At 45.2% G+C, this 72,089-nt stretch overlaps 1 long non-coding RNA gene across 1 annotated transcript; it reads right to left on the minus strand.

Annotated features, from left to right (window-relative positions):
- Window positions 1-11,466: 11,466 nt before the first annotated feature.
- On the minus strand, window positions 11,467-26,603 carry LOC144826238 (uncharacterized). Its single transcript, XR_013609726.1, has 3 exons — window positions 26,496-26,603; window positions 18,342-18,452; window positions 11,467-11,674 (listed from the first exon to the last, which is right to left on the minus strand). It is a non-coding gene; the product is annotated as an uncharacterized LOC144826238 (long non-coding RNA).
- Window positions 26,604-72,089: the final 45,486 nt, after the last annotated feature.

Here is a 72,089-nt window from a genome sequence, read left to right on the forward strand (position 1 = left end):
TCACTTGTTATTTGTTGTTTTTAAAAAAAAATTACTTTCATTGCCCACGAGTTGTCTCACGCAGCGGACTTAGTGCTGACGCGGCACATTAACCCCAACACTCCTTGCCGCCTTTCCGGCAAGCCCGGAGGCCATGCCCCTTCTCGGAGGCCACGGCCCCAGCCGAGCACTACTTATAGACGCCGATTGAAGGCGCCTTACTATTATTGCACAGAGCTCTTGAGGCGGAAGCCGGGAGCGAGAAACTTTTAAAATTTGATTGTCACTTGTTATTTGTTGTTTTTAAAAAAAAACTTACTTTCATTGCCCACGAGTTGTCTCAGGCAGTGGACTTTGCGCTGACGCGGCACCTTAACCCCAACACTCCTTGCCGCCTTTCCGGCAAGCCCGGAGGCCACGCCCCTTCTCGGAGGCCACGCCCCCAGCCGAGCACTACTTATAGACACCAATTGAAGGCGCCTTACTATTATTGCACTGAGCTCTTGAGGCGGAAGCCGGGAGCGAGAAACTTTTAAAATGTGATTGTCACTTGTTATTTGTTGTTTTAAAAAAAAACGTACTTTCATTGCCCCCGAGTTGTCTCACGCAGCGGACTTAGCGCTGACGCGGCACCTTATCCCCAACACTCCTTGCCGCCTTTCCGGCAAGCCCGGAGGCCACGCCCCTTCTCGGAGGCCACGCCCCCAGCCGAGCAATACTTATAGACGCCGATTGAAGGCGCCTTACTATTATTGCACTGAGCTCTTGAGGCGGAAGCCGGGAGCGAGAAACTTTTAAAATTTGATTGTCACTCGTTATTTGTTGTTTTTAAAAAAAAAACTTACTTTCATTGCCCACGAGTTGTCTCACGCAGTGGACTTAGTGCTGACGCGGCACCTTAACCCCAAAACTTCTTGCCGCCTTTCCGACAAGCCTGGAGGCACGCCCCTTCTCGGAGGCCACGCCCCCAGCCAAGCACTACTTATAGACGCCGATTGAAGGCGCCTTACTAATATTGCACTGAGCTCTTTAGGCGGAAGCCGGGAGCGAGAAACTTTTAAAATTTGATTGTCACTTGTTATTTGTTGTTTTTAAAAAACAAAACTTACTTTCATTGCCCACAAGTTGTCTCACGCAGCGGACTTAGCGCTGACGCGGCACCTTAACCCCAACACTCCTTGCTGCCTTTCCGGCAAGCCCGGAGGCCACGCCCCTTCTCGGAGGCCACGCCCCCAGCCGAGCACTAGTTATAGATGCCGATTGAAGGCACCTTACTATTATTGCACTGAGCTCTTGAGGCGGAAGCCGGGAGCGAGAAACTTTTAAAATTTGATTGTCACTTGTTATTTGTTCTTTTTTAAAAAAAACTTACTTTCATTGCCCACGAGTTGTCTCACGCAGCGGACTTAGCGCAGACGCGGCACCTTATCCCCAACACTCCTTGCCGCCTTTCCGGCAAGCCCGGTGGCCACGCCCCATCTCGGAGGCCACGCCCCCAGCCGATCACTACTTATAGACGCCGATTGAAGGCGCCTTACTATTATTGCACTGAGCTCTTGAGGTGGAAGCCGGGAGCGAGAAACTTTTAAAAGTTGATTGTCACTTGTTATTTGTTGTTTTAAAAAAAAACTTACTTTCATTGCCCACGAGTTGTCTCACGCAGCGGACTTAGCGCTGACGCGGCACCTTATCCCCAACACTCCTTGCCGCCTTTCCGGCAAGCCGGGAGACCACGCCCCTTCTCGGAGGCCACGCCCCCAGCCGAGCACTACTTATAGACGCCGATTGAAGGCGCCTTACTATTATTGCACTGAGCTCTTGAGGCGAAAGCCGGGAGCGAGAAACTTTTAAAATTTGATTGTCACTTGTTATTTGTAAAAAAAAATTACTTTCATTGCCCACGAGTTGTCTCACGCAGCGGACTTAGTGCTGACGCGGCACATTAACCCCAACACTCCTTGCCGCCTTTCCGGCAAGCCCGGAGGCCATGCCCCTTCTCGGAGGCCACGGCCCCAGCCGAGCACTACTTATAGACGCCGATTGAAGGCGCCTTACTATTATTGCACAGAGCTCTTGAGGCGGAAGCCGGGAGCGAGAAACTTTTAAAATTTGATTGTCACTTGTTATTTGTTGTTTTTAAAAAAAAACTTACTTTCATTGCCCACGAGTTGTCTCAGGCAGTGGACTTTGCGCTGACGCGGCACCTTAACCCCAACACTCCTTGCCGCCTTTCCGGCAAGCCCGGAGGCCACGCCCCTTCTCGGAGGCCACGCCCCCAGCCGAGCACTACTTATAGACGCCGATTGAAGGCGCCTTACTATTATTGCACTGAGCTCTTGAGGCGGAAGCCGGGAGCGAGAAACTTTTAAAATGTGATTGTCACTTGTTATTTGTTGTTTTAAAAAAAAACGTACTTTCATTGCCCCCGAGTTGTCTCACGCAGCGGACTTAGCGCTGACGCGGCACCTTATCCCCAACACTCCTTGCCGCCTTTCAGGCAAGCCCGGAGGCCACGCCCCTTCTCGGAGGCCACGCCCCCAGCCGAGCACTACTTATAGACGCCGATTGAAGGCGCCTTACTATTATTGCACTGAGCTCTTGAGGCGGAAGCCGGGAGCGAGAAACTTTTAAAATTTGATTGTCACTCGTTATTTGTTGTTTTTAAAAAAAAAACGTACTTTCATTGCCCACGAGTTGTCTCACGCAGTGGACTTAGTGCTGACGCGGCACCTTAACCCCAACACTGCTTGCCGCCTTTCCGACAAGCCCGGAGGCCACGCCCCTTCTCGGAGGCCACGCCCCCAGCCGAGCACTACTTATAGACGCCGATTGAAGGCGCCTTACTAATATTGCACTGAGCTCTTGAGGCGGAAGCCGGGAGCGAGAAACTTTTAAAATTTGATTGTCACTTGTTATTTGTTGTTTTTAAAAAAAAAACGTACTTTCATTGCCCACGAGTTGTCTCACGCAGCGGACTTAGCGCTGACGCGGCACCTTAACCCCAACACTCCTTGCTGCCTTTCCGGCAAGCCCGGAGGCCACGCCCCTTCTCGGAGGCCACGCCCCCAGCCGAGCACTAGTTATAGATGCCGATTGAAGGCACCTTACTATTATTGCACTGAGCTCTTGAGGCGGAAGCCGGGAGCGAGAAACTTTTAAAATTTGATTGTCACTTGTTATTTGTTGTTTTAAAAAAAAAAGCTTACTTTCATTGCCCACGAGTTGTCTCACGCAGTGGACTTAGCGCTGACGCGGCACCTTAACCCCAACACTCCTTGCCGCCTTTCCGGCAAACCCAGAGGCCACGCCCCTTCTCGGAGGCCACGCCCCCAGCCGAGCACTAGTTATAGATGCTGATTGAAGGCACCTTACTATTATTGCACTGAGCTCTTGAGGCGGAAGCCGGGAGCGAGAAACTTTTAAAATTTGATTGTCACTTGTTATTTGTTGTTTTTAAAAAAAAACTTACTTTCATTGCCCACGAGTTGTATCACGCAGCGGACTTAGCACTGACGCGGCACCTTAACCCCAACACTCCTTGCCGCCTTTCCGGCAAGCCCAGAGGTCACGCCCCTTCTCGGAGGCCACGCCCCCAGCCGAGCAATACTTATAGACGCCGATTGAAGGCGCCTTACTATTATTGCACTGAGCTCTTGAGGCGGAAGCCGGTAACGAGAAACTTTTAAAATTTGATTGTCACTTGTTATTTGTTGTTTTGAAAAAAAAACGTACTTTCATTGCCCACGAGTTGTCTCACGCAGCGGACTTAGCGCTGACGCGGCACCTTAACCCCAACACTCCTTGCCGCCTTTCCGGCAAGCCCGGAGGCCACGCCCCTTCTCGGACGCCACGCCCCCAGCCGAGCACTACTTATAGACGCCGATTGAAGGCGCCTTACTATTATTGCACTGAGCTCTTGAGGCGGAAGCCGGGAGCGAGAAACTTTTAAAATTTGATTGTCACTTGTTATTTGTTGTTTTTAAAAAAAAACGTACTTTCATTGCCTACGAGTTGTCTCCCGCAGCGGACTTAGCGCTGACGCGGCACCTTAACCCCAACACTCCTTACCGCCTTTCCGGCAAGCCCGGAGGCCACGCCCCTTCTCGGAGGCCACTCCCCCAGCCGAGCACTACTTATAGACGCCGATTGAAGGCGCCTTACTATTATTGCACTGAGCTCTTGAGGCGGAAGCCGGGAGCGAGAAACTTTTACAATTTGATTGTCACTTGTTATTTGTTGTTTTTAAAAAAAACGTACTTTCATTGCCCACGAGTTGTCTCACGCAGCGGACTTAGCGCTGACGCGGCACCTTAACCCCAACACTCCTTGCCGCCTTTCCGGCAAGCCCGGAGGCCACGCCCCTTCTCGGAGGCCACGCCCCCAGCCGAGCACTACTTATAGACGCCGATTGAAGGCGCCTTACTATTATTGCACTGAGCTCTTGAGGCGGAAGCCGGGAGCGAGAAACTTTTAAAATTTGATTGTCACTTGTTATTTGTTGTTTTTAAAAAAAAACGTACTTTCATTGCCCACGAGTTGTCTCACGCAGCGGACTTAGCGCTGACGCGGCACCTTAACCCCAACACTCCTTGCCGCCTTTCCGGCAAGCCCAGAGGCCACGCCCCTTCTCGGAGGCCACGCCCCCAGCCGAGCACTACTTATAGACGCCGATTGAAGGCGCCTTACTATTATTGCACTGAGCTCTTGAGGCGGAAGCCGGGAGCGAGAAACTTTTAAAATTTGATTGTCACTTGGTATTTGTTGTTTTGAAAAAAAAACTTACTTTCATTGCCCACGAGTTGTCTCACGCAGCGGACTTAGCGCTGACGCGGCACCTTAACCCCAACACTCCTTGCCGCCTTTCCGGCAAGCCCGGAGGCCACGCCCCTTCTCGGACGCCACGCCCCCAGCCGAGCACTACTTATAGACGCCGATTGAAGGCGCCTTACTATTATTGCACTGAGCTCTTGAGGCGGAAGCCGGGAGCGAGAAACTTTTAAAATTTGATTGTCACTTGTTATTTGTTGTTTTTAAAAAAAAACTTACTTTCATTGCCCACGAGTTGTCTCCCGCAGCGGACTTAGCGCTGACGCGGCACCTTAACCCCAACACTCCTTACCGCCTTTCCGGCAAGCCCGGAGGCCACGCCCCTTCTCGGAGGCCACTCCCCCAGCCGAGCACTACTTATAGACGCCGATTGAAGGCGCCTTACTATTATTGCACTGAGCTCTTGAGGCGGAAGCCGGGAGCGAGAAACTTTTACAATTTGATTGTCACTTGTTATTTGTTGTTTTTAAAAAAAACTTACTTTCATTGCCCACGAGTTGTCTCACGCAGCGGACTTAGCGCTGACGCGGCACCTTAACCCCAACACTCCTTGCCGCCTTTCCGGCAAGCCCGGAGGCCACGCCCCTTCTCGGAGGCCACGCCCCCAGCCGAGCACTACTTATAGACGCCGATTGAAGGCGCCTTACTATTATTGCACTGAGCTCTTGAGGCGGAAGCCGGGAGCGAGAAACTTTAAAAATTTGATTGTCACTTGTTATTTGTTGTTTTTAAAAAAAAACGTACTTTCATTGCCCACGAGTTGTCTCACGCAGCGGACTTAGCGCTGACGCGGCACCTTAACCCCAACACTCCTTGCCGCCTTTCCGGCAAGCCCGGAGCCCACGCCCCTTCTCGGAGGCCACGCCCCCAGCCGAGCACTACTTATAGACGCCGATTGAAGGCGCCTTACTATTATTGCACTGAGCTCTTGAGGCGGAAGCCGGGAGCGAGAAACTTTTAAAATTTGATTGTCACTTGTTATTTGTTGTTTTTTAAAAAAAAACGTACTTTCATTGCCCACGAGTTGTCTCACGCAGCGGACTTAGCACTGACGCGGCACCTTAACGCCAACACTCCTTGCTGCCTTTCCGGCAAGCCCAGAGGCCACGCCCCTTCTCGGAGGCCACGCCCCCAGCCGAGCACTACTTATAGGCGCCGATTGAAGGCGCCTTACTATTATTGCACTGAGCTCTTGAGGCGGAAGCTGGGAGCGAGAAACTTTAAAAATTTGATTGTCACTTGTTATTTGTTGTTTTTAAAAAAAAACGTACTTTCATTGCCCATGAGTTGTCTCCCGCAGCGGACTTAGCGCTGACGCGGCACCTTAACCCCAACACTCCTTACCGCCTTTCCGGCAAGCCCGGAGGCCACGCCCCTTCTCAGAGGCCACGCCCCCAGCCGAGCACTACTTATAGATGCCGATTGAAGGCGCCTTACTATTATTGCACTGAGCTCTTGAGGCGGAAGCCGGGAGCGAGAAACTTTTAAAATTTGATTGTCACTTGTTATTTGCTGTTTTTAAAAAAAACTTACTTTCATTGCCCACGAGTTGTCTCATGCAGCGGACTAAGCGCTGACGCGGCACCTTAACCCCAACACTCCTTGCCGCCTTTCCGGCAAGCCTGGAGGCCACGCCCCTTCTCGGAGGCCACGCCCCCAGCCGAGCACTATTTATAGACGCCGATTGAAGGTGCCTTACTATTATTGCACTGAGTTCTTGAGGCGGAAGCCGGGAGCGAGAAACTTTTAAGATTTGATTGTCAGTTGTTATTTGTTGTTTTTAAAAAAAAACGTACTTTCATTGCCCACGAGTTGTCTCACGCAGCGGACTTAGCGCTGACGCGGCACCTTAACCCCAACACTCCTTGCCGCCTTTCCGGCAAGCCCGGAGACCACGCCCCTTCTCGGAGGCCACGCCCCCAGCCGAGCACTACTTATAGACGCCGATTGAAGGCGCCTTACTATTATTGCACTGAGCTCTTGAGGCGGAAGCCGGGAGCGAGAAACTTGTAAAATTTTATTGTCACTTGTTATTTGTTGTTTTAAAAAAAAAAAACTTACTTTCATTGCCCACGAGTTGTCTCACGCAGCCGACTTAGCTCTGACGCGGCACCTTAACCACAACACTCCTTGCCGCCTTTCCGGCAAGCCCGGAGGCCATGCCCCTTCTCGGAGGCCACGCCCCCCGGCCGTCGCCCTACCTTCCTATAAATCATGTGTATCTTCCGGAAGCGCAGCGGACGAGCGCCGCGGGCGCGACGTTTGCGCGCCTAAGGTGCGCCAAAGGTAAGCCCGTCTGCGCCCGTCTGCGCCCGTCCGCAGCCGTCCGGGCCTAGGGGCACTCCACCATGCCCAGTTGATACAATATTCTCCTAAGCAGTTATACAACCTCCAAGGCCCGTGGCCTTTGGAGGATACTGCGTCGGTGCGCATTAGTAGCCTGGAACTAACAGCTCTGCGCCCTCCCCCCCTTTACCTCCCCTACCCCTTTCCCCCCTCCTTGGGCCTTCTCCCGACCCCCCTGCCATTCCCGTGCCCACTACTCTATCTGTCCACTACCTCAATACCAGGTCAGCAGTCAAGCACTGCCAAGAACTATTTATTTTACTAGACCTGCACAAACCGGATCTCCTACTTCTCACAGAGACTTGGTTTTACGACAATTCTCTTCCTTCCCTGCTAGCGGAACTCCCTGCTTCATATTACGCCTTACGCGCCGATCGACCTCCCGGCAAATCAGGCGGCGGCGTCGCCCTAATTGCCCGCAGAGAAGTCTCCTTTCAAACTTTAGCCTTCCCCTCCATTGGTTCATCGGACTTCTTAGTCGCCCGCTCATCCTCCTTTAGCACCCCACCCACCTGCCTACTTATGTACCCCCCTCCCCAATCTACTCAATCTTTTCTATCCGGCTTCCAAGATTTGGTGGCCACATTAGCGGTTAATATTGTCTCCATTTTGGTTTTAGGAGATTTTAACTTCTGGCCCTCAGACCCCGCGGAATGCCCGACCTCCAAAGAATTCTCGGATGCCCTTCGTTCCCTCAACTTTCATTCCCACCTTCGCTACCCCACTCACATCCATGGTCACATCCTTGACCAGATCTGGTCCCTCAACTGCCCAGTAGATTCCCTGTCCATTTCCCCCTGTACCTGGTCCGACCACTTTTTGATGTCCTTCTCCCTTAACTTTACCTCAGTCCCCAAACCCTCTCTTCCAAAAAACACCTGGGCGCGCTCCTGGAATAAGGTGGATCTGGCCTATCTATCTGCCACACTCTCCGCATCCAGTCCGAACCTCTATGGCCTGTCGTCCTCTGCTCAAGCCGATTCCATCAACTCTTGGCTCCTATCAGGCTGCGACTCCGTCGCTCCCCACAGGCGGGTGTCTTCCAGGAGGGCGAACGACGCAAACCGCTGGTTCAACGAGGAGTTGAAGGCTTTAAAACTTACTGTACGCCGCGCTGAGCGGACCTGGAGGCGAGAATATTGTCCTAAGCTCAAAAATCAGTACATCACCCTCCTGTCTCTGTACAAAAAAACTATTCTTGCAACCAAAAATGCCTATTTCTCTTCAAAAATCTTGGCCGCCGAAAATCAGCCTCGATAAATTTTCTCCATTATCCACGACCTCGCCTACTCTGACAGAGCCACCCTCAAGCCCTCCCCTTCCCAGGATCTATGTAACACCCTCAATACCTTTTTTCTGGACAAAATTTCCAACATCAAGGCAAACATTCCTTCCCCCCCTCCCTTCTTTGTCGACCCCCAAGGTCCGTCACCTGGGGACCGTTTCGACTCCTTCCCCCTTCTGACAGAGGAGTCCCTTCTTACCTTTCTGCCTATGGTCAAATCAGGCTCCCCACTGGATCCCTGTCCCGCTTACATTCTTAAACACATCTACTCGGTGTGTGTGCAGCCCCCTCTTGATTTTCTCAATAGTTCACTATCCCAGGGCATCGTCATTCCTCCTCTCAAATCGGCCATCATCGTCCCCATCCTGAAAAAGCCGGGCGCTGACCCCTCCGCTCCTGCTCACTACCGCCCCATCTCTTTACTACCTTTTCTGGGCAAGGTATTGGAGCGCCACGTGACCAGAGCACTCAGTACCTTTGTAGAGGAGAACAGGGTGGTAGCCCCCCGCCAAGCCGGTTTCCGCCCCGCACACTCCACGGAGTCCTTGGTGCTATTGGTTCTTGACAACCTCAGAGAGGGTATGGACACCAACCACCCCCAGGCCCTGATCCTACTCGACCTCTCCGCCGCCTTTGACACGGTTGATCATTCCATCTTACTCTCCTGTGTCAGGGCGGTGGGGATCGGAGGCTCGGCCCTGGTTTGGCTGTACTCCTTCCTGAGGGACCGCACCCAGGCAGTGCGCCTGGGCAACTTCTCAGCGGACTTCCGCAAAGTACAATGCGGGGTCCCCCAGGGCTCCTCCCTTGCCCCTCTTATTTTTTCCCTCCAACAAATGAAGGTCTCTGTCTATAATTATGCGGACAACCTTCAGCTTATTTTTTCCCTATCCCCATCCCCTGAGTCCATGACAAACTTTCAGTCTGTCATGACCTTCATCCGGGACTGGATAAACTACAACCACCTGAAGTTAAACCCAGACAAAACTGAGTTGGTTTTGACAGGTGGTTGCTCCAGTCCCTGGTCCTCTCTCTTCTGGCCCCCTCCCTTGGCTCCCCGCCCTCTCCATCTTCCTCTGTAAAAACTCTTGGCATTAAATTGAATGACCAACTCACCTTGCACTCCCAAATCAGCCAAGTGGTGTCCTCCTCTTTCCTTTCACTACGCACCATCCGCAAAGTCTCTTGGTTCTTCTCACTCTCTGCCCTTAAGATCATAGTCTTGGCGATGGTTATCTCCCGCCTAGACTATGGCAATGCCCTATACTGTGGCTTGCCTGCTTACAGTGTGCGACGATTGCAGCTGGTCCAGAACCAGGCTGCCCGCCTTATCTTCAACCTGGCCAAATCCCATCACGTCACTCCTCTCCTCAAATCCTTGCACTGGCTCCCTATCCGAGAACAAACCCAGTTCAAAATGGGTTGCATCATCTTTCAGGCCCGGGCCGGCTCAGGCCCGGCCTTTATCTCCTCTGAAATCAAAACCTATGCCCCGGCTCGGGAACTACGCTCAGCTTCCCAACAACTATTGACAGTTCCCCGCTTCTAGCGCAAAAAGTGGGGAGGCACCAAATTCTCTACACTGGCCCACTCCTTCTGGAATTCTCCCCCCGTCCACCTTAGATCCTCCACCCAATACCCACACTTCCGTAAAGCGCTAAAAAAGCTCCTCTTCTCCCACGCCTTCCCTTCATAACGCGCTTCTTCTTTGCTCCTCCCCCGATTTTCCTTGTCCTAATCGCTCAGTACTTTTCAGCGCCATGGAACCGCTAGGTGATCGTGCGCTCTATAAATATTTTAAACTCAAACTCAAGTTATGTAAGGACCAAAATGTAAATTATGCCGAGAAGTATCACGTGTCTCATTGAAAGTAAGCGAAGATGGGCCATTACAGAAATGTATATGCAGTAGCGTAAGATGTCTGTAGTAAATACTCTGCAATGCCGCATTCCTGTATGTATCGTGACAAATAATAAAATCAATAAAACTCTGTTTTAAAAAAAGTATGCTTTGACCTGTGCTGACGCAAATTCTGGGAAGAAGTTTAAGAAGTAATTGGAAAAGCTTTTACTAACAATAACAACAGGAGATCTGCTGTCAGATACAAATCAAAGAAAATTTAAAAAGGCTTTCAAAAATGTATTGAAGCTGAAAAACTTTTTATTATTTGGTGCCTCACATATAATATCTGTGAAATGATTACGTTTTCAACTCAAAAACCCTACTCAATTTCCTCTTATTTGGTCATGCTTCAACATCAATCTCCTTTGAATCCAAGATACAACAAGATGGTTCTCTAAGATGGTACCTCAACACTTCGCATCTCAGCATACCTCTTTTCATGCAACTAAACATCACATGCATAATTTTGAAGCACATGTGCAGCCTTAGGCCATCCTGGTTGTGAATACACATATTTATTTTTATTCAAATCAAAATTCCTCATTTTATTGGCCTGCGCATGAGGAAAGGCTGACCAGACCATCTAGGATTTCAAACGTTGAATATGAGGAGAAATATAGAAAAGGAAGAATGTCTGAGAGGATTTGCTGAGATTTTGACCTGTGACCATCGGTTGTATGATATGACAACACATACCGTTGCAATGCATGCTTCTACAACGCTGTCATTACAACGCAAAAACCACTACAACGCTAGATTTTACAACAAATAACATTACAACGCAGTCCCATAGATTAGCCTTATAACTACCATTACAACGCACTCCATAACAAAGTATATAATTACAAGGCATACCATTACAACGCACATATGATGAACTGTCATAAAAAATGGTTATCACTGTCACAAAAATTTTGGGGGAAAACTCTAACACTATATTTTGTGAAATTAATTTAGAAATGAAATCTAGAATGAACATTTACAGTATCGTTCATGGTTTAAAAAAAAACTATTTAATATAATACTGATACAAAATGAAGCAGATGCACTGCAGAAGCAATTTTTCAAGTGTCCTTTCTCAATTATAACTAATAACTCTGGATTCATTCACGTAAGAAAATGGCTGCCCTTCTAAGCAAACAAGAAAAAACGTAATTCTAAACTTTACATACTAAATATAGTGTCTGTCAGATTTAATTTCTACACTTAAAATGCAATCAAAACATATTTTGTTTTCAATTACCATTCAGCACACAAAAATGTATAAATTGAGCCATCAACCATTAAGTGCTCAGTGGATCACTGGCTTCCAAGGTGTCCACACACATCGGAGCACTGAGAAAAAAAAGAGAAACATTGCTTTGGAAAACTGCTGCCTTCAGATCAAGTAAGTAGAAGAGTCACAAGAAATGCACATGCACATAATACAATAAAATCCTTGAATATTTTCTTTTTTTTAAAAAATATTTTTATGAAATTTTTTCCCCATTTTACAGCAAGCAGGACAGATTACAGAAATGGCTGAGACATTCCGAAAGCAAAAGTATAGTAAGAGAGACAAATCATAACAAGTCGAAGCAAGTAGTCTGGTTCTGAAACATTCTCGAACAATAATACAGTAAAAGTAAAGAAAAAAAAAGCTTTGAATGTTTTTACATTGAGTTGGATTTCATCCTCAGTAACAACATACAAGTAGCAACACAAGCGACAGGGGAGAAGAATATATCTTAAATAATCAGAAATCAACACAGTAACCAGGAATAGGATCAGTCCAGTTCCCCCTGAATCCAGTGCTGGACCGGAGCCCAGAGCTTCCTACCTAGGGCTCTTTTCCTCCGACCCTTTGTTCTATAAATAGCCATTTCCATATGATACATGGCTAGAAACGAGCCCTCCAAGTAAAGAAAGAAGGAGGTTCCGGACTGATCCATTCCTGCGTTATGCAAGCACGCATGATCGCCATAGATATGAAGAGTAAAATTTCTTTTCGCCTCTGATAACTGTCCTGAGGATAATTCAATAATGGCTAATTCATCTGTCAAAGTGACTGGAGAACCAAACAAAGTGTTATAAAAGTTTGGATTGCAGAGACAAATAAACTTAATTGAGGACAAGAAAAAAACATATGTACTGCATCTGCAGCAAATAAACCACATCTACTACATGAGGTACCCCTTGTCGAGCCCCATTTAGCAATTTTCTATGGCGTATAATATAGATCAAATACGGCCATGTAATGTTGCGAGCGTGATCTGCCAGTTATCAAAATTGCATTAGACAATGCAATGGATTCCTCCATCAAGATGTTATCAGTGCCAAACTTCGTCGCCCATCTCCCTTGAAGGACCGCTATGTCATCTGGACATGATGAGATTAGTAAGTTATAAAAAAACCCTATTCTCTTCTTGCTGTACAAATTATCAATAAGAGGAATCCTCTGAATCCCAGACTTTTCCTGAGAACGTAGAGTATTAAAAAAACTATGTATTTGCAGATACTTATAATAATCAGTGCTTATAAGATTGTATTTAACCATCAGCTCTGGGAAGGGTATAAGATGATCGTTTTGCCATAAAACGCCCACGCAATAAATGCCAGAGTTCCGCCATCTAATCATTATATGGACTCTAAAGATTAAGGGGAAAATAGTAGATGATGTAAGAGGTGTATATAATGAATATCTAAATGGCGCCTAATTTGCTTCCATACCATAAACGCTGCTTTCAAAATCTTAAACTTAGTTTTTTTGTAATAACTAGGCTCGACATTTTTTAAAAGGCAGCCACTAATTAAGTTTTGCAATTGCAGACACTGGGGTTGTAATTTTGATGCCCAAGTATGTCGCTACGGACACAGTATTCGGGTGTACGAGGGGGTACTTACCAGTATATAGAATTTGAGTTTTAGCCAAATTTCATTTATAGCCGGAAAAGGCACCGAATTGGGTCGCAAGCTGTTCTATCCTTGGTAGTGCCCTTGCAATATCGGTAGTAGTCACCACAATGTCATGTGCGTAGGCGAGAGCTCTATAGTTGGTATTTGCGAGATGCACAGGGACTATATCTTCCGCTTGGTTCAATTTATTTAAGAAAATATCAATGTACAGGGCGAACAAGAGTGGTGATGACGGACAACCCTGGGGTGTGCCGCGATAGATAGAAAACGGAGCAGATTTTTTTGCTCCAATTTTGATACAGGAAGTTGGTAAATCGTACAATGCTTTTAATGCGGTGATCATCTGGGGACCAAAGCCTTTCAATGAAAGGAGATCCCAGAGGTACGGCCAAGCCACCCTGTCAAATGCCTTCTCGGCATCCAACAGGGTGATCCCAAGTGCCGTATTAGTCCCCTTGTCCCAGTCCATTAAAGCGATCACCGGCCGAACATGATCCGTGGTATCACGGTTCGGTATGAAACCGTGCTGCCAGTGTGAGACCAGAGCAGATATTATACCGGAAAGACGAGAAGATAGAATTTGTGAAAAGATCTTGCTGTCAGCATTGATTAGAGAGATCGGCCTGTACGAAGCAGGATTGAGACGAGGTTTATCCTTTTTAAGAAAGGCCATTATTGTCGATTGTCTCCACGAGGTTGGAGCCTTGCCTTTCTGAGCTTCCAAAAACATGGACAGCAGATCTTGTTTTAGAGCCTGGTGGAAAACTCTGGAAAACTCCAGCGGTATACCGTCCGGACCCATAGCTTTGCCAACGGCAAGAGAAAGTATAGCCAACTCTATTTCCTTCCATGTAATATCAGCCTCCAATAGTGCCGCTTGAGCGGAGGTTAATTTACTAATGATGTCAGGAGAAACAAAGTCTAAAATAGATTCATCAGAATACAGCAGTATATCATCCTCATACAGTTTAGTATAAAACTGACAAAAACGTCCAGGATTTCGTCAGGCTGATAATAAATTTGACCCACCTCATCCTGGATACTATTGATAGAATTAAGTACCTCTTTTTGCCTGATTTTTTTAGATAGGATCCGGCCAGAATTTTGCCCCACTTCGTATATTTGTGAGCGGAAAATTGCCACCTGTTCTGCAAGCTTAGCCGCAAAGATCTCACACAGCTTAGATTTATGTATATCGAGGGTAGCTTTAATGTGTACAGTATCTTGAGAGGAGTTAATGGCAGTAACTAATTTAGCTTCCCAATCAAGCACTGCCTTATAATAGGTGGATAATGTATTTTGGGCCTTTCTTTGCTTATTTATAGAAAAATACAACGTCTCTTCACGCACCCTGGCTTTAAAAGAATCCCAAACATTTTGAATGGAGGCAGACCCTCGATTAAAATCAAAAAATTCCCCAATCCATTTATTCATATGTTCTATATATAATGGGTCTTCCTTGAATATTTTCTAATAATAATGTTTTTATTAAACCACTGACATCTGCCTGACTCAATCTAAAGACACTCACAAAAGTTAGTGTATCATAAATAAATTTACTGGTATTTAAAGAACCATTTTTCATATTTATTTATTAAAGAAAAAAAACCTAAATTACTGAGATGGTATTGTAAAAAAATATTAATAGTATACATATACTGTCAATTAGAAAATTAGTTCTCAGAATTTACCTCAGGGCACGTGCATGTAAGTGATGAAGGACAAAATTAATTATCCAACTCTGAAAAGTATTTGCCTAGAGAACGCGCTGTATGTTAGTGAGGGCAAATTTACTATTCCTACTCCAACTGGTGTTTGCCTCATGGAAGGTGCTGAATGATGGTGGAGACAAATTAACTATTCCTACTCCAACATGTGTTTGCCTCAGGGAAGGTGCTGGATGGTGATGGGGGCAAAATTACTATCCCTACTCTGACAGGTGTTTGCCTCAGAGAACGTGCTGGGGCAAATTTACTATTCTACTCCGGCAGGTATGTGCATAAGGGATGGTGCTGGATGGTGGTGGGGGCAAATGTATTATTTTGACTCCAACAGGTGTTTTCCTCAGGGAAGGTGCTGGGAGGTGGGGTGGGCAAATTTACTATTCCTACTCTGACAGGTTGTGCCTCAGGCTAGGTGCTGGATGGTGATGGGAAAAATGTACTATTCCTACTCTGACAGGTTTTGCCTCAGGGAAGGGGCTGGATGTTGGTGGGGGCAAAATTACTGTTCCTACTCCGACAGGTGTTTGCCTCAGGGAAGGTACTAGATGGTGGTGTGGGCAAATGTACTATTCCTACTCTGACTGGTGTTTGCCTCAGGCTAGGTGCTGGATGTTGGTGGGGGAAAACGTACTATTTCTACTCCGACAGGTCTTTGCCTCACTGAAGGTGCTGGATAGTGGTGGGGGCAAATTTACTATTCTCACTCCAACAAATGTTTGCCTCGGAGAAGGTGCAGGATGGGGGTGGGGATCTAAAATGAATAATCATATTCCGGCAAGTATTTAACACAATAAAGTACAATTAACCCTATTTTTGCTGCCCTCAAAGAAAGAATACAACTGTACTTAATTAAAAAAATAAGGAAAACATAAACAGTAAATTTCACAGTCACATTTTCTGGTTATTTTCAGATCTGCATTTTTTGCAAGGAAATTAAGGCTTCAAAATCCACACCACAACATGCTACAAACAATCCCAAGAGTTCCTGACCATTGTAATAGCTCGACAGGTAAAAATTTGACACAAGAACCTATTAAGTCCATACAGTGTGTAAAAATGCACCAAAAAAAGGAAAATGTAAACTCACTCCTGAGCCAATCTCACTAGATAAAATAAAAACCTATATCTGAATTAATGGAGTATGTTAGAACCAAGCAGAGAAAAAAAGAATTTTGCTTTTTACGGGTGCAAAGCAAACCATCCATCCACAGGAAAGCAAAAACAATGAAAATACACAGTCATTTCTTCTGTACATTTCTCTACAGTTCAAACCACGTCACACCACCAGTGTGGAGGAACACATCCTCAATAACAACCAAATCAACACCATCCGAAGTTGCAGATCACAAAATGAGCCAAACCATTTAAGGTAAAATTTAACAAAAAATCTATGAACACAAATAATTTTGCAGGTTTTGAGTGAGAATACATTTGTTTGCAAACATAGCTTTGCCTAAAAAATAAGAACTCACTAAACAATAAAATATTACAATTTTAAAATAAATAAAGTCAAAACATTTTTCTTTGCAGTCCTAATTTAAAAGTACATTTGTTAATCAAAACATGTACACATTTTTTATTCTATTTCTTTCAGTACCGAATAAGCCATGGTACAACACCAATCAGAAGGAACAAATTATCCAAAAATCCGAAACACACACCATCACCTTCAGTAATTACAAATCGCACAACAGAGAACCCTATTTAAGGCAACATATATCATAAACTCAACTCTCTTTACAAATAACTTTTTTCTCACAGCTATCAATGAAACAAACATTTCAAAGCCAATATTGCAGAGCCTAAAAAATTCAACCCATGCAATAATATAAAAAAATACGCTGTAAAATAATTAATTTAAAACTTTTTTCACTTGCAGGTGGATTTAAAAAAAACATTCATTTATCAAATCACTAAAACAATGTTTTCTCCTTTTTTTCTTTCTAAATACAGATAAAGAATTGCAGCAAGAAATCTAGCAAACTGTATAAAATCAAGCAGGGGAAACAGACTACTGAGTTATGGTGGCTACATTTATTGTAAGGAGAGATTAACTGAGCCAGGTGTCATTGGAAGTGTGTGCAGTATTATGCATCCCATTGCACAGGCAGAGCAGTTACTCTAGGTGACAATGTTGAAAAACCAATTGAGCATAACCACTCTCCCTCTGCAATGGAGATTGAAGTTCATCAAAATATTGAACAAATAAAAACCCTTGCATCCACCTCTATTGAACCGTGTGGCTTTGTTTTGAGGGAGATTTCCCAAAACATACCTATGCATGTAGCTAGTTCTGTGCGTACTATTTCTAATCTACGTTGTATTAAACACAGACAAAAACAGGTAAGTAACCTTTACCAACAAAACATTCATTATGTAAGACAATAAAAACCCTCAAGCGAATACTAATTTTTCGCACCCCCCGTAACCCAGCTAAACTAGAGAATAGTGATATTTGGATAATGGATGGTATGTTTGAATCCACCTACCACCCTTTCTGCCAAATATACACTATTCATGCCAACATTAACAACACCACTGTTCCTTTATTGTACAGTTTACTGCCTGATAAACAAGCCTCAACCTACACTGAATTTCTGTTAATACTAAAACTCTAAACAAAAATCCCATAAAAGTGGTTATTGATTTTGAATTATCTATTATTAATACCATTACTAAATTATACCCAGAAACCCAAATTCAAGGATGTTTTTCCACTTATCACAGGCATATTGGCGGAAATTACAAAAAACACCCTTAGGTGAAGATCATATATCAGACAGTGAGCTATAATATCAACAGAAGAAACTAACAGCCCTATGCTTTGTGCCACCCAACTGTGTAGATGAATACTACAGATCAGTTACTGAATCTGACTACTTTATACGAAACAACAAGAAATTGGGCCCCTTACTAAATTATTTTAAAGATATATGGATTGGCCATCTAAGCAGGTCAGGTCACAGGAGGAAACCAAGGTTCATATTTGACTGGTGGAGCTGTTACACAACCTGTTTAGAGGGTAGCGCAAAGCCTAAAAATGTCATTGTCCGATGGCACAACTCCTTCAACAAATCTATCATTTTTTGGAAACCTTGAAGAAGGAGAAAAGTTACCAAGAAATGATAATAGCTTAATCTTTAACAGGTAGTCTGAACCCTTGTATATCCCAAAAAAGTAAAGAAATGTCAGCAAGACTATTGGTACAAAGGCAACAGTTTAACTTGTCATTGGCTACTGACTACCTGGAAAATATTGCAGGCATACTACATACCTAATACAAACTAACCAACCCCTTCTACTAACTTACTTGTCTGTTTTTATTGAAACAAAAAAATTGGCAATTTTTTTTTTACATTTATTAGGAGTGTCGGAAATCCTACCTGTAGATGTCTTCTTTCTTTAACATTTGGTGATGTTTCAATTCATTCTGTCCCCAAAAGCGTTCTGTAATCCACAATCTTTGACCATGAATCCATAAATCTCTAAATGGCCTGAATCAAAAAAGAAAACACAGACTAGCATAAATACCAGTACCAAGAACATATTTGCTGGTTTAAAAAGCTGTGTTTTAAGTTAAAAAATGCAATCTCAAAGCAAAAATAAACAATAAACATCCTGAAAAAATCAGTTGAACAAACAAAATGCAAAACAAATCTATAATTCGATCCACGTTTTAATTCGAATTTTTTTTCTCCAAGTCCAACTTCTTGTCCAAAGTTTCAAAAAGCATGAAGCCATTAAAAAAACAATCAGGTCCCAAAAATAAAACAATCCTTCTTCACCCTTTTGTAAGGCCTACATCACATCCCATTAATCATTTTCCATATGTATGTATGTATTGCGACTTATATAGCGCACGTATCACCCGTAGGCATCAAGGCGCTTGCCTTGGGAACCCGTCCTGGCTTTTCCCTGTGAGATAACCCCTACTGGGTATCCCCAGGGTGAAAGCCAGGCATCCCGCAGCGGGTGGGCTGCCGTAGTGGAGATTAAGCAACTATTGCCCAGAGTTGCAGCGTGAGACCCCATGATTAGAATAGGCACCGAGGCGAGAATTATCGAGTCCGTGGACATTTTGGGCTCAGGACCCTGCCGCGTCGGGAATTGAACCCTGGTCCCGGGCCAGACCTCTGCATCAGGGTCTGCCGCTCTAATCAGTGAGCCACACTCCTCCACATGTTGAACATGTTGCTGCTATTACGAAAAAAACACAGAGCAGTACTACAAAAAAGCGTCGCAAAAAAAGGCCAAATTTTTTTAATTGCTTTTAATATAAATAAGTTTAGAAAGGTATTCCATTTTTTTTAACAAATACTTTTGTAAACTTATCTTGCAATAACTGCAATCCTGCCGACATAGAGCTAAGACAGTTACCTGCATAATATGAAAAATGGGCTAAAACATTCATTACATCGTGTTTTACACTAATCACCATATAACTACCTCCCTCCTCTCTCCTTACAATTATTTAGCCACCTACAACTCTACATATAAAGTATTAAAAGTTCTTACCTGACCGCAGCTTTCCCTTGCATCCAATATTGGCCATGATGCTCCACCAACTGTAGAAACAGACATTCAACTGAGTACTTTAAGACAATTATTATCATTGAATACAATGTAAAAGCGCGGGAAAAATACGTTTTTAATGTTTCGTTTTTTTTAACCCAGTACAAAATTATACAAACTTTTATATCTTGTAAACAAAAAATATTTATTAATGTTTTTTAAATGTATATCTTAGTTTTAACTAATTTTCAATAATTTGTTTTAAATTCTTAATAAAATATTCTTCAATCTTGAAAAAAGTGTATAGTGCTTCAATTATAATTTTATATTTTATAAAATGTATTCTAAATTATAATCTTTTGTTTAAGTATTTTTTTTACTTTACATGATTAAGATTATTTATAAAAAATGAATACCCAGGTATTACAATGAATGCCTGAATATTAATACACTTCCCTACCCATAACTCCTAAATCCCTCACATCCCATGTGAAAAACATAACCTAAATTAATTCAAAAAAATTAATGCAAAAAAATAAGGTTACAAATAACTAACAACAAACTTTAAAATAAAACCTAACTACAAATACCACTTAACTCAACCATAATTGAGTTGTAATGGTACCTGAGCTGTAATGGTATCCGTTGTAATGGTATCTGTGTTGTATAGAATTTGTAGTAATGGTAGGTTCCCGTGCCCATCATGTGAAACACAGATTCCAGGAGTGGATACATTATTTCATTGAGCTGCCAATGAACTTTCACCACTGATGTTACTGCAACTAATGAGACATTACGTATCTCACTAAAGAAAACCGTTGAAAATGTTCTACAAACCTATTGGCAAAGCCAATTAAGGTCAATAAATGCCATACCTTTCGAGCTGGCAAGATCCAAGGCAAGAACAAGAAAGGCAAAAACAGGGGAGGTAAACTACTAAAAAATTATCTGAGTGCTAAATAGGAGAAATCCCCCAAAACGTCCACTAGAAATAACATCAAAGAGGCCAAACTAAAAAGATGCTAAGATTTTAAAAGTCTTCTAACATTTTTTGTGTAACTCTATACATAAATGAACATTGCCAACCAAAGTAAATCCTGACACATTTCCGAGCCATCACCAACACAGCACCTAAGGCTGTGGAATTCGCACTACTTGATGACAACACAGGAGCAGAAACTATCAACAACATAAAGATTCTGAAGAGGAAGATTGTTCTGATGGGCTTTCTCTTGGATTCTATAATTATTTCAACAAACCTCAATAGTGACACTCTTTTCCTTGTTCACACATTTTATTGATTAGCAAAACCACCACATTCACTTACAGAAGCTAATATCTTTCCTTTTAGACACAGTCTAAAGACCACCAGTAAACCAAAAGTAGCTACACCGATATGCCTACACTTTAAAATCTTCTCTCAAAAAGACATCAACATGCTCAAAGATGGCCTAGACTCAGTCTTCAACTGGGCATCTGCTACTTCTTGGAAACTCAACCCTCAAAAATCCTCTTGCGTCTCCCCTACAACTCAACCAATTAAATTGAACCCTTGCTTACCCCCTATGTACAAACTGTGGATGCCCGCCTTCACCACCTTCTGAGATAAAGTCCCTAGGATTCCTCATAGACAAAGCTCTCTCTTGGACCTCACGTTCCCAAATTCACCCAAACACCAAGCTTCCACCTAAGACAACTGAAAAGAACAAAATATTTTCCCTCCAATTATCCACTTAGAACTGCGGTCCAAGCTTTAGGGGTCTTCAGAATTCATGGGCGGAACGCCTTAATCTCTGGGCTTTCAGCTAGTCCTCTAACAGTGATTCTCCACTCCACAGCTTGCTCAGTCCTATACAAAATAAAATTTTATCACATCCATCTCGCTTTTGAAAACATAACACTGGCTTCTTTCAGAAGCACTTCATAAAGGTAGAAAAAAAATACCTCACAAACCTGCTGACATTTTCGGGTGGGTCCAGAAAGTCCTGCAGCAAAGCTTCTTTCCCACTTCGACCTCTAAAATTCAAGACATCCATAGCACAAAGGCAATTTTCCCCTGGTTCTACTCCCACAGTCTGGACCACTTTAGTCAACCATTTAGGACTGACACCAGACATCCTCTCCTTTAAAAAGCAACTATCGACTTTTCTATTTACGAACCATGTGTTGACAAATACTTCCCCCATCCCTCGTTATCTCTAAACAGTACATTTTTCTAGCATATTCTTTGTTGTTTCAACACAGTTCAGTTGCCATAATCTTTCACACTGCAGCATAATCATTGTTTGTTGTATGGCTGTTAACTATGTTCATATTGCTGTTATCTGTACCTTCATTTTCTAATGTAATACAAAACTACTATTGTACTGTAAAGCTCTCTAATTCCACTTGGTGAAGAAGCACTTTAGATAATCACTGTAGATTAAAATGAAAAAATGGTCTAATTTCCCTGAAAAATCCTTACAAAATTTCTTGTTGCCCACCTAGTCCTAATCTTGTTGTGGCTAGTACACCCATATTAATGTGGCTTCATCAATGGAATATATCTACAATACAGAGAGTGCATGGCTCCCAGTCAATAGTATTTCAATTTCTAAAAATATTGTATCATCATCCTCAACGCTGATAAAGTGATTAATGAAGTGAAATGGATCTATTTCTTTAGCCGCTTAACCGTGGAGCGAATTCCGTTATGGTGCAGCGGTTTTAATCAGTGGGCGGTGCAATGTCAGGCAACGGACGTGCGTAGCACAACGCAGGTAGTGCTTGCGACGGCAGCTGGGCGACGGGAGCACCTAAGGGGTTAAGATATTAGAATGGCATGCACTGAGAAGTTTATTTATCTTGTTAATGTACTCTATGCAAATCCCAAAGCTGCAGTACTCATTAACAGATTTATATCAGCCACATTTCATTTCGAATGAGGTACACAGTAAAGGTGTCCCCTCTCATCCATTTTCTACACATTGATCCTCAAGCTACTCCTACTAAGACCCTCATTAAAAGTTTGTCAGAGTTTGCCATGGAAAACTTAGCATCTGGAATCACAAAATCCGTTAATATGCCCATAGCAAAATCAAGCAAAAGCAAGTTGTGTGCCCAGAATGGAGAATAACCAGAGTGGGTTTTGGGATGGAAAACTTCTCCACATGGTAATAGATGTGCACTCAGAGAGTTCAACTGTATTGATGTCTCGACCCCTAAAACAGGATTTTTGTTGTCATAGGCAAACACGAATTATGTGTGTGTGCTATGACATAGGCCTTTCTCAAAGACTGTGATCCTATTGGACCGAGAGGGGCACCCAAAGCGCTTTCCTCATGCCCTCTTCACCAGGAGTTGAGCAGCATGCGTGCAGTGGAGGGAGCATGCCGTGTAGTAATCAGAGAGAACAGGTCCTTTTTAACCCATGTCACTGGAGTGAGGTCTACAGGCTCACTCATTTCTAAAGCTTTGCTGCAGTGTGCTGAATTCACCATAACCCACATTGGTTTGGTGTGAAGAGTCTCAGAGCAGGACTTGGATTTTTCCAAGTGGATGAGGCTCCTGAAGTGGACCATTTACTGGAAATTGGGTAATTTCCGGGTGCTGCAGGGCTTCCTAGCTGCTGGGGTCTTACCCGAGAAGATCTTTGCAAAGTACAAGTGGAGTACAAAACGCTTGTGAGACTTTGGAAAGATGTGGGAGCAAGCTGGTGTGACATACCACTTCTCCACAGTATACCACCCACAAACCAAACATTTGGTGGTGCAAGACCAAGAAGAGCTTGATGGGAACTCTACCAAAAAACCTCAGGAGGAAGTGGAATCTTCTCTTCTAATGTCTCTTGTGTGCCTACCGAAAGATTCCACAGAAGGGTGTATAGTTCAATGGCTTTGAGCTTGAGTATGGACACCCAGTGCAGGGTCCAGTTACCTGAACTCAAGAAGGGTGGAAAGTAACCTCAGAGTCTCCACAGAAGGATGTGATGGACTATGTGATTGGCCTCAGGATGTTGATGGGGCAATATATGAGTCAGGCAAAGGCAATAAGTAGAAGTCAACAGGGCCTTTTTAACCTGTCTCTCTGGAGTGAGGTCTAGACGTGCACTCATTTTTAAAGTTCAGCTGCTGTGTGCTAAACTCATCCTTGTATTACATTGGGTTGAGGCGAAGTGCTTGGCAGTGCAGAAGTGGCGTATCTGTGATGGGTGTATGTGTGACTGGTAGGGTACAATACAGGGATAATGCAGTACTGAGCAGTGCGTGCATAGTGAATGCATGTATTAGGTCTATATGTGTTAATGAGCGGTACAGTAACCGAAGGGTGTAGTGCTGTGCAGTGCTTGCAGGATAAATGCATGTGCTGGGTGTATGTGTACCTATATGTGGTATGGTATACACCCGTTACAACGGATCTTTTACTCCGCACTACCATTACAACGCGACTTTTACTCCGCATACCATTACAACGCATTGCGCTGGGGGGCACTCTAGGATAGGGAATAAGTATAATTTACTATCCAACACCTTCCCTAGGGTCCACGGGGACTGGAGTTAGAATAGTAAATTATACTTACCACTATCCAGCGCCCCAAGGCGCTATGCGTTGTAACGGTATGCGGAGTAAAAGTCGCGTTGTAATGGTCTGCGGAGTAATAGTATGCGTTATAACGTCATACATCCATGTGGTATCATACATAAACGGTGCAATGTGTGAATGTTATATTCATGTGTTGAATGTATTTGTGCTATGAGTTTTACAGTACATGAAAGATACAACACTGGGAAGTGTGTGCATATTAAATGCATATGCTAGACGTATGTTTGCCTCCATGTACAATACATGGAGGATGCAGTACTGTGCAGTGCATGTATGCTGTATACATGCACTGGTTGTATGTGTGCTTATGAATGGAGCAATATATGGAGGGCCCTAGGTTCCATTTTGGTAGACCCATGCCTTCATAATAAAACACATAGAGGAGGTAGAGAGATCCCCCCCAGACTGAATTGTGTATTGCTGCTTTCCTGTAGGTTTGGTGGGACACACTGGGAAAATAGCCAGATTCCCCAGTACACTACAATGGGTGTTCTGTGATTCAGTGAGAGTTGACACAGGAAGGAAATGGGTCTAATAAGAGAATAAAATAGAGAAGGGTTGGGGGGCTCTGGGCTAACCTTTTGATGCGCATATCATTGTGGCTAACATCCAGGTGTGAACTCTAGTTACTTCCATGACCTGTATTGTGGGACTATCAACTTTGGAGAAATTTCTGCTGTGACTGACTGCTTTTCAAGAGGAAGAGGGAGTGGGCACTTCAAAAGAATCAGAACCTCCAACATAAAACTGCAAAGACTCAGATCCTAAATCACATTTGGTATCTGGAAATGGACTATAATGAGGAATGTTTGAGACTCCAAAAATTGTCATCTACCAAGCAGACAGATGGTCTGTGGGAGGAAGGGAAGCTCTGCAAGATGTCTGCCTGTGACAAGGTCTGGGGGCCAGGGCCTGCAAGTCTCCTTGATGGGGCGTCACCCAGGGAATCCAACACCGCCTGCCCTGGAGCCTGGAATACCAGCGCCAGCCTGTTTGCCAAGACGATGACGCTCAACGCAGAGAAGACTGAAGTCCTCATTCTCTGAAACATCCCTTTGGCATGGGACAACACCTGGTGGCCGACCGCCCTCGGAAGCCCACCTACCCCCTCAGACCATATTTGCGACTGCCGTAAATGCCCAAATGATGACATGGATGTGATGCATTTGCAATGCAGCGCTCCGTGGTGCAAGCATTCATGGATCTGTCAGATATTCTGATGCATCTTTTGCCTCTAAGGTAACGCATTGCTGGAGTTGGTCATACGACTGACGCAACTCCAGCAATGCGTTAGAACACAGAGGCGAGTCCTATCTTAAAAGCCCTGCATCAAACCTTATCCTGGTTCGAGAAGGTATAGGGATTTTGACGCAGTCAAGTAGTAGAGTAACACAGAGAAAATTTGTAAATACCACTACATCAGTTATATACTTCTTTTAATGTTGGAACAGTATGGAGCATGGATTGTGCTGCTGCTGCGTTAAATAAATTACGCTACACTAGCTTCAGGTAAATATGTCCGAATCTTTATCTTGGCCTTCAGTCTCAACACCATCCGGTGTACAATAAACCACACAAGTCATGTTGCACAACAAATCTCTTCCCAACAGATTCACAGGACTTGAATCACACAAAATTAACTGGTGTTTATTTTCCATTTGACCAATTTTAACTGGGACATCTGCTGTAACCTGATTAACATTTTTTTTTAACCTCTTCTGCGCCGATGACGAGCTCAGCTCGTCATGAGGTTTACCTGTCATGCGCTCATGACGAGCTGAGCTCGTCATGAACAGCGGGGTTTTAAAAACTTCAGCGCCCCGCCACGCGCATGTGGTTAACTAAACATTACAACTTGCACTTCATTTCCAGAGAGGGGTAGGTAAGGAAGAATAGGTAGCCATAAAAAAATGAAATGGGGTGGAAATTGGCTTCTCTGTCACCATATAGGCCACTTTAGTCTGCCTCTAGGATTGTTCCAAATAAGCAGTCCTACTTCCCCCCCATACACCATCACTGTGTATCGTTCCATGCTGAATCATCATTCAGAATCAATGGATTATGTTGGTACTCTGCACTTTTGCATTTAGTCTCTGACATTTGCCGCATCACTGGAGCTGAAGGCATTGGCATTCAAAATTATCTCTAATTCCACATACCCTGCTCGGAATTTGTTACAGTTGGGACCATAATTTTGCTTTATATTTGAGGAACACCATCACCCTGAATTCCTTTTGAATTATGGCGTCACTCACTTTTCCAGTGTTTGATTTCCCCACAGACCTGACAAGCAGTGTTTCTTTTCATCATTTCAATACTCACATTCATATCATCATTGCTGATTATTTCTGTTCGACCACTTTGCATTTGCATCACACTATTTCCCATTTCTTCATACTGCAACGGATTAATCCAATTCATCCCAGACTGTCAGGTCCACTCACCTAAAGTCCAGGTTTCTCTGCTGGGGCGATGTTGGTCCTTCCGCTCCCGTACCACAGTACAAGTCACAAAAGAACTTGCTCTGCTGACTCCTCCCGAAGCGAAAGGGGTAATGGGAAAACACAAAAGATAAAACCTGTGGTTTCTTCAGGTTATTCCAGGTGTTCAGAATGAGCCTTTAATTCAGACCATCCCTCCAGCCTAGTGGACTTTCTTGGTCATATGTTGACAAGAAAGTTACAGCCATGAATCACATTCGATTTAAATGTCAATAACACTTTCAGTAACAAAGATAATGTACATAATTTGGCTTATTAATACAATTGAGTCAGAGGCATACATTGGAATAATTCCTGATGAGTCTCAAGTTTGCATGATTGAACGTCCTTCGTATTTAGAGGCCTGTAAAACTTCTGAAGTGTCCATGTTTATGATTAGTCCTACTGGTCCCAATAAACTACTGCCCGTAGTGCAACTGATCATGGTTGGTCACAATAAATCTCAAATGTTGCCAAGACTGAGTTCAGAAGCTTTCTGTTGCAGTACACTATTGTCTGAGGCTGGTGAGTGTTCAGATCAGTTGGAACAACGAAGTAAAGCAAAACCATTTGGTTGGTCACAGTATTTATAGCTGTGCTCCAAACTTGGCCACCAGAAGACATGTAGGCTGAACTCTTGCGTAGCAAAGTGGGATCCGAGGTGATTGGTTCCCTCTTGATTTGAGGCACATGTGTGACTGGCGTATGTCTCTAACCTCGAGAAAAGGGCAATGAGTGAGTAGTGCTCATGTTCACGGAGCCTAAGTATGGGAGGAGACCATAGTGTGGGGAAGGAATGGAAAGCAACCTGCTAGTAAATAGCGGGTTTAACAATATGTGCACAGGTGTCACAGTGATTGCAACGGTGGGTTGAGGAGCCACAAGTGCTATGATAGGTGCAAAAAAGGGAAGTAGGGTGTCATATTCATGACAGTCTTCCCCCAATGGTTCGCCAAATGGGTCTGGGTTTGTCAGGATGCATAGTATGAAAGTGCCACCAATTGCTCCAATCTCTACCAGAGGTAGCTGCCTCACTTATAGGTACTACTCCAAACACTACGCTCTCGGGAGACTCCAATCTCCATTTTGACAACCCTGACGTGGTCGATGCAGCAGAACTGACTAAAGACCTATTAGCATTCACAGTCTTGCAAAGGGTTTCATGCTCCACCCATAAATTGGGCCACACATTGGACCCAATTTTTTACCAATATTTAATGATCTATCGGTAGGCACCTATTGCTCTGCCTTGGACTGATCACCACCTGCTACCCTTCTATGTCAACCTCTCGCATCCCCCACTAGATAACAAACACTCCATCAAGAGGGCTAGACCTTGGTCTAAACTAGCAAAAGAAACCTGGTCCACAGCCCTAGAAAATCTAGAGCCAGAATTCAAATCCGATCTCACTGTAGCAGCTGATCATTTTTCATTGTGAATCAAGTCATCATTAGACATGGTCATTCCATTTAAACCATGTAATAAAGTAAGGGAGAAATCCTCGTGCTGGTACTCCTCAACACTTAGAACATATAAACAGGAGTGTAACAGACTGGAGAGATTTTGGAGGAAGGACTACAATGTCTCCAGCAAACAGAAATACAGAGAAGCCGTAAAACGCTACAAAAAGGAAATACATAATGCCCAAGCAGCACACTTTGAGGAACGTATTACATTAGCAGGTATTACTGCCAGAGAATTCTCTTGCATCGCGAAAGTTCTGCTGGAACTCCCTAGATCATAAACCTATCCTGTGGCCTCATCTGAGAGATGTGAAGATTTAGCCCATTTTTTACTATAACAAAATTAAAAAATCTACTCAGCCTTTCCTAGTTCACCCTGCCCTAGTGATATAATTACAAAGGTCACATTCCAGCCCGGCGCCAACACGGCGCCAATCTGGCTCTCCCCTAGATCCAGCACCACCCCATGTTATTCACAAAGCTGGAAAAGTGATTCTTCCCCTAATGCTCAAAATCATGAACCTATCCATGGTTAAAGGCTTTGTCCCGGCACCTTGGTAGTAGGCTAGGTGAAGGCTTTATTCAAAAAGCACAATTTGGATCCGGATGATTTGGGTAATTACTGCCCGATATCTCTGCTTCCAGTGATAGTTAAAGCTTTGGATAAGCACATTAACTCAGCCATCTCAGAATTCTTGGAAACTAATGGTCTCCTGCACGCCACACAAACCGGCTTCCGGCCTTTACACGGTACAGAAACGGCATTGCTGGCCGTGGTGGAGGAATCCAAACTGATCATCGATCAAGGGGGAGCAGTAGCCATTATCCTTCTAGAATTTAGCTCAGCGTTCGATACAGTGAGCCTTAACTTACTAAGGGAGAGACTCAGGAGGAGAGGCGTCCCAGATGAGATGCTCAACTGGATCTAGTCATACCTAGAGAATAGAACCTTCCAGGTTTTCTCAGGGGAAGCCACCACAGTTTTGGGACTCAGCTGTGGAGTCCCTCAGGGATCCTTCCTGAGCCCACACCATTCAATGTGTATATACAGCTACTGGCAGATATCATCATGCCATATGGGATAAAAATATTCACCTACGCAGATGATACCCATCTGATAATCTCCCTTAATGGCCGACGTAATAATTTCTAGGACTTGGAAACATGTTTAGAAGAAATTGCCTCAGGGATGGAACACTCCTGCCTCAAACCAAACGGTGGAAAGACAGAACTAATGCTTCTGGGTAACACCTCCAGCCTGCACAATAAACAGGTCTGGCCAAACTGCCTAGGACCTACCTCCGTCCCAAAGCCTGGGTGTCTGGCTGGACAGTTCCTTTACATTCGAAGTCCAAGCGGTAAGAGTAACAGGAGCATGCTTTGGCGCTATGAGACTTCTGCACAAGATTCTTCCCCTCCTGCCATTAAGACAGGCAGATCCTGATTCAGTCCCTGGTCCCATCATGCCTGGACTATGGAAACTCCTTATACCTTAGAGCTCCTGTTGCAACAGTAAGGAAACTCCAAATGGCCCAGAACTGTGCGCCTAGGCTACTACTGGGAGTACCAAAACATAATTCAGCCAAGCCAGCACTGAGAATGCTACACTGGCTATTTGTCTCCAACAGAGTTAAATTTAAGGCCCTGTGCATAGCCCATAGGACATTCTGGGGCAATTACTAGACATCTGATAACACTCTATCTCCCTTAAAAATGCCTCCGTTCTACCCACCTCCACTTAGCAGTCACCTCAAAACTAAATAGGGCAAGAAGCGGAGGCAGGTAATTTGTCTACAATGTGGCTAGACTGTGGAACACAATGTCCCTCTACCTCCAAGCTGAATCCCATCTGCTTCCCTTCTGAAAACTTCTTAAGACCTGGCTCTTCCAACAACCAGTTGTGTAGCCTGTGGTAAACTCCTGTCTAGTCCTGAGCACTGGGACACCTCCTGGTAGCTAAGCACTTTATAAAAGTTAATAATAATAATAATAATAATAAGGTGAGGGGAATTGACAAAGGACGCTGATTCCCAGGAGCGTTGAGGGGGTCCTTATCTTTTCTCCTCCATGAGGTAATGCAGGCAGACACGGATATGCTTGGAATCCAGGATTGTTTTCACTCCATACTGTAGTTGACCCTTGATAAGAATGGAAGGTGGGGGTGTCCTATTGTGTGTTTGGATAATGCCTTATGAACAACGATCTGTGGAACACAGTTTGGACTGCATAGATTTTGGGGTGTTTCAACCTAGCAGTAACTGGTGGCAACATTTCTACAATCAGAAGGGGCCTTATATGCCTTGGTTGTAATTTACAGGAGGCTCAAATGTCCAGATTTCAGGCGGATAACCAGACTAGGTGGCCCTCTTGGTAGTTTGGTCCTTGAGAACAATGTTTATCTGCTTGAGCTTTCATATTTTCTTTGGCCATAGAAAGGTTATCCACCATCTGCCCATTCATTTGTTGTAGTTGTTGCTCATGCTCTGCTACTAAAGGAACCAAATGGAAGCAGTCACATTGTACAATGTTAGTGCTTTAGGATGAAAACCAGTCACATAGAAAAACAGGGAATACCCTGTTGTAGAATGTGAGCTATTCTAGTATCCAAACTTTGCTGAGGGAAGGGCCTTATCCCATTGACTGGTAATGGGGCTAATAAACATTGTATGATTAGCTCTATCGACTGATTCGCCCGCTCTGCTTGTCCATCCATTCCTGGGTGGTAGGTAGAAGACAAAGCTCAAGTTCTATGCCCAGAGATGCACAAAGACTTTGCCCAAATTAGTAAGTGAATTTGGGGCAGCGGTCTAAAACTATCTTTCTAGGGATTACATGAAGGCAATTGATCTGTTGAATAAAGGCAACACTGAGTTCCATTGCTGTAGATAAATTGGCCAGGGTAATGAAATGGGGCACTAAAATAGTTCTAAATCCATTTGAGGGTGGATGGTCAGTGATAAATTCTAAACTGATGGTGTGCTAGGGCCCAGACGTTATGGATAAAGGTTGAAGCAGGCCACTTGGGGAGGTACGAGAGGCCCATTTTTGCACAGAGTGGGCACGTTAGAACGTAGTCCTTCACATCTCATAATTTGCCACCATAATTGTCTTTTACAATTCTTCATGGTTTTCTTTATCCCATGATGCCCACTTTACTCAGCATCATGATCCCAACTTATCACTTTTTGTATAAGCTCTGATTTAGGAAAGAATAGACAATTATTACACATATACCAGTCTTGTTTGATTGCGTGAAATGGATCTAACATCCATTCGGTGGGATCCAACTTCTGGGTCTCTTCTTTTAGTTCTGTTAGAAAGGACTCTACTTCATATACAGCAATTACTTTGTCTTGTGAAATCCCATTTACGGGTTCGGGTGACTGACTTGAGATGGAAAAGTACCCTACTGGGAATAACATATCTGCTTTGACTTGCTTGAGACAGGGGTGTTAAGTAATGATAAAATCAAATTCACTAAAAATAGGGTGCCGGTGCATATGTCTAGGAGTTAAAGTCTTGACGGAACTAAAAAATGTATGGTCCGTGTGGATAGCTATTGTGTGTTTGGCTTCTAAGAGTTAATGCCTCCACTCTGAAAAAAAAACATCTTAATAGCCAATAACTCTCTCTCCATGTAATTGTGTTCTGCTGGGTGCAACTTCTTAGAATAGAAAGCTATTGGGTGCAAATAACCAGATTCAGGAGCCCTTTGGAACATTCCTTTCCCACAGCTACCTGAGAGGCATCTGCTTCAACGTAAATGGATTGGTCCGGGTCTAGGTGCCGTACATCTGGTGACGAGATGGGACTCTTTTTTAATGTGGAGAGGGCTTGGTCTGCAGCTTCTGACCACTGCAATTTATTTCCCATTTTAACAGTTGTATAATGGGTGTTACAATCCCAGAGAAATGCATAATGAATCTTCGATAAAAGTTTCAGCCTCCAACAGACTTTGTATTTCTTTCACGGAAGTAGGGATAGGCCATTGCAGGATAGAATTAAGCTTCTTCTAGTCCACGGTATTTCCAGAAGGAGACAAAATGTATTCTAGGAAGTCAACTGTATTTACATGGAAGGAACATTTTTCTAATTTAGAGAAAATGTGATTTTCCCATAAACATTAAGGATACTCCTTAAGTGTTGTACGTGTTCCTCTTCGCTCTGTGAATAGATCAATATGTTGTCGATGTGCACTATCATGCATACATCCAGGAAGTCCTGTTAGACATTCTTAATGAAATATTGAAACACAGTTTGGGCGTTAAAAAAGCCCGAACAACATGACTGTGTACTCAAATAAGGCAAACTTAGTCCTAAAGGCAGTTTTTCATTCATTGCCTTCTTTTACACGAATGAGATGATAAGCCCCTTGCAAGTCTATCCTTGAATAGATTGTGGAATATCTGACCTGGTCTAACAATACTGGGAGCAGTCTGGAAGGGATACCACTTTTTAATTTGTGGACTTGTTAACTGCTCTGTAATCGATGTATGTCCATAACTCACCGATCTTCGCAGGAACTAAGAACAGCACAGACAACACTGGCGAAGTGGAATGTCTTAAAAAGCTTATATCCAGAAACTCATCTAAATATTTCTTTAGTTGCTGAGTCTAGGGTTAAGTTAATGCATTACTTCTGATACATGGTAAGACTGCTCCAAGGATTAAGCCACTTCTACGATCATAAGCCTGATAGGGCGACAACTAGGTAGGAAGTTTTAGAATTAAATGCATCCTAGAATTCCTGGTATCCATCAGGGAAAGTCTCGCTTGGCGCAATTTGTGTGGGAGCACATTTCAAGGGTACCAGCACATCAAGAGTTGTCTGATAATTGGAAGTGAAGCATGCGGCAGAATCAAATGTGACTTTCCTGAGATTCCAGTCAATTTGTGGATTATGGTTTTCCAACCAAGGAACTCCCGGAATACCCCTGAAGGTTGGAGTGTTAATTAGGTTGAAAACCACATTTTCCGTATGGCCATTTGAACAAACCATGACTATCGGCTGAGTTTGGTATCTTATTAATCCAGACAACAGCTCAGATCCATCTAACTGGATGCGTCTCTTCTTTAGGAACTTTTTGAATGCCTATACGCGCTGCTAAAGACAAATCTAAGAAGTTGCCTGTAGCACCAGAATCTATCAACATAGAGAGAGCCTTTCTATGTTGGGGAGTGGCTAGGAAATGTTGTCTTGGCAAGGCAATCTCCCCCCTTGACGAGAACATTTGTTTTCCTGGTTTGATTCCTCAACTGTTTTGAAAGCCACCCCTTTCTTGGTCTTGGGTTTGGCTAAGCATTCTTTGGTAAAATGAAGCAAGTTTGCTGCAGTAGAGGCTTGAGCTTCACCTCTGCTCCTTTTGTCGGTGGCCAGCAGATTCCAAAGACCCCCTATCTGCATGAACTCAACAGCAGGTGTCTTGTAATCAGAATCTTTTTATCAGCCTTAAGAGTAACTATCCAAATATTTCGCTACATGCTCTTCTACCTTTTCTGCTGCCCAAGCAATAGTCAAGTTTGACAACTAGAAGTCAGAACAATCCTCAGGTTACTCAACTATTTGGGACAGTGAATCTTTTAAGTCATCCCAAAGACTTCAATAAAAAAGAGAAATTCTCTTCACCTCGGTTATTGTGTTTCAGCTACCAGCCGATGGGAGGTGGTAATGTATGTCAGGAGGCCCTTGGTACCTTGTCTGAGATTAGGAATTCATTTTCACTAAAGCGGACAAAGACATGCTTAGTAAAGAGTTTTTTCCATAGCCCTTTTAAAGCTGTCAAAATCATACAGGAGGGGTTTGTAGCTATCAATCAGAGGAACCGACCAATTGCCCGCATTACCTCCCAGATTTGAAATGATGAACACCACTGTGGCTGCATTGTTAGGAAAGGCATAAGGGCAGCACCGGAACTGTAACTGCCCTTGACTCATAAACGGGAAACAACACTTACAACGCAACTATTACAACGCACACCGTTACAACGCACACCATTACAACGCAGGATCCGTTACAACGCATGCCTTTACAACGCATGACATTACATAGCAGATGCTATTACAATGCATGCCATTACAACGTAAGTATTGGTAAGTATGTAATTTTTTTAAATCATTTTTTTTTAATGTAAATTAAATTAATTAATTTAATTAATAGTATATATTTAGTTTTGGGTTATGGGGTACAGGGGTATTTTTAAGTTTCAGGGCTAGGTATGGGTTATGGGGTACAGGGGTATTTTTAGGTTTCAGGGTAAGGTTTGGGTTTTGGGGTACAGGGGTATTTTTAGGTTTCAGGGTTAGGTTTGGGTTTTGGGGTACAGGGGTATTTTTAGGTTTCAGGATTAGGTTTGGGTTTTGGGGTACAGGGGTATTTTTAGGTTTCAGGGCTAGGTTTGGGTTTTGGGGTACAGGGATATTTTTAGGTTTCAGGGTTAGGTTTGGGTTTTGGGGTACAGGGGTATTTTTAGGTTTCAGGGCTAGGTTTGGGTTTTGGGGTACAGGGGTATTTTTAGGTTTCAGGGTTAGGTTTGGGTTTTGGGGTACAGGGGTATTTTTAGGTTTCAGGGCTAGGTTTGGTGTACAGGGTTATTTTTAGGTTTCAGGGCTAGGTTTGGGTTTTGGGGTACAGGGGTATTTTTAGGTTTCAGGGTTAGGTTTGGATTTTGGGGTACAGGGGTATTTTTAGGTTTCAGGGCTAGGTTTGGGTTTTGGGGTACAGGGGTATTTTTAGGTTTCAGGGCTAGGTTTGGGTTTTGGGGTACAGGGGTATTTTTAGGTTTCAGGGTTAGGTTTGGATTTTGGGGTACAGGGGTATTTTTAGGTTTCAGGGCTAGGTTTGGGTTTTGGGGTACAGGGGTATTTTTAGGTTCAGGGTTAGGTTTGGGTTTTGGGGTACAGGGGTATTTTTAGGTTTCAGGGCTAGGTTTGGGTTTTGGGGTACAAGGGTGTTTTTAGGTTTCAGGGCTAGGTTTGGGTTTTGGGGTACAGGGGTATTTTTAGGTTTCAGGGTTAGGTTTGGGTTTTGGGGTACAGGGGTATTTTTAGGTTTCAGGGCTAAGTATGGGTTTTGGGGTACAGGGGTATTTTTAGGTTTCAAGGATAGGTATGGGTTATGGGGTACATGGGTATTTTAAGGGTTCAGGGTAACGGGTATTTTTAGGGTTCATTTTTTAAATAAATAATTTTAAATAATTTAAATAATTAATTGTAATATTTTTATTATTTTTTAATATTAGTTCTTTAATAATAATTGTTTTTTTTAAATAAACTATTTTTTAAAGTATATATATTTACAAATTAATTATTAAAAAATAATTTAATTTATTAAATTAATTTTTTTTTAATGAATTACATTTTTTTTAAAAATAATATACTTACATATACTTACGTTGTAATGGCATGCGTTGTAATAGCATCTGCTATGTAATGGCATGCGTTGTAAAAGTATTCGTTGTAAATGTATCTGCGTTGTAAAAATTGCGTTGTAACGGTGTGCGTTGTAAAAGTTCGCGATGTAACGTCATACATCCCTCATAAACATGACAAACCAGGCATTTTCCCTGGAAAACCTCCCTGGAGCTGCTAAGGGGACTGCAATGAGTGTGGCCACTGTCACATTTAGAGGGGATGCACCAGTAGTGTCCAAGGATGTCTCCTTGGTAAAGACATTTCCAAATGTGGGTGATTGGAGAAAAGGGCATGGATCTTTCTGAGGGTCTCCCTCCAGGGTTTATGCCTTAGTTAATAACATTGCAAAACCCATGGAGATAATCATTTTCTACTCTAAGCTTTTTGAACCCCAGTTTGTAAACTCTGCAGTGCTCTGGCTACATCAACTACCCTTAAATATTCCTTGGCTAGAGCTTGGGCTAGATCCAGGGCGTCAATGTGGGGTTGGGGCTACATTTCACCCAAACAGGATGTACATTGTTGTGCCTTGACTTTCCGTCAGGCCCACTGACCGAAAGGGCAGGTTTCTCTGCTGCGGCAATGCTGGTGGATGTACGTCATGACAACGTGGGCTTTTACACCGTGCTGTCATTACGGCGCATCCATTACAACGCAAGTCGTTACAACGACTTGCGCTGTAGGCGCTGAATTATGGAATAGTATGATTTACTATTCCAACTCCAGCCTACGCAACAGTAGGGAAGGTGTTGGAATAGTAAATCTACTATTTCTTAGTAACCCAGCACCATCCAGCGCAAGTCGTTGTAACGACTAGCATTGTGATGGCAGCGTCGTAATCACAGCGCGGTGTAAAGCCCGCGTTGTCATGGCTGTCTCCCAATGCTGGTCCTTCTGCTCTCCCTGAGAGAAAACCACAGCACAAGTCAGAAAAGAAGGAAGGGGACAATGGGAAAACAGAAGAGATACATTGGTTTCTTCAGGTTGTTCAAGGTGTTTGGGGTGAGCCTTTAATTCAGACTGTCCCTCTGCACACAATTAGGAAACGCTGTGTTTTGGATCTTCTTGTTCATCTGTAGACAAGGAAGTCACATTCATGAATCACATTTGAGTTAAACGTCAATAACACTTTCAGTAACAAATATAATGTTCATAATTCGACTTACTGAAACAACTGGGTCAGAGGCATAAATTGGATTGATTCTTGATGAGTCTCAGGTCCTCATGATTGAAAGTCCTCTGTATTTTGAGGCAGCGGGCACTTCTGAAGTGTTTTTTTATGATTAATCTTATTGGTGCAAATAAACTACTGCCTGTAGTGCCACTGATTGTGGTTAGTAAAATAAGGTATCAAATGTTGCCAAAACAAAGTCCAGAATCTTTCTCTTCCAATGTGCTATAGTCTGAGGCAGCACATCACTTTGGTAAGATAACTGCCAATGCACATGTAGGCCGTGATCTTTTGTAGCAAAGCGGGATCTCAAGCTGATTAGCTCCCTCTTGATTTGAAGCACACGTGTGCTTATCGAGTATATCTAAACTAGGACGTTTGGGGAGGACAATAATTGAGCAGTGTTTGTGTTCAAGGAGCCTGACTATGGGAGGGACCAAAAGTGGGAGAAAGGAATTGAAGGCCACAGGTGTCACTGCAGGTGCACTGGTGTGTGCAGGTGGCACAAGTGCCACGCTGGGGGCAGGAGAGTGCAGAGAGGGTGTGATTTCACAGATTGAACAAAATTCATATTTCAACCAATTTGGTTTCCTGATCCTTTTTTAAATTGCTTTGTCAGAGCAATCATCAGCTTCTCCTTGATCTTTCTCTGCTTTGCAACAAAATAATCAGTACTATACTTAGTCAGCTTAAACATCTCATCAATACTCTTAGTCTGCCAGCACAACTCACCCTGCTGTATATGATTACTAGGCTCTGGCTGCAAACCCATGACAAAAGCAGAAATAAAATTACTGAAACCATTTTTCTCGAGGTCATCGTTCTCACTATGTTTCTTGAAAAGTTGCATGAGTTTCTCATAAAAGCCAAACACTGATTATTTTCGCTCCTGTAAGGTTCCTAGAATTTTTACCCAATTTATGTCCTTTTTTAGTCACACTTTTCATTAAGTGCTCAAACACGTCTGTATTTGTGGGCAACTTTCTCAGAAACCGCATTGTTAGGACCGAACTTAGCCTGTGCTTCAATTGGCCAGGCAACCTCAACCACTGCCTAACTCTCTACTCACAAATTGGTATGGGCCACAATTTAAAATAATGAATTCAAATCAGTCCACTGTTATTGCGTCAAGCTATGCACCTCTTTGTACCACCTTTCTGGTTCTTTTCCCAATTTCCGAAATGTTTTGGTGAAAGCATAATTGGCCCTTGTCCATGCCACATGCACAACATTCCTTTAATGTATTTCCCTCAAAGGAAACTCTGAAACCATTCCTGTCCCAGCTACTAAATCATGTTTTGTACCTTTCACTCTGCCTTTGTTTCCCTTCCCTTCCTTTTTCCATGTTATTACTTTCTTTCATATTTGTTTGCATTCCTTCTGATTTCTCCAGTCCTGTGTTTTTTTCACTCACATCTTTAATATGAGCCTCAAAGTAATCAAGCCTATCTCTTAAATGTCATCATGAGGAAAATCCATTTTATATTTTTGTTTCACATTTTTCATTTTGGCAATGTCCGCTTCACATTTATCAGCCAACTTTAATATCTCATGTGCTTCGTTTGCACATCTTGCTGCTTCTTTAATCAAATATCTCATTTTATCAGCTGTGTATGTCAACAACCTGTTTGGATCAATAATCGTTTGTAACATTTTAACACATTTAAACTTTAAAGGGTGAATGTTAATAACTTTAGGAGGCACCTCGATCACTACTTTTCTGTGAGGTGAATCCACTAGAGCCCTGAGCAATAAGTTGAGTATCCCTACTGGTAATAGGCATCATTGTCATTGCCATATCAGTTGGTGCACTTGGTATCACAGCAATAGGCGCTTGTTCAGTAGTGCTGTTTCCTACCGCTCTCATATCAGGTCCCGACCCAGAACCAGAATCTGAACTACTTGCCACTGCTGCTCTAGCAGTATATGAAGGAGATCTAGAATTCAAAAGATAATTTAAAAAAATTATCCTCCACATCAGAATCATTATTCAGTTTATCTGACTTTTTGTCTTGCTTTTATCATTTGTTTCTTTAACTTTGACAGAATAAGCTCTCACCTCTTCCATTGTATCCTCCCTCCAACATTTTCTTGTCAATCCCACTTTGTCTTCAACCACTGCCTAAATTATCAGTTCACCCGCTACGGTATTCACCTTTGATCTTTCTCTGTTGCCATTCCATCCCATTTATTTAAGGATTAAACTTTGTGAGTTTGGGCATCAGCTTCATGATGATAGTTTGTCTAAGGAAATCCAACTTTTTAATGTTGAAATTACCCTCTTAAGGAAACGGCAAGTCTTCATTGTAAGTAGCATAATCATGCTATTCAGAAATCCATGTACAATTATAGAGCCCGAGGTCCATCATCATTTTGTTTGCAGGCGTCCCTTCAGCAGTTATTTTCAGACCTTCACCAGCAGGTACAAAATAATCCTTAGGCTTTTTCAATACATTGCCCATATCTCTGCTCAAAAACTATCTCAAAATCATAACAAACATACTAGTGAACAATACAATCTCAGCGAGGGTCTGTCAAGTGTCAGCCAATCACAGCATGGCTCTGTCAGCAACCAAACAATGACAGCACAGCTTTGTGGTGATGTCTCACCAATCCCAGCGCAACTCTAAGGTTGACTAACCAATCACAGCGTAACTTCTCTGTGAATTAGGAAAAGAATTGCAGAAACTTATAAATAAGGCTCCCAGTTTTCCATCTTTACTGATTAAATACAGCTATATACAGAAACAAAACAATGTGTTTGCTGTCTGCATTTATTTTGAAAAGGAAAAAATGTAGTGAATTATGTTTTTCGTGAGTTACTGTCCATGCTGTTCTTCATGAATTTCAGGCCAACAACTGCGCAAATAGGCAGCATGGGGAGCTAAAACAAAGAACAAGATTTCCTTAAATACAGGCATATTATTATATATTTGCTAATATTTACATGTAGGCATTTTGTTTCATTATGTATATTTTTGTATTCCTTTTTTATTTGTATTCTTTATTATTTCTTATTTTTACAGAGTATATAGTCACTTAATTTGCTAAAACATGATATGCATCAAAGTATAAGTGCAAGTGTATCAGTTAAATAAATGTGGAAATATATGGTAATTGTAATTGCATTCATATAGTGCTTACTACCCCTGACGAGGCGTCAAAGTGCTTTTTCCGCAAGCAGCACTCTTCTCAGGAACCCACAATGGGTTAGTGGTGTATTAGTATAGTGAAATCTGAAATTCATTTGAGCAGTGGATATGTTAGTCTGTTATTTGGATTGAGAAGGATAGTGGAGGATTAAAAGAGTAAAATGTTTGCATTTACACAGCGCTTGCTACCCCTGATGAGGTGTTGAATCGCTTTTCGATGAGTAGCATGCTACTCCAGAACCAGAACAGGATTAGTGGTGAATTAGTCGAGGGAAATATGAAAATAATTTGAGCAGTGGACATGTTAGTCTTTTATTTATATTGAAAAGGATAGTAGAGGGAAGGGTTTGCATTTATATAGCGCTTGTTCACCCGATGAGGTGTTGTAGCACTTTTCGGCGAGTAGCAACCTACTCTGGGACCCAAAAAAGGATTAGTGGTGAATTAGTGTAGGGAAATATGAAATAAATTTGAGTGGTGAACTTGTTAGTATCTTATTTGGATTGTAAAAGGAATAATAGAGGGATAGATGAAGGAAGGGTCTATAAAGTTGGGGTTTTTCGCAGTAAGAAGGCATTTGGGATGAGTAATGGGGAGGTGGAGGGCAAAAAGCAGAGGGAAAGCTTTAGAAAGGCTTGTTTGGGAGATCTGACTAATAAAAGAGGTATGAGATTATGCAAGTAGGGGTGGATGAAGGAAGAGTCTAGAAAGAGTTATTTTGGATATCATAGTAGTGGTATTGGATTTTGGATGGATGTGAGACTGCAGGTAAAGGATATATTGAGAGAGGTATAGGGTGAGAAATAGGATAGTAAATTGGAAAGAGTAGCAGAATGAGGTTTGAGATGAGTCCGAGAGTTGAGGTAGAGGATAGATTAAGAGTGGTAGAGGGTGAGCTATATGGTGGGATCGGATATGCTGAATTAGAAGCAAAGTAATTGATATTCAGAAAGTACATGCAAGGTATATCATATGTACATGGAAGATATATATGTATAAGAAAGGCAGTATATGCAGATTAAAGTTGCATTTAATATACTCAGATTTTCAAGTATTGCTGTACTTTAAATTAATTTAATTTGTTTTAATTCATTAGTGAATCATTGTAGATAAATAGTTATGATAAAAGATTTACTTATTTATGCAATCACTTATATACATGATAAACTTAGAATAATGTAGCTATAAGCAATATGTGCATTTGTTGAGAAGAACTAACGAACATCTATATCTTTAAAAACATAATTTTGATTCCTGTTTATACAAAGCAATACACATGTGTAGGTACAGTTCTATAGTACAAATACATACTTATATACAGAGGGATATGCTGTATATTTATGTTTGAGTATGGTGGTTATGTGGGGAAGAGCAAATTCTCGAGTAGTTTTCTGAAGATAGGGTGGTTATCCATGGATCTTATGTTTGGGAGTAAAGAGTTCCATAGTTTGGCTGCTTAAACAGAGAGAGATGTGCTGCCCATGGTTATTTTCTTATACGGTGGGATTTTTCAGGACTAGTGCCACTCTATGGCGGAGGTTTGTTTGTTGAATGTAATTTGTTATTTTATTCCTGATGAAGAGCAGCCCAGTTCCATGTATCGCTTTGGGGGTGATACAAAGCAGCTTGAATGTGGATCTTCTGGCAACCGGTAACCAACGTAGGGCTCTCAAAGCATGTGAGATGTAGGTGTGTAGTTTTATATGTAAGAATTGTCTGGCAGCCGAGTCTGAATCCATTGTAGTCTTTTCATAGTTGTTAAAGGTGATCCGTGGTAGAGGCTATAAGCGTAATGTAGTTTGGACAGAACAAGAGAGAGGTAGCCTGGACCTTGTGTGAGAATCCCAGGTAGGGGAAGATGCATCGCAGAGTTTTTATAGAAACAAAGCTTGATCTTGCTAGTTTGTCTTCTTGGGCATTCATTGATAGCTTAGAGTTCATGGTCATTCGAGGTTTCTTACTTCCTTTCATACATTAGGCAGTGTTCCCAGATCATCAGACCATGCTGCGAATGGATCATCATTTTTCCAATTGCCATATGTGAGTATTTCCGTTTTGGAAGCATTCAATTTAAGATGGCTCCTTGTCATCCATTATTCCACAGACAACTGAAAATTGGCAATAATGACAATAACAGACCAATGGATGAAGAGCGCTAGGTGGATGCCCCTAAAAAAGTATTTATTAAATATGTTTTCGGAAAATAAAACGGCATAGCTAGCATTTTTTTCCTGACAAAAGTAGGCACAATTCGAAGAAATGTGTACAAAATTATGCTTTTGAAGCAAAATGTACCTTGTTAATACCTCAGCTATTTTTTATTTTTTTAAAGACCAAATGTTCATTTTGCGCTAAATGCCTCTTTGAGATAGGAGACAATTTAAAAAATGAATTAGGAGACTGGTTCGAGTCAAAAGGTCTCCTATCCAACACAAACTAGTTTCCCGTGGTATCTCGTGAGAGGAGTCCTTATATTAAAATAAATATACATATATATACACACACACAAAATAGTGCAACGTAAAATTGGGAAATAGTGCCAGAGTAATTCAAATTTCATCAAGTCCAAATTACAAATTGGGAGAAATGCTGAGCCAGATCATGGTAGCACATCTGGTGTTACACAACATCACCCTGTACTAAAAAAAGAAATCAACAGTTAGTTATACTCTGTGTTAAACAGCACAGCTTATGCCTTCCTTCCTCTACCAACATTTCGTACACATACACTCAGCAGATTCATAAGTACTCTGCAGACTAATAGAGGCATGTATTTACAATTTATCCTGACTAAATCAGTTGTGCAACTTTAAGTTGCGATGCCAAAACTTGGTTTGTTGTATTTTCTTTAGGCTCAGGTAGGTGCTACTAGTAATATATCGTGATGTGGGTCATAGATTTTTACAATCTCAGACTAGAGTCCAACAACTCATTTTAAGTGAACCATGAAACCTTCAGAACTGCAGCATTCGCAAATACAAATTAATCTGACTTGAACTTTTGTCTTGAAAGATTGAGACTCTGTTAGAATGTGTCACATAAATGTGTACTCCATTTCTTATTCAACATGACAGCCCATTAATGCAGCAATGCATATCCATGCTTTATGTTAAAGTGGTATTAAATATTAACTTGGACTGAGAAAGTCAATTGGTCTGGCATTGGCAATACCATTTTTATGATTCCATTTAGTCTCAAAACAAATAATACATTTGGATAAATACTAATAGGGTGCGGCAAAAAAAAATATGGATAAATACAAACATAAACATTTAGAAAATAAATACCATAAAACCAGGAGCCTTGCTTATAAATCAAATCAAACCCTTGTCTGCTTAACCTAAATGGGACGAAAATCACCAAGTTAGAGTATAACACATGAAATCTCACAAATAATAGCCAAAGAGAAACAAAAACAACACCTTTCACTGTACTGTTCTAAAACCACAATTCACACCTGGCAAACCCCTGGACAAAGCCAATCAAACTGGGTAATGCTCTTACTCCTGTGCACTCAGTAGCAGAGATATACCAACCTAGATTAGGTACACAACCCCAGAAAAGAAATCTCATTAATTTCAAGAACCTACAATCTCTTGGGATCTTGGATTTAGGCGCATCATATAAACAAACCCACCAATAAATTAACAAAATGAATTTACAAATATGACTAATATATCAGATGTACAGGGATTACTCCAACAATAGTACTGACAATTAGGATTACATATCCAAACATCTCACAAAGTGCACCACTCACCATCTCACTAACTCATACTTCAACGTACTTCACAAATGCACACCATAGATCAATCAATATTCCCCAGTCATATTTACACTCCAAAATTGGTTAGGAATGCACTGGAAGTCAGATCCCTCAAGAAACTCCAGCCTCTGGAACCACTAGTAGAGTTCTAGAAAAGTCTACTATTCTCTCAGAGATTGACATTAAGGATCAGGCATTCTTCTGAGGACCCCTTACAAAGTGGGGGTGATCATATCATGCAACCATCCTCAGCTCCAAATTTGTGAAAGCAGAAATCAATATCCCAATTTTTAAGACATTTTTAAATTCAGATCATCCCAAAATGAACTTTAGACAATACTGATCCAGGTCGATCGGGTGTAAAAAGGCACCCTTCCCAACATTAATTTAGCAAAGTATCAATATAAGTAACTGGAAGCAAACAAGAACTGAGGGCATATTATCAAGGAGGTGTATCTCCGCTTTTTTGGCTTTAAAAGCCAAGAAAGCGGAGATAAAATTATCTCCCTATTACCTAGCTGTCGCTAACACCAGTTAGCGACAGCTAGTAGGAGATAGCGACCATCTTGGGCCCCACTATGCATGTCAGTGATATTTATCACTAATGACATGCAAAGTGGGCGTGCCAAGATGTTAACGACTGGAAACAGTCGCTAACATTGCTATCTCCTATTACCAACTTATGGAGATCTTCGCGCTAAGCGCGAATATCTCCAAAAGCTAACACTTGCCCTGAGCAGTTCTTAGCCATGTTATCCAATGGAAGGTGGATAACATGGCTAAGAGCATTAGCTCGGTAATGCATGAATATCGCGGACTTTTCAGCGATATTCATGCATTGCGGCCGATTTTTATCGCATTTGCGATAAACCTTGGTAATACCAAGGTTTATTTGCGATAAATATCACCGCAGCTCAGCGGTAAATTTTTGTCTCTAACCAAGCAATAGCGATAATTATCGCTATTGCTTGGTAATATGCCCCTGAGTTCTAGATCAGGAGGAAAAATTAAAGGGCTTTTATTACAAAATTCTCTGTGTCCCTACTGAAGAGAGAAGAATCTCGAAACACGTGTATAGGGATATGGGCACTGGCCATGAAACTTGATGAACTGATCCGAAGCAAGCAACCTTGAAAACTACATTTACCATGATGCAATAAGGTAATCCAGTTGTGCATGTCCGAGGCGTGCCCCACCCCCTTGAATGTTTAAATTGGCTCCCACGAGCTGACGAGATCTGGGGTGCACGACGCATGCTGAGAGTGGTAATATCCCTGATAAGATGACGGCAGCATGTACAAGAACGTTCGAACTTTTTTCCCTACTGAAGAGAGAAGAATCTCGAAACATGTGTATAGGGATACGGGCACAGGCCATGAAACTTGACGAACGTATCCGAAGCAAGCAACCTTGAAAACTACATTTACCATGATGCAATATAGGTAATCCAGTTGTGCATGTCCGCGGCGTGCCCCACCCCCCTTGAATGTTTAAATTGGCTCCCACGGGCCACGAGCTGACGAGCTCTGGGGTGTGCGACGCATGCTGAGAGTGGTAATATCCCTGATAAGATGACGGCAGCATGCACAGGAACCTATGAACTTTTTTCCCAACTGAAGAGAGAAGAATCTCGAAACACGTGTATAGGGATATGGGCACTGGCCATGAAACTTGATGAACTTATCCGAAGCAAGCAACCTTGAAAACTACATTTACCATGATGCAATAACGTAATCCAGATATGCATGTCCGCAGCGTGCCCCACCCCCTTTGAATGTTTAAATTGGCTCTCACGGGCCACGAGCTGACGAGCTCTGGGGTGCGCGACGCATGCTGAGAGTGGTAATATCCCTGATAAGATGACGGCAGCATGCACAGCAACCTATGAAGTTTTTTCCCTACTGAAGAGAGAAGAATCTCGAAACACGTGTATTGGGATACGGGCACTGGCCATGAAACTTGATGAACTTATCCGAAGCAAGCAACCTTGAAAACTACATTTACAATGATGCAATAAGGAAATCCAGTTGTGCATGTCCGCGGCGTGCCCCACCCCCCTTGAATGTTTAAATTGGCTCCCAGGGGCCACGAGCTGACGAGCTCTGGGGTGGCGACGCATGCTGAGAGTGGTAATATCCCTGATAAGAGGACGGCAGCATGCACAGGAACCTATGAACTTTTTTCCGCACTGAAGAGAGAAGAATCTTGAAACACGTGTATAGGCATACGGGCACTGGCCATGAAACTTGATGAACTAATCCGAAGCATGCAACCTTGAAAACTACATTTACCATGATGCAATTAGGTAATCCAGTTGTGCATGTCCGCGGCGTGCCCCACCCCCCTTGAATGTTTAAATTGGCTCCCGCGAGCCACGAGCTGACGAGCTCTGGGGTGCACGACGCATGCTGAGAGTGATAATATCCCTGCTAAGATGACGGCAGCATGCACAGGAACCTATGAACTTTTTTCCCTACTGAAGAGAGAAGAATCTCGAAACACGTGTATACGAATACAGGCACTGGCCATGAAACTTGATGAACTTATCCGAGGCAAGCAACCTTGAAAACTACATTTACCATGATGCAATAAGGCAATCCAGTTGTGCATGTCCGCGGCGTGCCCCACCCCCCTTGAATGTTTAGATTGGCTCCCACGGGCCACGAGCTGACGAGCTCTGGCGTGCGGGACGCATGCTGAGAGTAGTAATATCCCTGATAAGATGACGGCAGCATGCACAGGCACCTATGAACTTTTTTCCCTACTGAAGAGAGAAGAATCTCGAAACACGTGTATAGGGATACGGGCACTGGCCATGAAACTTGATGAACTTATCCGAAGCAAGCAACTTCGAAAACTACATTTACCATGATGCAATAAGGTAATCCAGTTGTGCATGTCCGCGGCGTGCCCCACCACACTTGAATGTTTAAATTGGCTCCCACAGGCCACGAGCTGACGAGCTTTGGGGTGCGCGACGCATGCTGAGAGTGGTAATATCCCTGATAAGATGACGGCAGCATGCACAGGAACTCATGAACTTTTTTCCCTACTGAAGAGAGAAGAATATCAAAACACGTGTATAGGGATACGGGCACTGGCCATGAAACTTGTTCAAATTATCCGAAGCAAGCAACCTTGAAAACTACATTTACCATGATGCAATAAGGTAATCCAGTTGTGCATGTCTGCGGCGTGCCCCACCCCTCTTCAATGTTTAAATTGGCTCCCACGGGCCACGAGCTGACGAGCTCTGGGGTGCACGACGCATGCTGAGAGTGGTAATATCCCTGATAAGATGATGGCAGCATGCACAGGAACCTATGAACTTTTTTCCCTACTGAAGAGAGAAGAATCTCGAAACACGTTTATAGGGATACGGGCACTGGCCATGAAACTTGATGAACTTATCCGAAGCAAGCAACCTTGAAAACTACATTTACCATGATGCAATAAGGTAATCCAGTTGTGCATGTCCGCGGCGTGCCCCACCCCCCTTGATTGTTTAAATTGGCTCCCACGGGCCACGAGCTGACGAGCTCTGGGGTGCGCGACGCGTGCTGCGAGTGGTAATATCCCTGATAAGATGACGGCAGCATGCACAGGAACATATGAACTTTTTTCCCTACTGAAGAGAGAAGAATCTCGAAACCCGTGCATAGGGATACGGGCACTGGCCATGAAACTTGATGAACTTATCCGAAGCAAGCAACCTTGAAAACTACATTTACCATGATGCAATAAAATAATCCAGTTGTGCATGTCCGCGGCGTGCCCCACTCCCCTTGAATGTTTAAATTGGCTCCCACGGGCCACAAGCTGACGAGCTCTGGGGTGCACGACGCATGCTGAGAGTGGTAATATCCCTGATAAGATGACGGCAGCATGCACAGGAACCTATGAACTTTTTTCCCTACTGTAGAGAGAAGAATCTCGAAAAACGTGTATAGGGATACGGGCACTGGCCATGAAACTTGATGAACTTATCCGAAGCAAGCAACCTTGAAAACTACATTTACCATGATACAATAAGGTAATCCAGTTGTGCATGTCCGCGGCGTGCCCCACCCCCTTTGAATGTTTAAATTGGCTCCCACGGGCCACAAGCTGACGAGCTCTGGGGTGCGCGACGCATGCCTAGAGTGCTAATATCCCTGATAAGATGACGGCAGCATGCACAGGAACCTATGAACTTTTTAACCTACTGACGAGAGAAGAATCTCGAAACACGTGTATAGGGATACGGGCACTGGCCATGAAACTTGATGAACTTATCCGTAGCAAGCAACCTTGAAAACTACATTTACCATGATGCAATAAGGTAATCCAGTTTTGCATGTCCGCGGCGTGCCCCACCCCCCTTGTATGTTTAAATTGGCTCCCGCGGGCCACGAACTAACGAGCTCTGGGGTGCGCGACGCATGCTGAGAGTGGTAATATCCCTGATAAGATGACGGCAGCATGCACAGGAACCTATGAACTTTTTTCCCTACTGTAGAGAGAAGAATCTCGAAAAACGTGTATAGGGATACGGGCACTGGCCATGAAACTTGATGAACTTATCCGAAGCAAGCAACCTTGAAAACTACATTTACCATGATGCAATAAGATAATCCAGTTGTGCATGTCCGCGGCGTGCCCCACTCCCCTTGAATGTTTAAATTGGCTCCCACGGGCCACAAGCTGACGAGCTCTGGGGTGCACGACGCATGCTGAGAGTGGTAATATCCCTGATAAGATGACGGCAGCATGCACAGGAACCTATGAATTTTTTTCCCTACTGAAGAGAGAAGAATCTCGAAACACGTGTATAGGGATCTGGGCACTGGCCATGAAACTTGATGAACTTATCCGAAGCAAGCAACCTTGAAAACTACATTTACCATGATGCAATAACGTAATCCAGTTGTGTATGTCCGCGGCGTGCCCCATCCCCCTTGAATGTTTAAATTGGCTCCCACGGGCCACGAGCTGACGAGCTCTGGGGTGCACGACGCATGCTGAGAGTGGTAATATCCTGATAAGATGATGGCAGCATGCACAGGAACCTATGAACTTTTTTCCCTATTGAAGAGAGAAGAATCTCGAAACACGTGTATAGGGATACGGGCACTGGCCATGAAACTTGATGAACTTATCCGTAGCAAGCAACCTTGAAAACTACATTTACCATGATGCAATAAGGTAATCCAGTTGTGCATGTCCAAGGCGTGCCCCACCCCCCTTGAATGTTTAAATTGGCTCCCGCGGGCCACGAACTGACGAGCTCTGGGGTGCGCGACGCATGCTTAGAGTGGTAATATCCCTGATAAGATGACGGCAGCATGCACAGGAACCTATGAACTTTTTTCGCTACTGAATAGAGAAGAATCTCGAAAAACGTGTATAGGGACACGGGCACTGGCCATGAAACTTGATGAACTTATCCGAAGCAAGCAACCTTGAAAACTACATTTACCATGATGCAATACGGTAATCCAGATATGCATGTCCGCAGCGTGCCCCACCCCCTTTGAATGTTTAAATTGGCTCCCACGGGCCACGAGCTGACGAGCTCTGGGGTGCGCGACGCATGCTGAGAGTGGTAATATCCCTGATAAGATGACGGCAGCATGCACAGGAACCTATGAACTTTTTTCCCTACTGAAGAGAGAAGAATCTTGAAACACGTGTATAGGGATACGGGCACTGGCCATGAAACTTGATGAACTAATCCGAAGCAAGCAACCTTGAAAACTACATTTACCATGATGCAATTAGGTAATCCAGTTGTGCATGTCTGCAGCGTGCCCCACCCCCCTTGAATGTTTAAATTGGCTCCCACGGGCCACGAGCTGACGAGCTCTGGGGTGCGCGACGCATGCTGAGAGTGGTAATATCCCTGATAAGATGACGGCAGCATGCACAGGAACCTATGAACTTTTTTCCCTACTGAAGAGAGAAGAATCTCGAAACACGTGTATAGGGATACGGGCACTGGCCATGAAACTTGATGAACTTATCTGAAGCAAGCAACCTTGAAAACTACATTTACCATGATGCAATAAGGTAATCCAGTTGTGCATGTCCGCGGCGTGCCCCACCCCCCTTGAATGTTTAAATTGGCTCCCACGGCCACGAGCTGACGAGCTCTGGGGTGCGCGACGCATCCTGAGAGTGGCAATATCCCTGATAAGATGACGGCAGCATGCAAAGGAACCTATGAACTTTTTTCCCTACTGAAGAGAGAAGAATCTCAAAACATGTGTATAGGGATACGGGCACTGGCCATGAAACTTGATGAACTTATCCGAAGCAAGCAACCTTGAAAACTACATTTACCATGATGCAATAACGTAATCCAGTTGTGCATGTCCGCGGCGTGCCCCACCCCCCTTGAATGTTTAAATTGGCTCCCGCGGGCCACGAACTGACGAGCTCTGGGGTGGCGACGCATGCTGATAGTGGTAATATCCCTAAGAAGATGACGGCAGCATGCACAGGAACCTATGAACTTTTTTCCCTACTGAAGAGAGAAGAATCTCGAAAAACGTGTATAGGGATACGGGCACTGGCCATGAAACTTGATGAACTAATCCGAAGCAAGCAACCTTGAAAACTACATTTACCATGATGCAATTAGGTAATCCAGTTGTGCATGTCTGCAGCGTGCCCCACCTCCTTTGAATGTTTAAATTGGCTCCCACGGGCCACGAGCTGATGAGCTCTGGGGTGCGCGACGCATGCCTAGAGTGCTAATATCCCTATAAGATGACGGCAGCATGCTCAGGGACCTATGAACTTTTTAACCTACTGACGAGAGAAGAATCTCGAAACACGTGTATAGGGATACGGGCACTGGCCATGAAACTTGATGAATTTATCCGTAGCAAGCAACCTTGAAAACTACATTTACCATGATGCAATAACGTAATCCAGTTGTGCATGTCCGCGGCGTGCCCCACCCCCCTTGAATGTTTCCATTGGCTCCCGCGGGCCACGAACTGACGAGCTCTGGGGTGGCGACGCATGCTGAGAGTGGTAATATCCCTAAGAAGATGACGGCAGCATGCACAGGAACCTATGAACTTTTTTCCCTACTGAAGAGAGAAGAATCTCGAAAAACGTGTATAGGGATACGGGCACTGGCCATGAAACTTGATGAACTAATCCGAAGCAAGCAACCTTGAAAACTACATTTACCATGATGCAATTAGGTAATCCAGTTGTGCATGTCTGCAGCGTGCCCCACCCCCCTTGAATGTTTAAATTGGCTCCCACGGGCCACGAGCTGACGAGCTCTGGGGTGCGCGACGCATGCCTAGAGTGCTAATATCCCTGATAAGATGACGGCAGCATGCACAGGAACGTATGAACGTTTTTCCCTACTGAAGAGAGAAGAATCTCGAAACACGTGTATAGGGATACGGGCACTGGCCATGAAACTTGATGAACTTATCCGAAGCAAGCAACCTTGAAAACTACATTTACCATGATACAATAAGGTAATCCAGTTGTGCATGTCCGCGGCGTGCCCCACCCCCTTTGAATGTTTAAATTGGCTCCCACGGGCCACAAGCTGACGAGCTCTGGGGTGCGCGACGCATGCCTAGAGTGCTAATATCCCTGATAAGATGACGGCAGCATGCACAGGAACCTATGAACTTTTTAACCTACTGACGAGAGAATAATCTCGAAACACGTGTATAGGGATACGGGCACTGGCCATGAAACTTGATGAACTTATCCGTAGCAAGCAACCTTGAAAACTACATTTACCATGATGCAATAAGGTAATCCAGTTGTGCATGTCCGCGGCGTGCCCCACCCCCCTTGTATGTTTAAATTGGCTCCCGCGGGCCACGAACTAACGAGCTCTGGGGTGCGCGACGCATGCTGAGAGTGGTAATATCCCTGATAAGATGACGGCAGCATGCACAGGAACTCATGAACTTTTTTCCCTACTGAAGAGAGAAGAATATCAAAACACGTGTATAGGGATACGGGCACTGGCCATGAAACTTGTTCAAACTATCCGAAGCAAGCAACCTTGAAAACTACATTTACCATGATGCAATAAGGTAATCCAGTTGTGCATGTCTGCGGCGTGCCCCACCCCTCTTCAATGTTTAAATTGGCTCCCACGGGCCACGAGCTGACGAGCTCTGGGGTGCACGACGCATGCTGAGAGTGGTAATATCCCTGATAAGATGACGGCAGCATGCACAGGAACCTATGAACTTTTTTCCCTACTGAAGAGAGAAGAATCTCGAAACACGTTTATAGGGATACGGGCACTGGCCATGAAACTTGATGAACTTATCCGAAGCAAGCAACCTTGAAAACTACATTTACCATGATGCAATAAGGTAATCCAGTTGTGCATGTCCGCGGCGTGCCCCACCCCCCTTGATTGTTTAAATTGGCTCCCACGGGCCACGAGCTGACGAGCTCTGGGGTGCGCGACGCGTGCTGCGAGTGGTAATATCCCTGATAAGATGACGGCAGCATGCACAGGAACATATGAACTTTTTTCCCTACTGAAGAGAGAAGAATCTCGAAACCCGTGCATAGGGATACGGGCACTGGCCATGAAACTTGATGAACTTATCCGAAGCAAGCAACCTTGAAAACTACATTTACCATGATGCAATAAAATAATCCAGTTGTGCATGTCCGCGGCGTGCCCCACTCCCCTTGAATGTTTAAATTGGCTCCCACGGGCCACAAGCTGACGAGCTCTGGGGTGCACGACGCATGCTGAGAGTGGTAATATCCCTGATAAGATGACGGCAGCATGCACAGGAACCTATGAACTTTTTTCCCTACTGTAGAGAGAAGAATCTCGAAAAACGTGTATAGGGATACGGGCACTGGCCATGAAACTTGATGAACTTATCCGAAGCAAGCAACCTTGAAAACTACATTTACCATGATACAATAAGGTAATCCAGTTGTGCATGTCCGCGGCGTGCCCCACCCCCTTTGAATGTTTAAATTGGCTCCCACGGGCCACAAGCTGACGAGCTCTGGGGCGCGCGACGCATGCCTAGAGTGCTAATATCCCTGATAAGATGACGGCAGCATGCACAGGAACCTATGAACTTTTTAACCTACTGACGAGAGAAGAATCTCGAAACACGTGTATAGGGATACGGGCACTGGCCATGAAACTTGATGAACTTATCCGTAGCAAGCAACCTTGAAAACTACATTTACCATGATGCAATAAGGTAATCCAGTTTTGCATGTCCGCGGCGTGCCCCACCCCCCTTGTATGTTTAAATTGGCTCCCGCGGGCCACGAACTAACGAGCTCTGGGGTGCGCGACGCATGCTGAGAGTGGTAATATCCCTGATAAGATGACGGCAGCATGCACAGGAACCTATGAACTTTTTTCCCTACTGTAGAGAGAAGAATCTCGAAAAACGTGTATAGGGATACGGGCACTGGCCATGAAACTTGATGAACTTATCCGAAGCAAGCAACCTTGAAAACTACATTTACCATTAAGCAATAAGATAATCCAGTTGTGCATGTCCGCGGCGTGCCCCACTCCCCTTGAATGTTTAAAGTGGCTCCCACGGGCCACAAGCTGACGAGCTCTGGGGTGCACGACGCATGCTGAGAGTGGTAATATCCCTGATAAGATGACGGCAGCATGCACAGGAACCTATGAACTTTTTTCCCTACTGAAGAGAGAAGAATCTCGAAACACGTGTATGGGGATCTGGGCACTGGCCATGAAACTTGATGAACTTATCCGAAGCAAGCAACCTTGAAAACTACATTTACCATGATGCAATAACGTAATCCAGTTGTGTATGTCCGCGGCGTGCCCCATCCCCCTTGAATGTTTAAATTGGCTCCCACGGGCCACGAGCTGACGAGCTCTGGGGTGCACGACGCATGCTGAGAGTGGTAATATCCCTGATAAGATGATGGCAGCATGCACAGGAACCTATGAACTTTTTTCCCTATTGAAGAGAGAAGAATCTCGAAACACGTGTATAGGGATACGGGCACTGGCCATGAAACTTGATGAACTTATCCGTAGCAAGCAACCTTGAAAACTACATTTACCATGATGCAATAAGGTAATCCAGTTGTGCATGTCCGCGGCGTGCCCCACCCCCCTTGAATGTTTAAATTGGCTCCCACGGCCACGAGCTGACGAGCTCTGGGGTGCGCGACGCATCCTGAGAGTGGCAATATCCCTGATAAGATGACGGCAGCATGCAAAGGAACCTATGAACTTTTTTCCCTACTGAAGAGAGAAGAATCTCAAAACATGTGTATAGGGATACGGGCACTGGCCATGAAACTTGATGAACTTATCCGAAGCAAGCAACCTTGAAAACTACATTTACCATGATGCAATAAGGTAATCCAGTTGTGCATGTCCGCAGCGTGCCCCACCCCGTTTGAATGTTTAAATTGGCTACCACGGGCCACGAGCTGACGAGCTCTGGGGTGCGCGACGCATGCTGAGAGTGGTAATATCCCTGATAAGATGACGGCAGCATGCACAGGAACATATGAACTTTTTTCCCTACTGAAGAGAGAAGAATCTTGAAACACATGTATAGGGATACGGGCACTGGCCATGAAACTTGATGAACTTATCCGAAGCAAGCAACCTTGAAAACTACATTTACCATGATGCAATACGGTAATCCAGATATGCATGTCCGCAGCGTGCCCCACCCCCTTTGAATGTTTAAATTGGCTCCCACGGGCCACGAGCTGATGAGCTCTGGGGTGAGCGACGCATGCTGAGAGTGGTAATATTCCTGATAAGATGACAGCAGCATGCACAGGAACCGATGAACTTTTTTCTCTACTGAATAGAGAAGAATCTCGAAACACGTGTATAGGGATACGGGCACTGGCCATGAAACTTGATGTACTTATCTGAAGCAAGCAACCTTGAAAACTACATTTACCATGATGCAATAAGGTAATCCAGTTGTGCATGTCCGCGGCATGCCCCACCCCCCTTGAATTTTTAAATTGGCTCCCACGGGCCACGAGCTGACGAGCTCTGGGGTGCGCGACGCATGCTGAGAGTGGTAATATCCCTGATAAGATGACCTCAGCATGCACAGGAACCTATGAACTTTTTTACCTACGAGGAGAGAAGAATCTCGAAACACGTGTATAGGTATACGAGCACTGGCCATGACACTTGATGAACTTATCTGAAGCAAGCAACCTTGAAAACTACATTTAACATGATGCAATAAGGTAATCCAGTTGTGCATGTCCGCGGCGTGCCCCACCCCCCTTGAATGTTTAAATTGGCTCCCACGGGCCACGAGCTGACGAGCTCTGGGGTGCGCGACGCATGCTAAGAGTGTCAATATCCCTGATAAGATGACGGCAGCATGCACAGGAACCTATGAACTTTTTTCCCTACTGAAGAGAGAAGAATCTCGAAACACGTGTATAGGTATACGAGCACTGGCCATGACACCTGATGAACTTATCTGAAGCAAGCAACCTTGAAAACTACATTTACAATGATGCAATAAGGTAATCCAGTTGTGCATGTCCGCGGCGTCCCCCACCCCCCTTGAATGTTTAAATTGGCTCCCACGGGCCACGAGCCGACGAGCTCTGGGGTGCGCGACGCATGCTGAGAGTGGTACTATCCCTGATAAGATGACGGCAGCATGCACAGGAACCTATGAACTTTATTCCCTACTAAAGAGAGAAGAATCTCGAAAAACGTGTATAGGGATACGGGCACTGGCCATGAAACTTGATGAACTTATCCGAAGCAAGCAACCTTGAAAACTACATTTACCATGATGCAATAAGGTAATCCAGTTGTGCATGTCTGCGGCGTGCCCCACTCCCCTTGAATGTTTAAATTGGCTCCCACGGGCCACGAGCTGACGATCTCTGGGGTGCACGAAGCATGCTGAGAGTGGTAATATCCCTGATAAGATGATGGCAGCATGCACAGGAACCTATCAACTTTTTTCCCTACTGAAGAGAGAAGAATTTCGAAACACGTGTATAGGGATACGGGCACTGGCCATGAAACCTGATGAACCTATTCGAAGCAAGCAACCTTGAAAACTACATTCACCATGATACAATAGGCTAATCCAGTTGTGCATGTCCGCGGCATGCCCGCCCCACTTGAATGTTTAATTTGGCTCTCACGGGCCACGAGCTGACGAGCTCTGGGGTGAGCGAGGCATGCCGAGAGTGGTAATATCCCTGATAAGATGACAGCAGCATGCACAGGAACTTATGAACTTTTTTCCCTACTGAAGAGAGAAGAATCTCGAAACACGTGTATAGGGATACGGGCACTGGCCATGAAACTTGATGTACTTATCTGAAGCAAGCAACCTTGAAAACTACATTTACCATGATGCAATAAGGTAATCCAGTTGTGCATGTCCGCGGCGTGCCCCACCCCCCTTGAATGTTTAAATTGGCTCCCGCGGGCCACGAACTGACGAGCTCTGGGGTGGCGACGCATGCTGAGAGTGGTAATATCCCTAAGAAGATGACGGCAGCATGCACAGGAACCTATGATCTTTTTTACCTACGAGGAGAGAAGAATCTTGAAACACGTGTATAGGTATACGAGCACTGGCCATGACACTTGATGAACTTATCTGAAGCAAGCAACCTTGAAAACTACATTTACCATGATGCAATAAGGTAATCCAGTTGTGCATGTCTGCAGCGTGCCCCACTCCCCTTGAATGTTTAAAGTGGCTCCCACGGGCCACGAGCTGACGAGCTCTGGGGTGCGCCACGCATGCTGAGAGTGGTAATATCCCTGATAAGAAGACGGCAGCATGCACAGGAACGTATGAACGTTTTTCCCTACTGAAGAGAGAAGAATCTCGAAACACGTGTATAGGGATACGGGCACTGGCCATGAAACTTGATGAACTTATCCGAAGCAAGCAACCTTGAAAACTACATTTACCATGAAACAATAAGGTAATCCAGTTGTGCATGTCCGCGGCGTGCCCCACCCCCTTTGAATGTTTAAATTGGCTCCCACGGGCCACAAGCTGACGAGCTCTGGGGTGCACGACGCATGCTGAGAGTGGTAATATCCCTGATAAGATGACGGCAGCATGCACAGGAACCTATGAACTTTTTTCCCTACTGTAGAGAGAAGAATCTCGAAAAACGTGTATAGGGATACGGGCACTGGCCATGAAACTTGATGAACTTATCCGAAGCAAGCAACCTTGAAAACTACATTTACCATGATACAATAAGGTAATCCAGTTGTGCATGTCCGCGGCGTGCCCCACCCCCTTTGAATGTTTAAATTGGCTCCCACGGGCCACAAGCTGACGAGCTCTGGGGTGCGCGACGCATGCCTAGAGTGCTGATATCCCTGATAAGATGACGGCAGCATGCACAGGAACCTATGAACTTTTTAACCTACTGACGAGAGAAGAATCTCGAAACACGTGTATAGGGATACGGGCACTGGCCATGAAACTTGATGAACTTATCCGAAGCAAGCAACCTTGAAAACTACATTTACCATGATGCAATAAGGTAATCCAGTTGTGCATGTCCACAGCGTGCCCCACCCCCTTTGAATGTTTAAATTGGCTCCCACGGGCCACGAGCTGATGAGCTCTGGGGTGCGCGACGCATGCCTAGAGTGCTAATATCCCTATAAGATGACGGCAGCATGCTCAGGAACCTATGAACTTTTTAACCTACTGACGAGAGAAGAATCTCGAAACACGTGTATAGGGATACGGGCACTGGCCATGAAACTTGATGAACTTATCCGTAGCAAGCAACCTTGAAAACTACATTTACCATGATGCAATAACGTAATCCAGTTGTGCATGTCCGCGGCGTGCCCCACCCCCCTTGAATGTTTAAATTGGCTCCCGCGGGCCACGAACTGACGAGCTCTGGGGTGGCGACGCATGCTGAGAGTGGTAATATCCCTAAGAAGATGACGGCAGCATGCACAGGAACCTATGAACTTTTTTCCCTACTGAAGAGAGAAGAATCTCGAAAAATGTGTATAGGGATACGGGCACTGGCCATGAAACTTGATGAACTAATCCGAAGCAAGCAACCTTGAAAACTACATTTACCATGATGCAATTAGGTAATCCAGTTGTGCATGTCTGCAGCGTGCCCCACCCCCCTTGAATGTTTAAATTGGCTCCCACGGGCCACGAGCTGACGAGCTCTGGGGTGCGCCACGCATGCTTAGAGTGGTAATATCCCTGATAAGATGACGGCAGCATGCACAGGAACGTATGAACTTTTTAACCTACTGACGAGAAAAGAATCTCGAAACACGTGTATAGGGATACGGGCACTGGCCATGAAACTTGATGAACTTATCCGTAGCAAGCAACCTTGAAAACTACATTTACCATGATGCAATAACGTAATCCAGTTGTGCATGTCCGCGGCGTGCCCCACCCCCCTTGAATGTTTAAATTGGCTCCCGCGGGCCACGAACTGACGAGCTCTGGGGTGGCGACGCATGCTGAGAGTGGTAATATCCCTAAGAAGATGACGGCAGCATGCACAGGAACCTATGAACTTTTTAACCTACTGACGAGAGAAGAATCTCGAAACACGTGTATAGGGATACGGGCACTGGCCATGAAACTTGATGAACTTATCCGTGCAAGCAACCTTGAAAACTACATTTACCATGATGCAATAACGTAATCCAGTTGTGCATGTCCGCGGCGTGCCCCACCCCCCTTGAATGTTTAAATTGGCTCCCGCGGGCCACGAACTGACGAGCTCTGGGGTGCGCGACGCATGCTGAGAGTGGTAATATCCCTAAGAAGATGACGGCAGCATGCACAGAAACCTATGAACTTTTTTCCCTACTGAAGAGAGAAGAATCTCGAAAAACGTGTATAGGGATACGGGCACTGGCCATGAAACTTGATGAACTAATCCGAAGCAAGCAACCTTGAAAACTACATTTATGGAGGAGGAGCTTGGCGGGCATCCGAAATGGCCGCTTGAGCACAGCGCTCTCCGGACCCTCGCCGCTCCCGGCATTTTATCCTGACTGAATCCTGATTTCCTGCAAGAATTCATGTGGAGGACGTTTGGCTGATGACCCTGGCACTTTTCAGAAATCGATTTGGACATTGGATTCCTGAGATATGGTGATCTGAACTTTTGGGCTCCGCCCTTGAGGTGCGCCCGGGACGGGGTGCGGTTCTGTGGCCGTCCTGGAATTGAACACCAGCGGCAGGAGAACTAGCCTTGTGGGTCCCCCTCCTAAGTTTCGGTTTCGATTCTGTTTCGACTTGGGCCGACAGTGTGCGTGTCGTGCAGGGATTGATACTTGGAGGCAGATCGGCTGTTGGGCCTTCCTGTGGACTATTTGCTGGTTTGGCGACCTCTACCCGTGTGGTGCCCTTTTTGGAACCTTTGGTCCTGCGATTTGAGTGTCGGGCCCGTTGACCCTGGTGGCTCGCCTTGTGACGCATCTTCAAAATGGCGGGCAGAGGGGACAGGGAGACGCGCAAGACGAAAACACCTCTGCGCGGAGCTCCGGTTCAATCAAATGTTATGGACCGCTAAACCCATTCTAAGGGGTCCCCCGGAGCTGCCCTGCCTGGTCCTATTACAGCGTCCGATCGAGTTTTGGAGGAGTCGGCGGAGCCCTCCCTGCAGGACATTATGGGCGCCATTTCGGGCGTGAGGGAATCCATCGGCCTACAGTACGAGGCCTTGGCCCATAAACTTGACACTGTTGCTATTGAAGTGAATCTGATTCGTGCTGATCTCGGCAAGACGAATGAAAGGGTACAATCATTGGATATTAAATCATCCAGCCTCACGAAGGACGTATCGGAGCTCCAGACGGAGGTTGGGAATCTCCGTCGGGTGAACGACTTCATGACCCGACGCCTGGAGGATTTTGAAAATAGGGCACGTCGCTGCAATGTCCGTCTGGTTGGTGTACCGGAGAACCCAGAACCCCACTCGGTGGATCTCCTGGTTGAAGATCTGGTCTTGAACCATCTTGCCCCTTCTGGTCTTACTAAGTTTTTCACAGTGGAACGTGCACATCGTGTTCCGGGGGGCAAAGGTAAGCCGGGAGCCCCGCCGAGACCTATTGTGGCGAAGCTTTTCCACTATAGAGACCGGGACGCTATCCTGCAGGCTTCGCGGGTGAAGGGCCCGGTGGCCTTTGAAAATGCCACGGTGAACTTTTACCCGGACTTTTCCCAACAAGTTCAGAGACAACGGATGGAATTTCGTGGTGCCAAGAAACGTCTTCGGGACCGGGGCCTACGCTATGCTATGCTCTTTCCCACCAGGCTTCGGGTCGAGTATAACGAGCGTACCCTTTTCTTTGATCGACCAGATGTTGTTAATGACTGGCTGGACTCCTTGCCTGACCGTCCTCCTGAGACTGAGCCCGCCGCTCACCCTGGTGGTGCCGAAGGTGGTGCGGAGATCTGACTGTTCGGCTCTCATGTCTTACTTTGAACACGTTTTCAGGAGTGTTGGCCGGCGTTCCTCTACAGCATAATTATTTTGTCTTTAGTTTGTTCCTTTTAGTTCTTGGTGTGGTCGGGGGGCGGGTGGAACGGGGGCCTTTCCTCCTCCGGGGTCTTTGTGTAGAATAGGGGTCCTAGGGCGACAGGCACACTGCAGGTTGGGGTGGCTCTTTAGCTTTTTGCAGGGGTGCAGGGTGGGGGGTGTTCCTTTTCAGTTTGGGGGAGGGGGGTTGGGAAGTTCTTTCTTTTCTGTGTGTTGTTTTCAAGGCGGATTGCTCCTGTGTTTGCTGCTGTTTCTGATGTCATGCTCATGGACGTGGGGTCTTGGATCGGGTGGATGGGATGGGGGGTAGAGGGTTAAAATTCGTTTCCTAGAACGTTAACGGTCTGGGAGATCGTATTAAGCGCAGTGTGGTTTTGAAATGTATACGACGTTTATCACCGGACATTGTTTTCCTGCAAGAAACTCATTTGATTGGAAATGTTTGTTATGCAATGAATAGGTGGGGCTACCGCCTTGTGGCACACTCGGGGTTTACCTCTGGTTCCAGGGGTGTGGGTATCCTTGTTCGAACCTCCCTCCCCCTGGCAATTGATGAGGTGATTCAAGATGACCGAGGGAGGTATGCGGTCTTGGTGGGTAGATATGAGGGCCGCACCCTATCTCTCTTCAATGTTTATGTCCCCCCGGGTTTGCAGACTTCTACTTTCACTGATTTGGGCCGCGTCTTGTTAGATCTCCCTAATAGTACTCTCTTCCTGGCTGGTGATTTTAATTCGGTGCTTTCCGGCCTTCACGATCGCCATCCCCCTAGGGATACTCCGGCTGCTCAGCAGTGGTTGGGTGGGTTTCTAGATACCTTTGGCCTTGTGGACTGCTGGCGACTGTTGCATCCCACTCAGCTTCAATACACATTCCACTCTGGGGCACATGGCAGTTTGTCTCGGCTGGATTATTTCCTGATGCCCGCGGCCCAGTCGTCGGCGGTCAGTGAGATTTTGCATTTACCAAGGGGTATCTCTGACCACTCGCCGCTCTGGCTCCGTTTTGAGGTCGGGGTGGAGGCAGCGGGCCGAGTAGCTCCCATTAACCCATGGTACCTTTCCTCCCCTGAGACCCGTAGCCTCTTGCTCAAGTCCATGGATGCGTATTTCCTGGACAACGAGGGGTCGGTCTCTTCGGCTGTGTCCCTGTGGGAAGCTTTTAAAACGGTGATTCGTGGACAGGCCCTTTCCTTGATTGTTGAAGCTAAGAAAGCCGGGAAGAGGGAGGTGGTAGACCTTGAGGGGGAGATTTCGGCTTTGGAGGACGAACTGGACTCTGGTGTCACACCTGAGAAACTTCACGCCCTGGGTTTGAAACAATTTGCCTATAAATCCCTGGTCACGGACGCTGCAAAGGTGATGTTTCGAGAACAACAAGGCAGGTTATATGATGTGGGTGATAAAGCGGGTAAACTCCTAGCGTGGTTGGACAAGAAAGAAAGAGTTAATCGTGTGGTGCCCGTGATTCAGTCTGCGAGTGGTGAGAATGTGACTGACCCGATTGCTATTGTTGACCGTTTTGCCGAATACTTCCGTGTTGTGTATGCTCCCGTGTCTGTGAGGGATGTGGCGGATTCTCGCCTTCTGTTGCGTGATATAACTCTGCCCTGTGTCTCCGACTTGGACCGTATTGCTTTGGACTCCCCTTTTACGGCTGATGAGATAGCTACTGCCATCCGTTCGCTCCGCTCGGGCAAAGCATTGGGCCCGAACGGGTTGCCTATTGAGTTGTACAAGTTACGTCCCTATAAGATGGCGCCGTATCTCCGCGATATGTTTTTAGAATCCCGAGAGCGGAACATCCTTCCCTACGATCAGCGTCTGGCGACAATAGTCGTCATCCCCAAAGATGGTAAACCGCGGGACCTTTGTTCCTCATATAGGCCTATATCCCTGTTAAATGTTGAACCCAAGGTTTTGGCGAAACTTTTGGCGTCCCGTCTTCTGTCGGTTCTTGGTGACCTGGTCCATCCAGATCAATCTGGCTTTATCCCGCATCGCAACACTGCTTTGAATCTACGTCGCCTTCACGGCGTGATAGCGAGGGCGGGGCTGTTGACGGAACCGGCCATTTTGGCGTCTTTGGATGCCTCTATGGCCTTCGATACTGTGGAGTGGCCCTATTTATGGGCGACTCTTGAGAAATTCGGATTCGGGTGTGAGTTTATTAGCTGGATTAAATTGTTGTACGCGGAACCTCTGGCGCAAGTTGTGGTGAATGGTAGGGTGTCGGCTCCCTTCTCCTTGGGCAGGGGCACCCGCCAGGGTTGCCCCTTGTCTCCGCTGCTGTTTGCACTCGCTCTTGAACCATTGGCGGCCTGGCTTCGGTGGGAACCGTCCCTTAAAGGGATTCGTTGGGCCCCGGACTTTGAAGACCGTGTCTCGCTTTATGCGGACGATATCCTCTAGTATCTTACCTCCCCTCGTAAGTCTTTATCCGTTTTATTTGACGTTCTCGCGTCCTTTGGTGCTAACTCGGGCCTTGTAATTAACTGGACCAAGTCCTGTGTATATGTTTTATCTGGTGTCTTGCCTCCGTTGCCGAGTGGACTTCCCATTCAGGTGGCCCAGGATGGCTTCAAATACTTGGGGATTTTTGTTACTTTGGACTCGTCCCTTCGCTTTGATCGTAATCTCCTTCCCCCGTTGCTTAGACTACGTTTGGACGTTGCCCGCTGGCGTAAACTTCCCTTATCTCCTCTGGGTCGGGCGGCCCTGTTTAAAATGATGTCATTGCCGCGATTTCTCTACGCTCTCCAGAACTTTTATGATCCTATCCCTAAGACCTATTTTCGGGAGATTGAGAGTCTTCAGAGACAGCTTATTTGGGATGGGCGTCCGCGCATTGCTCTCTCGAAACTTTCCATCCCGTGGTATGACGGGGGCATGGCGCTCCCCGACATTAAGAGATATTATTGGGCCTCCCACCTGTCTGCTATCAATCACGTTATGTTTTCGCCGGGTCGTAATCCGGCGTTCGAGATGGATAAACTTCAGCTTCCGGGAGGTGATTTTAACAGAGTGCTTTACTCTCGCTCCGCTGGGCGCCATCTTGTGGGACCTACATTGACTGCTTTGACTGTGTGGCGCGCTGCGACTGTGAGCTTGGGCTGGGAAGATCGCTTGACGTTGGCGACACCGCTTTATGCTTCGGAACGTCTGGGCGGTCTCTGGTCTACCAAGGGTTTCGACCGTTGGGATGTGATTGGGATTTGTAAGGTGGGGGATGTGTACTCTAAGGGTTCTGTACGGTCGTTTCAGGCCCTCCAGGCTGCCTATGGCCTGAATGGTCGGGAGTTCTTTCGTTATCTACAGGTCAGACACGCCCTTGCTTCGGTATTTGCTCCTGGTGAGATTCCGCCTGATTCTTCCCCCCTTGAAGACCGTATCCTTGACGGGCATCTTCCTGATAGCACTATCTCCCTGATCTATAAAAAGTTGATTAATAATCGGGCCGACCTACTGGTCCGACTTCGGGAAGCGTGGGTGGGCGATGGGTTGGAACTTGATGATGAGGACTGGCAATCGGCCCTCTCCTCCCCGAAGGAGGTGGCTATTCCGGCTCGTCTCCGTCTGGTTCAACTTAAGATCCTTCATCGGGTGTACGTTACGGGACCGCGTCTGGTGGTGATGGGCTTTTCCTCCGACGGGTTATGCAAGCGTGGCTGTGGTTTGAGTGCAACTTTTTTGCATATTCTTTGGGAGTGCCCGATGGTGGCTGCTTATTGGACGGCTGTGCTTGAAGTGATGGCTGTGGTGACAGGTGTGTCCTTGCGTCCGGAACCTCGTCGCTGTCTTTTGAATGTTTGGGAACCCACCGACTATTCGGTGGCCCAGACCAGATGGGCCACCCTGGGTTATATGGTTGCGAAGCGGGATATCGCGCAACTCTGGGGGGCCTCTAGCCCCCCTGACGTCTCGAAATGGGAGGATAATATGGACTGGTCCATGTTCCGTGAGAAGACTGTCTATGTGGCCAGGGGCAGACCCAGGGCGTGGACGAAGGTTTGGGGTCAATGGAATGACTACCGTGGCGACATTTGTACTCCTCCCCTTGTAGGCACTGCTGTGATTACCCTGTCTCCCTAGGCGAGCGTTCCTGGAACCCTTTATATAGGGGTTGTGCTGGTGTTTCCGGTTCTCCCCTCTGATCTCCTCGCCCCTCCCCCCCTCCCCCCCGATCTCCTTGGAGCTTGGAGCTCTGTTTATGTTCTCCTGCTGCTATACCCCCTTTACCTCCTTTGGGCTGACTGACAGTACTATACTTTCGCCTTGTTGTGTGCTTGTTCTTTCATATAAAATAAAATCTGTTTTGTCCTGTAAAAAAAAAAAAAAAAAAAAAGAAAACTACATTTACCATGATGCAATTAGGTAATCCAGTTGTGCATGTCTGCAGCGTGCCCCACACCCCTTGAATGTTTAAATTGGCTCCCACGGGCCACGAGCTGACGAGCTCTGGGGTGCGCCACGCATGCTGAGAGTGGTAATATCCCTGATAAGATGACGGCAGCATGCACAGGAACGTATGAACGTTTTTCCCTACTGAAGAGAGAAGAATCTCGAAACACGTGTATAGGGATACGGGCACTGGCCATGAAACTTGATGAACTTATCCGAAGCAAGCAACCTTGAAAACTACATTTACCATGATACAATAAGGTAATCCAGTTGTGCATGTCCGCGGCGTGCCCCACCCCCTTTGAATGTTTAAATTGGCTCCCACGGGCCACAAGCTGACGAGCTCTGGGGTGCGCGACGCATGCCTAGAGTGCTAATATCCCTGATAAGATGACGGCAGCATGCACAGGAACCTATGAACTTTTTAACCTACTGACGAGAGAAGAATCTCAAAACACGTGTATAGGGATACGGGCACTGGCCATGAAACTTGATGAACTTATCCGTAGCAAGCAACCTTGAAAACTACATTTACCATGATGCAATAAGGTAATCCAGTTGTGCATGTCCGCGGCGTGCCCCACCCCCCTTGTATGTTTAAATTGGCTCCCGCGGGCCACGAACTAACGAGCTCTGGGGTGCGCGACGCATGCTGAGAGTGGTAATATCCCTGATAAGATGGCGGCAGCATGCACAGGAACCTATGAACTTTTTTCCCTACTGTAGAGAGAAGAATCTCGAAAAACGTGTATAGGGATACGGGCACTGGCCATGAAACTTGATGAACTTATCCGAAGCAAGCAACCTTGAAAACTACATTTACCATGATGCAATACAGTAATCCAGATATGCATGTCCGCAGCGTGCCCCACCCCGTTTGAATGTTTAAATTGGCTACCACGGGCCACGAGCTGACGAGCTCTGGGGTGCGCGACGCATGCTGAGAGTGGTAATATCCCTGATAAGATGACGGCAGCATGCACAGGAACATATGAACTTTTTTCCCTACTGAAGAGAGAAGAATCTTGAAACACATGTATAGGGATACGGGCACTGGCCATGAAACTTGATGAACTTATCCGAAGCAAGCAACCTTGAAAACTACATTTACCATGATGCAATACGGTAATCCAGATATGCATGTCCGCAGCGTGCCCCACCCCCTTTGAATGTTTAAATTGGCTCCCACGGGCCACGAGCTGATGAGCTCTGGGGTGAGCGACGCATGCTGAGAGTGGTAATATTCCTGATAAGATGACAGCAGCATGCACAGGAACCAATGAACTTTTTTCTCTACTGAATAGAGAAGAATCTCGAAACACGTGTATAGGGATACGGGCACTGGCCATGAAACTTGATGTACTTATCTGAAGCAAGCAACCTTGAAAACTACATTTACCATGATGCAATAAGGTAATCCAGTTGTGCATGTCCGCGGCATGCCCCACCCCCCTTGAATTTTTAAATTGGCTCCCACGGGCCACGAGCTGACGAGCTCTGGGGTGCGCGACGCATGCTGAGAGTGGTAATATCCCTGTTAAGATGACCTCAGCATGCACAGGAACCTATGAACTTTTTTACCTACGAGGAGAGAAGAATCTCGAAACACGTGTATAGGTATACGAGCACTGGCCATGACACTTGATGAACTTATCTGAAGCAAGCAACCTTGAAAACTACATTTAACATGATGCAATAAGGTAATCCAGTTGTGCATGTCCGCGGCGTGCCCCACCCCCCTTGAATGTTTAAATTGGCTCCCACGGGCCACGAGCTGACGAGCTCTGGGGTGCGCGACTTATGCTAAGAGTGGCAATATCCCTGATAAGATGACGGCAGCATGCACAGGAACCTATGAACTTTTTTCCCTACTGAAGAGAGAAGAATCTCGAAACACGTGTATAGGTATACGAGCACTGGCCATGACACTTGATGAACTTATCTGAAGCAAGCAACCTTGAAAACTACATTTACAATGATGCAATAAGGTAATCCAGTTGTGCATGTCCGCGGCGTGCCCCACCCCCCTTGAATGTTTAAATTGGCTCCCACGGGCCACGAGCCGACGAGCTCTGGGGTGCGCGACGCATGCTGAGAGTGGTACTATCCCTGATAAGATGACGGCAGCATGCACAGGAACCTATGAACTTTATTCCCTACTAAAGAGAGAAGAATCTCGAAAAACGTGTATAGGGATACGGGCACTGGCCATGAAACCTGATGAACCTATTCGAAGCAAGCAACCTTGAAAACTACATTCACCATGATACAATAGGCTAATCCAGTTGTGCATGTCCGCGGCATGCCCGCCCCACTTGAATGTTTAATTTGGCTCTCACGGGCCACGAGCTGACGAGCTCTGGGGTGCGCGAGGCATGCCGAGAGTGGTAATATCCCTGATAAGATGACAGCAGCATGCACAGGAACTTATGAACTTTTTTCCCTACTGAAGAGAGAAGAATCTCGAAACACGTGAATAGGGATACGGGCACTGGCCATGAAACTTGATGTACTTATCTGAAGCAAGCAACCTTGAAAACTACATTTACCGTGATGCAATAAGGTAATCCAGTTGTGCATGTCCGCGGCGTGCCCCACCCCCCTTGAATGTTTAAATTGGCTCCCGCGGGCCACGAACTGACGAGCTCTGGGGTGGCGACGCATGCTGAGAGTGGTAATATCCCTAAGAAGATGACGGCAGCATGCACAGGAACCTATGATCTTTTTTACCTACGAGGAGAGAAGAATCTTGAAACACGTGTATAGGTATACGAGCACTGGCCATGACACTTGATGAACTTATCTGAAGCAAGCAACCTTGAAAACTACATTTACCATGATGCAATAAGGTAATCCAGTTGTGCATGTCTGCAGCGTGCCCCACTCCCCTTGAATGTTTAAAGTGGCTCCCACGGGCCACGAGCTGACGAGCTCTGGGGTGCGCCACGCATGCTGAGAGTGGTAATATCCCTGATAAGAAGACGGCAGCATGCACAGGAACGTATGAACGTTTTTCCCTACTGAAGAGAGAAGAATCTCGAAACACGTGTATAGGGATACGGGCACTTGCCATGAAACTTGATGAACTTATCCGAAGCAAGCAACCTTGAAAACTACATTTACCATGATACAATAAGGTAATCCAGTTGTGCATGTCCGCGGCGTGCCCCACCCCCTTTGAATGTTTAAATTGGCTCCCACAGGCCACAAGCTGACGAGCTCTGGGGTGCGCGACGCATGCCTAGAGTGCTAATATCCCTGATAAGATGACGGCAGCATGCACAGGAACCTATGAACTTTTTAACCTACTGACGAGAGAAGAATCTCGAAACACGTGTATAGGGATACGGGCACTGGCCATGAAACTTGATGAGCTTATCCGTGCAAGCAACCTTGAAAACTACATTTACCATGATGCAATAACGTAATCCAGTTGTGCATGTCCGCGGCGTGCCCCACCCCCCTTGAATGTTTAAATTGGCTCCCGCGGGCCACGAACTGACGAGCTCTGGGGTGCGCGACGCATGCTGAGAGTGGTAATATCCCTAAGAAGATGACGGCAGCATGCACAGGAACCTATGAACTTTTTTCCCTACTGAAGAGAGAAGAATCTCGAAACACGTGTATAGGGATACGGGCACTGGCCATGAAACTTGATGAACTTATCCGAAGCAAGCAACCTTGAAAACTACATTTACCATGATGCAATACAGTAATCCAGATATGCATGTCCGCAGCGTGCCCCACCCCGTTTGAATGTTTAAATTGGCTACCACGGGCCACGAGCTGACGAGCTCTGGGGTGCACGAAGCATGCTGAGAGTGGTAATATCCCTGATAAGATGATGGCAGCATGCACAGGAACCTATCAACTTTTTTCCCTACTGAAGAGAGAAGAATTTCGAAACACGTGTATAGGGACACGGGCACTGGCCATGAAACCTGATGAACCTATTCGAAGCAAGCAACCTTGAAAACTACATTCACCATGATACAATAGGCTAATCCAGTTGTGCATGTCCGCGGTATGCCCGCCCCACTTGAATGTTTAATTTGGCTCTCACGGGCCACGAGCTGACGAGCTCTGGGGTGCGCGACGCATGCCGAGAGTGGTAATATCCCTGATAAGATGACAGCAGCATGCACAGGAACTTATGAACTTTTTTCCCTACTGAAGAGAGAAGAATCTCGAAACACGTGTATAGGGATACGGGCACTGGCCATGAAACTTGATGTACTTATCTGAAGCAAGCAACCTTGAAAACTACATTTACCATGATGCAATAAGGTAATCCAGTTGTGCATGTCCGCGGCGTGCCCCACCCCCCTTGAATGTTTAAATTGGCTCCCACGGGCCACGAGCTGACGAGCTCTGGGGTGCGCGACGCATGCTGAGAGTGGTAATATCCCTGATAAGATGACCTCAGCATGCACAGGAACCTATGAACTTTTTTACCTACGAGGAGAGAAGAATCTTGAAACACGTGTATAGGTATACGAGCACTGGCCATGACACTTGATGAACTTATCTGAAGCAAGCAACCTTGAAAACTACATTTACAATGATGCAATAAGGTAATCCAGTTGTGCATGTCTGCGGCGTGCCCCACTCCCCTTGAATGTTTAAATTGGCACCCACGGGCCACGAACTGACGATCCCAGGGGTGCAGGAAGCATGCTGAGAGTGGTAATATCCCTGTTAAGATGACGGCAGCATGCACAGGAACCTATCAACTTTTTTCCCTACTGAAGAGAGAAGAATTTCGAAACACGTGTATAGTGATACGGGCACTGGCCATGAAACCTGATGAACCTATTCGAAGCAAGCAACCTTGAAAACTACATTCACCATGATACAATAGGCTAATCCAGTTGTGCATGTCCGCGGCATGCCCGCCACACTTGAATGTTTAATTTGGCTCTCACGGGCCACGAGCTGACGAGCTCTGGGGTGCGCGACGCATGCCGAGAGTGGTAATATCCCTGATAAGATGACAGCAGCATGCACAGGAACCTATGAACTTTTTTCTCTACTGAAGAGAGAAGAATCTCGAAACACGTGTATAGGGATACGGGCACTGGCCATGAAACTTGATGTACTTATCTGAAGCAAGCAACCTTGAAAACTACATTTACCATGATGCAATAAGGTAATCCAGTTGTGCATGTCCGCGGTGTGCCCCACCCCCCTTGAATGTTTAAATTGGCTCCCACAGGCCACGAGCTGACGAGCTCTGGGGTGCGCGACGCATGCTGAGAGTGGTAATATCCCTGATAAGATGACCTCAGCATGCACAGGAACCTATGAACTTTTTTACCTACGAGGAGAGAAGAATCTCGAAACACGTGTATAGGTATACGAGCACTGGCCATGACACTTGATGAACTTATCTGAAGCAAGCAACCTTGAAAACTACATTTACCATGATGCAATAAGGTAATCCAGTTGTGCATGTCCGCGGCGTGCCCCACCCCCCTTGAATGTTTAAATTGGCTCCCACGGGCCACGAGCTGACGAGCTCTGGGGTGCGCGACGCATGCCGAGAGTGGTAATATCCCTGATAAGATGACAGCAGCATGCACAGAAACCTATGAACTTTTTTCTCTACTGAAGAGAGAAGAATCTCGAAACACTTGTATAGGGATACGGGCACTGGCCATGAAACTTGATGTACTTATCTGAAGCAAGCAACCTTGAAAACTACATTTACCGTGATGCAATAAGGTAATCCAGTTGTGCATGTCCGCGGCGTGCCCCACCCCCCTTGAATGTTTAAATTGGCTCCCGCGGGCCACGAACTGACGAGCTCTGGGGTGGCGACGCATGCTGAGAGTGGTAATATCCCTAAGAAGATGACGGCAGCATGCACAGGAACCTATGATCTTTTTTACCTACGAGGAGAGAAGAATCTTGAAACACGTGTATAGGTATACGAGCACTGGCCATGACACTTGATGAACTTATCTGAAGCAAGCAACCTTGAAAACTACATTTACCATGCTGCAATAAGGTAATCCAGTTGTGCATGTCTGCAGCGTGCCCCACTCCCCTTGAATGTTTAAAGTGGCTCCCACGGGCCACGAGCTGACGAGCTCTGGGGTGCGCCACGCATGCTGAGAGTGGTAATATCCCTGATAAGAAGACGGCAGCATGCACAGGAACGTATGAACGTTTTTCCCTACTGAAGAGAGAAGAATCTCGAAACACGTGTATAGGGATACGGGCACTTGCCATGAAACTTGATGAACTTATCCGAAGCAAGCAACCTTGAAAACTACATTTACCATGATACAATAAGGTAATCCAGTTGTGCATGTCCGCCGCGTGCCCCACCCCCTTTGAATGTTTAAATTGGCTCCCACAGGCCACAAGCTGACGAGCTCTGGGGTGCGCGACGCATGCTGAGAGTGGTAATATCCCTGATAAGATGACGGCAGCATGCACAGGAACCTATGAACTTTTTTCCCTACTGAAGAGAGAAGAATCTCGAAACACGTGTATAGGGATACGGGTACTGGCCATGAAACTTGATGAACTTATCCGAAGCAAGCAACCTTGAAAACTACATTTACCATGATGCAATAAGGTATTCCAGATGTGCATGTCCGCGGCGTGCCCCACCCCCTTGAATGTTTAAATTAGCTCCCGCGGGCCACGAGCTGACGAGCTCTGGGGTGCGCGACGCATGCTGAGAGTGGTACTATCCCTGATAAGATGACGGCAGCATGCACAGGAACCTATCAACTTTTTTCCCTACTGAAGAGAGAAGAATTTCGAAACACGTGTATAGGCATACGGGCACTGGCCATGAAACCTGATGAACCTATTCGAAGCAAGCAACCTTGAAAACTACATTCACCATGATACAATAGGCTAATCCAGTTGTGCATGTCCGCGGCATGCCCGCCCCACTTGAATGTTTAATTTGGCTCTCACGGGCCACGAGCTGACGAGCTCTGGGGTGCGCGAGGCATGCCGAGAGTGGTAATATCCCTGATAAGATGACAGCAGCATGCACAGGAACTTATGAACTTTTTTCCCTACTGAAGAGAGAAGAATCTCGAAACACGTGTATAGTGATACGGGCACTGGCCATGAAACTTGATGTACTTATCTGAAGCAAGCAACCTTGAAAACTACATTTACCATGATGCAATAAGGTAATCCAGTTGTGCATGTCCGCGGCGTGCCCCACCCCCCTTGAATGTTTAAATTGGCTCCCACGGGCCACGAGCTGACGAGCTCTGGGGTGCGCGATGCATGCTGAGAGTGGTAATATCCCTGATAAGATGACCTCAGCATGCACAGGAACCTATGAACTTTTTTACCTACGAGGAGAGAAGAATCTCGAAACACGTGTATAGGTATACGAGCACTGGCCATGAAACTTGATGAACTTATCCGAAGCAAGCAACCTTGAAAACTACATTTACAATGATGCAATAAGGTAATCCAGTTGTGCATGTCTGCGGCGTGCCCCACTCCCCTTGAATGTTTAAATTGGCTCCCACGGGCCACGAACTGACGATCTCTGGGGTGCACGAAGCATGCTGAGAGTGGTAATATCCCTGATAAGATGACGGCAGCATGCACAGGAACCTATCAACTTTTTTCCCTACTGAAGAGAGAAGAATTTCGAAACACGTGTATAGTGATACGGGCACTGGCCAT

The sequence above is a fragment of the Lissotriton helveticus genome, chromosome 3_2 (genome assembly GCF_964261635.1).
Source record: "Lissotriton helveticus chromosome 3_2, aLisHel1.1, whole genome shotgun sequence".
Classification (NCBI taxonomy): Eukaryota; Metazoa; Chordata; class Amphibia; order Caudata; family Salamandridae; genus Lissotriton; species Lissotriton helveticus.